Source organism: Monodelphis domestica, chromosome 3, assembly GCF_027887165.1.
Source record: "Monodelphis domestica isolate mMonDom1 chromosome 3, mMonDom1.pri, whole genome shotgun sequence".
In the NCBI taxonomy this organism is placed as follows: Eukaryota; Metazoa; Chordata; class Mammalia; order Didelphimorphia; family Didelphidae; genus Monodelphis; species Monodelphis domestica.
The window spans coordinates 466,975,200-467,046,159 of record NC_077229.1 but is presented as its reverse complement, the minus strand read 5'-3'; the positions used below and the strand labels follow the sequence as shown (position 1 = coordinate 467,046,159).

Sequence of the window (70,960 nt, the reverse complement as noted above, 5' to 3'; positions counted from 1 at the left end):
TTAGCACAATGCCTGGCATGTAGTAGTAAGCATTTTGCAAATACTTGACTTGAATGCCGGTTGCACAGTTCTCTTCTCTATTAAGCTCTTTAAAATACAGAAAATATAAAATTGACCAAATAAAATAAAAATAAAAAACAGAAAATATTGGTTCTTCCTTTGGGGAACATACCAGAAAGTCCTTTGGAAATACAGAAAAGAACTATAACAAGGATGGGGTATATCCCTTGCTGCAGAGATACAAAAGATGACAAGAGGTCCTTTAGCATCATAAAAACAACCAATCGAACATAACATCTAGGAAGCAAGAATAATTAGTGAAAATAGAAAGCTGCCAGATACTACCTCACTGCCTGTCCCAGCAGTGCCTTTTGTAGCTGGATCTCTGCCCTGCTCCCTGAAACGTAGTGAAGATACCATTTTGTACCACTTGCTCCAAGCGTAAGTCTTGGTTAAGGGATCTGCTGAGGCACTCAAGTGGAGATCAGGGGAGGTAACTGATTCTTATTGTCCTCCAGCCCATGTTCCTGGCTCACTGGCAATATAATTGACCAACTAGTTTAATATCCTGATAATAGCTGGAACACCAGTTATATCACCAATAGTGCCATCTCCTCAAAGTTGCATTTTGGACCAAGGTAAGATACATAGTACAAAGAGAAGTCAGGAATGTGAATATGTAAAATGCACGGTACATAGTAAGCACTTACTCTTTCAGCCATTCATTGTTCAACAATTAGACATTTTAAATGTTATAATTTTTTTAAATTCTATATTCTCAGGGAATATAGGTGGCTCAGCGGATTGAGAGCCAGGCCTAGAGATGGGAGGTCCTAGGTTCAAATGCCATGTGACCCTGAACAAGTCACTTAACCCCCATTGCCTAGTCCTTACCACTCTTCTACCTTGGAACCAATACTTAATATCTATTCTAAGACAAAGTAAAGTTTTTTTTTAAAAATCCCATGTTCTCTTTTATTTCCTTTGAAGTAATTTATTCCTTTGAAATTCCTTTGAAATAATTATTTATACTTTTATGCCGATAACGACTTATCATATATACATGTAAACATATTTACATTCAGACATAAACACACATGTGTGTATATTGTAATAGTTGTTAGCACTATTAATATTGACATTTAATATTTGAAGGGACTTCAAATGGCCACATCCAGTCCTTTCATTCATCATTCTGGAAATAATTTCAACATTTTATGGGAATGATTTGATAACCTGAAAATGTTGTCTTATATTTCCGTGTAAGGTCATTCTTTTTCCTGCTGGGTCTGTTTTACATAGGAAAAGGATGAAATCCTGATCTGGGTGCTGAAAAGTGGTTATTTTCGCCCAGCTCCCAGCCCAGTGCAGATCCCTGCAATCACTTCTGGTTACCCCTTTCTCTTGTGTAACAGCTAATACTGATGATTGGGTGAACAGCAGGGACTCCTTTTCTTCCTCAGAAATGTCAAAAGGAGGAGGGTCAGGATGTGTATTTTGACACTACCCCATTGTTGATGTGATCTAGAGTCCCCCAGTTTAGCACTTCAAGAAGCACTGTAGCAATTTGGAATTCAATCCTGTGTTTTTCTCTGCCTGAGCTTGAAAGTGTGTGTGTGTGTCTGTGTGTGTGTGTGTGTGTGTGTGTACACATGTGTGTATTGACACAGATAACTGTTTGGATAGGTATTGAAGTCAAAACCCATACTTTGCAGTGTTGGTAACACTCATGGCAAGGTGGCTCCTCCTTATGAAGGAAAACAGCATTTTCTGGGAAGTTCCCTAGAAAATACAGCTTATGGGCATCAGGTGAGGACAGTGCCAGCACTGAGCCGAAGCAAACATCCTGGTGGGACAAGAGAAAGACAGCCTTGCTCAGATTCCCTGAACACCTGCCAGTTTTCCTCACTGGAAAAATTCAAGCTCGAGACAAAACGAGAAACGTTTAACAAACCAATTGTAGTCACTTAATTGAGTCATTAAGAACAAGAGTCCAGGGCCAACTAAGTAGCCACACTTTGCAGCTGGGTGACCCTGGGCAAGTCACTTGACCCCTATTGCTTAACCCCTACTGCTCTTCGGTCTTGGAACCAATTCACATTATTGGGAGCAAATTTCCACATCTATGTTAGAACAATAAAACTGAACCCAGAGATAAGGAATGAAAGGCATTGCTTTTTTTTTCACTGTTTCCATACGTCATACATGTAACAATAAATATAGCTAAAGCAATTATAGGTACTTTGGTCCAAGGGAGATTTTACGATGCTGTTTCTGTCTACAAAATTTACTGCAGGTGAAGGATCAGAAACAGGTGACCTTTTAATCTCCTCTTATTACATTTTATATAGAAAATACATATTCTAGGGTTTTGTTCAGGCATATCCATTTTTCTGTGACTCCATTTCGGGTTTCCTAGGCAAAGATACCAGAGTAATTTGTCATTGACTTCTACAGATCATTTTACAGATGAGGGAATTGAAACAAACAGGGTTAAGTGACTTGCCTAGGACCACACAGTAAGGGTTTGAGACCAGATTTGAACTCTGGACAATGAGTCTTCCTGACTCCCTGCTGGGTACTTTATCCACTGTGCACCTAGCTGCCTGGTGTCTTCCAGTGCCACTGTAACTTTGGCCTCTAAATTTGTTTTACTTTAAGAAAATATATCCATCTCTCTCCCCCTCTTCTCTATTTGTCTCTGTCTTTATCTTTCTCTCACTATTTTTTTTAATCTACCAACCTGTTTTGCTTCTTTCCTATTAACATGCAAATATGCTAATATACTCTAGTCTTACAAAAACTTTCATTGACCCTAGCTGTTCCTCAAAGCTTGGACTTTGGGCCTTCTTTTCATCATAAAACACCTGGGGTTACCTAAACTATCCCTACTTCCTCTCACCCACTCACTTCATCATTTCCTTTCCATCTGACTTCCAAACAAATCCTCTATCTCCCTACACTCTCAATGTGGCCTTTTCCTCTTGATGAAAACTTTTTGACATAGTATCCCATCCTCTCCTCCTGGATACTTTTTCTTCCCTTTGTTTCCAAGGTCTTCTCAATCCTGATTCTTTTCCTTCCCATGTGATCACTTGTTCTTAGTCTCCTTTTCTGATTCATCAACTATCTTCTTGCATTCAAATTTGGCCCCATAAGCCTACTACTTGTGTGATCCTTGGCAAGTGACTTAATCCCTGTTTGCCTCAATTTCCTCATATGTAAAATTGGGATAATAATTGTAGCTACCTCCCAGAGTTGTTATGAAGATCAGACTGAGATGATAATTGTAAGGTGCTTATATGAAAATGGTAGCTATTATAAAACCCCAAATGGGATCATGATGAGTCAGATATCACTGAAACGACTGAACAACAAAAGTATTAAAGGGGCACCTAACTAGGTAGTACAGTGGATAGAATACTGGATCTGAAGTCAGGAATATCTGAGTTGAAATCTAACTTCAGACACTAGCCGTGTGAATCCAGGCAAGTCATTGAACTCTGTTTGCCTTAGTTTCCTCATATGTAAAATGAGTTGAAGAAGGAAATGACAAATCACTCTGGTATCTGCCAAGAAAACCGCAAATGGGGTCAGGAAGAGTTGGATACAACTGAAACAAATGAACAATTATTCATTACCATGTTTGGGCTAACAATTCTCCAATCTATTCAATCAGTCTGGTTATTCCATGTCACCTAATGACTTTTGGCCATCTCCACTTTAATGTCTCAAGAGCTGCAACCTTCTCTTGTAAGCTTTTCCCAGTTCCAGGGGATGATAATGTTCCTGACCTTACCTTGTATGTCTGTTTTGTATCCCTCCCTCCACTAGACTGGAAACTTCTTAAGAGCTGAAACCATTCTAGATCCCCAATGCCATGAATTTATTATAGGATATACTTAATAAATGTGAATAATCAATCTCTTCTAGTTTTAAAGCTTAAGATCCAATCATCCAATGATATGTTTGGGCTATCTGACAAGCAAAGTATTGGTTACAAAGAGAGGTAAGAAACAGTCTGTGCCCTTAATTATTTACAAGTCCTCTTAAAGAAAGATATATAAACTCATCAAAAACTTAATTAATGGTACAAATTAGTATTATTATTGGGTTGTTGCTATTGTTTTCAAATTATTATTATTCACACCAATCAAGCTAGGCTATAGGCTGTTCCTCATACATGACATTACATCTCCCACCTCCATTCCTTTGCCCAGGCTGTGTCCCATCCCTGACCTGCTCTCTTCACATATCTCTGCCATGTAGAAATCCTAGCTTTATTTTCTAAAATATGTATTTGTTTGTTACATTAAAGTTCCCAGGTGTCTTTCTCTCTCTCCCCCTTCCCTCCCTGACTGAGAGAAGGAATCATTTGACCAAAAAAGTTATATATGTCTATTTGAAACTGTGTAAATGGATGTTTCTATTTATTAGTTCTTTCTCTGGAGATGGACATTCATATTTATTCCACAAACAATATTTCTGTTGCTGTATATAATGTTCTTTTTGTTCTGCTTGTTTTGCTCTTTATAATATCATGTAGCTTTTAGCTCACATCTCACCTCTTATATGAGGTCTTCCCTCATCCCCCCAAGCTGTTAGGGTTCCCTCCCTCTAGAAATTAGTATCTGTTATAAGTGTATATGTTCAATCACGTCAGTATAAAGGAAACTCCTTAAGGGTGGAGACTATTTTGTTTTTAAACTCCCCTCCCCTCACTCCCTGAGGCTACAGAGTGCTCTGCTCTTACTAGGTACTTTGAGTTGTTAAATTGAGATTAAGGTAATAGACAATAAATATATGAGGAGCATAGAAGAAAGCTCTATTGGCGACTGGGAAGGTTCACAGACATTCATACTGTCCCTTGGATGCCCAGAATCTCCCACTACAATCTCCAACTTGGATTAGCCTTCCTCAGAGAGCACTCATGACACTCTAGACTTTTCTCAACCTATTCCTTCACCAAATCTAATGTATTTCTGTCCTTCCATTACACAGGACTCCACCTTCCACTAAGTGATAGTTGGTTAATCTGATAAAGAAATTCTTGACAATCTGTTCCTTAGGTGCTAGTAGGTTTTGTGTTGCCCTTCCTAAATCTTGATGTTGATTTTTACAGAAATCTGAAACCAAAGGAATAGCTCTTACTGATCAGAATTATAGTGCATTTGGGGAGTCTTTGAAAGATAGATGGAACTCTCAGTATCCATTAATATTTTCCATGGGCAACTGTTTGATCTCTTTATTCAATCGATCCTCCTCCCATCTTTATTCTCCTTTCCACACTCTATAATCCACTGCATCTTCTGTTTCCATGCCTTTGTGTTGAGCATCTTCCAGGTGTAAAAGGAACTCCCTTTGCATTGACCCATCTGCTATGAATGAAATTAACTCCCTCTTTACTTCAGCCTCATGGAGTCCCTCTCTTTAAGGAAAAACTCAGACACCGTCTTCTGAATGAAATCTTTTCTGATCTCTGCAACTGCTGGTGCCCTATCTCTTAAACTAATTTGTATTTAACTACCTTCTATATATTTATATCTACTAGATGTAATTTATGTTGTCTCTGTATATACATGTTAATATAATACATAACATGATGTGGCACCTGATGATATAATTACATAACATAACAATACAATACAATGTAGATGTGTGTATTGTCTCCCCTGCTAGAATACAAACTTGCTACAAATAGAGATTGTTTCATTCTCTGAACTTATATTCTTAGCATCTAGTATAGTATGTGGCACATAGCTGGTGATTCAAAAATACTTTTTGATTGCTTAATTAAGGCCAACTCTGGACTTTTACTTCAGACCTACACGGGAACTGATCTAATGAATTCACCTAAAATTCCAGCTAAGATTGACTCCAAAAAGGTGTGAAGGAAAGGAAGGACACTGAATTTCACATATTCAGTCTTTCTTAGATTAGAGAATATAGACATATTCACTTTATCTCCTTTAGCAAAGAATCATTAAATCATTGATCTGATTTGATGTAGAAATATCAATGAGAGAAAAATTTTCAAGGTGATCACACAGAGTTTGTAGGGAATCCAAATGGCCAACATTGTTTGGGCAAAGTTTGTGTCAGTTTCTGTCTTTGTGACAAGCCATGGACAATCAGTAGAAATGGCAAGGGTATCAAATGGTGCATGATGAAAATCAAAAAGGGGTGAATGTGAGATTCAATGTTTGGACAATCGATGTAAAAAATATGGGTACAATATGGCAGAAGGTGGTACAAGGTGGCCTCCTCTACAAATGCAATATGTTCATTGAAAGAATGTTTTATATGGAAATGTCAACAGTTAGTCCTAATCTGAGAACCCAACCATCAAGTACCAGATGAGAAGTGCAAAAATGCCAAGAAACATATCAAGAGGGGACAGGAGCCAATAAATAAAACTTCCATCTTCTGGCAGTTTTATGAAAAAAAAATTTACATAGAAATCAAGAGCTAATAACAGGAGCATATAAATTACTGTGGAAAATGATGATTAGTGATAATAATTGTTCAAGAAAACATGTGTGTCACCTGCCTCTAAATGGTAATTTACTTTTAACTAATGAATAATTCAAGCTCCTGATGTTTAGGGCAGTCGCTATACAGTAGTTACTAACTAGTTCCCTAGTCAGATTCAGGAATGAGGTCAACGATTATATAGATCTAAAGAAAGGCTTGTCACATTCTCATGTATAAAATTCTTTGTCACTGATTTACCACATTTTCTTTTATTATAAATTGGATACTGTATTCGATTTATCTATCTTAAAATCTAAATGATATTTAATAGCCAATGGCTCTCAAGTTTTTAGATTCCTCTAAATGTGTTAGTGTTTGTAATGTAAAAAGCTTGGAAATCAACCATGCAAAACAATGATAGATTTGATAGTCTAGAATGAAGAAAACCCAGATGAATACTGGTCATGATTGTTTTTTGTTGGGGGTTTTTAAATAGGTTTTTCACATATCTGAAAGACATATCTGACTGTTCCTGTGCTGCATGGTGTTCTGAAAACTACATCACGAGGGCTGCTGCATGTGCTATTTTAAGTACCAACATTCCACTAAAACCCACCTCATCCTGATGTGCCACAGACAAAGGCATTAACGGAACAAAGAGGTTACTATATTGCCAGTCTTCCCAGTTGAGAGAGATGTCTTTCTGGATATCACCTTTGAGTAGATGTGCTACCATTTAAAGATTCCTACTCCATGAAATTCAAATGGAATCTTCCAGTAATTATTCTTTTAAATACATCTGAGTGGTTAATTTTTAAACCCTTGATTGTTAACCATTAAATGATTTATACAGGTCTTTAAAAGAATTGAAGTGTTTTATCAACTAAAAATCAACCCCCAGTTACCTCCGATAACCTTTTTGTTACAGGCAATCTACAGACACATTTGTGTGTATGGTGTTTTTGTGCTGGTTGTTTTTTTTTGGGGGGGGGTATAAGAAAAGATATTTTAATCGCTCTTCTGCCTTCCTTAGCACAAAGCTTGACACATAATAAATGCTTAATGCTTTTTAAAAAATCACTGCTGCCTTCTTACTCCCCAGAAAAAGAAAGTGAACTAGAATACCCCCCCACCTTCCCTCTCACTACCTTTTGAAATCATAACTGGGCCAAAAGAAACATCACATATAGACATGAGAAATACTATTGTCAATGGCTAGTATGGCATCTCCTATAGCAAATTCAATTTAGGTTTTGCCATTCTATAGTATTGGTGAGTCCTCAAGAAAGAATCATCTTGTAGACCTCTATATGTTATGACTACAGAGATATCCAGAAGAATTCTGCCCCTACTCTGATGCCTAAAATTCCACAATTAGATATTCATTACTTTGATCCAGGCCTTTCTAAAATAGAAATACTCCTGAGAGGCAGCATGGTATAGAAGACAAATAGCAGCCTCAGAATACAGAAAACGGGAGTTCAAGTCCTGCTTCTGAAATGTACTAGATGCAGAACAAACTTTACTTAATAATTCAGTACCAAAGTACCAATCTTCCAAGACCAGAAGATATAGAGAAGGAACCAATATGCATCAGCAGATGGGGTGTCTGCATCTAAACTTACCTTTACCAATGAAACCATGGACCAAGCCTCATCCCAGTCCTTGAGAAAATAAAACCATTAACTTTATTCTTTGCAGACAGTTGAAGGCAAATCTTTCCTTCTTCCTAGCTTTCTTTAGGTTTGGCATTTAAATCCCTTATTATTTTGATTATACATTTACTCTCCATCCCATATACCATATCCTAGCCAAACTGGTCTGCTAGCTATTTTCTATATTCAATAATCCATCTTCTTTTTCTGGGCCTATTCACAGACCTGAAATGCTCTCCCTCCTCATCTTAGTTTTTTTTGAAATCCCTAGGCTCATCTTCCTGAATTCAAATCCACCTTCAGACACTTACTAGCTGTGTGACCCTAGGCAAGTTATTTCACCTGGTTACCTTAGTTTCCTCATCTGTAAAATGATCTGGAGAAGAAAATGCCAACCACTCCAGGATGTTTGCCAAGAAAATCCCAAATGGGGTTACAGAGAGTTGGATATGTTGCCTGAAAAGAGTGAACAAAAAAATTACAAAGTTCCCTTCAAGTCTCACCTCAAGTGGTATCTCCTTCAAGAGGCTTTTCTGAATTTCTCCAGCAGTTAATGCTTCTCCCTCACCAAAAGATTGTGCATTTATTTTGTGACTATTCTTGGTTTATTGATATGTGAATATTTTGGATTCTTTGAGTATAAAATAAGCTGGTTGAGGGCAAGAACTGTCTCATTTTCATATTTGTATTCCCAGAATGTAGAAGAGTGCTTGTTGATTGAGTTATTGATTGACTGATTGTCTGGTTGATGAATGTTTTACTTAGTACTACATAGAAGCTATTGAGATCCATGTTTTTTCTGAAGCTATTTTTGCTTTTTTTTCCCTTCTCTTTTATTTTTCACTCTTTCATTTTAGTTTTCCTTTCCTTTTCTGGACAACATATTGCAACTATTGGAAACACTACTCAGAGCAAAGTTAAGTTGTTTTTTCCCGCAATGGTTGTTTTTCTTCCAATAGGTCAAGCATTAGAGCTGTTGCCTTCACATACCAAGGAAAGATTTATAAATTAAGGAACAACAAAAGGCCAAAAGAATTTCCTTGAACTTGTTACAATGCCTTTGCCTTCTTTCTCAGCTGAAATTCCCAGCATTTGTCACTAATGGTTTCAATTAAGAAAAAAAGGCAAGAGTTTGTCTCAAAGGCTGCTATTAAAATGCCTATATCAGACAGGTCAAGGACTCATCTTTAACCTATCCCAACAACATATTGATGTAGGCTGGTGCAGCATTGGAATTGGAGCCAGAAAACCTGGTTCTGCTACCTACCCCCTGTCTGACCTAAAGCAAATCTTACCCGTCAAATTAGAGAATCGAATGAGATAGTCTCCAAGGTTCCTCCCCAGAAGCCACTTCCCCTCTTTAAATCTCAGTTTTCTCATCTGTAAAATCTAGAGGTTGCATTTGATCATCCCTGTTGTCTCTTCTGATTCCAAATCCTATAATCCTGAAACTTTAGTAAGGATAAATTTATCTGAGTAGCTAATTATCACCTTGGTAGAAGGCCCAAAGGAAAAGAAACAGAAGAAAGTTAAGTTTTGAAGGGTCAGTAATTGAGGCAGGAAAGGTCTCTCAACTCATGCGAAGTGGTGAAGCTTAGGTGTGATTCTTGTCCAAACACTAGTTTATTTGTCTTACGCAGGACAAACAGTAGTTTGGACAAATCTCAAGTTCCTTTTGAATACACACAGAATATCGCCTATAGAACAAACGCATAGGCTTCAAGTGGGATTTTCTAAACATGATAATATAACTCTTTCTTTGCCATGATATAAAACATATAAAACTGTTGTTATTTCCGTGAAGACTCACCCTTTCTGATGCCATTATGAATTTTCTTAACAAAGATACTAGAGTGTACAATGGTTTGCCATTTCCTTCTCCATTCATTTTATAGCTGAGGAAACTAAGGCAAACAAGGATAGTTAAGTAACATGCCCTGAGTCACACAGTTAAGGGTCTGAGGCCAGATCTGAACTCCAGTTCTTCTGACCGAGGTCCAGCACTCCATCTACTGTGCCACCTACCCGCCCCATGTGAAAGTGACAAATGACAAATGATAAGAATAACAACTCATATTTATGTTGTTCGCTATACTTAAAAGCATTTCAAAAACATAATCCACTTTGATTTTCACCAAAATACTTTGAGTAGATAATGAAAATATCCCCATTCAACAGAAGAAACAGCCAGTTCAGAGAACAACAGAGCTAGAACAAGAATTGGAAGGGTGAGGTCCTCAAACACCATTTCAACCCCTTCAATTTACAAATGAGGAAACAGGCACAAAAATTCAAGTGACTTGTCCAAGATTATAGAGTGAATAAGCATCAGAGGCTAAATAAGAACTTGGTTCCTTTTGCTAAAGTTCACATTGTTAGAAAGGAAAGAACTCAAGGACTCAAACTCAGGACACCCAAGGTCAAATCTATTGTTCCTTCAAAGCATGGTCACAGCAAAGGAAAATGATAACTGTTGGAGGGGATATGAGAAAATTGGAACATTAATGCACTGTTGGTGGAGTTCTGAACTGATTCAACCATTCTGAAGACCGATTTGGAACTATACCTAAAGGGCTATAAAACTGTGTATATCCTTGGATCCAACAATAACTAGGTCTGTATTCCAAAGAGATTAAAAAGAAAAAAGGCAAAGGTAAAGGACCTTATTTATACAAAAATATAGTGTTCTTTTTGTGGTGGCAAAGTATTGGAAGGTTAGGGAATGTCCATCATCATTTGAGCAAGGGCTAAACAAGTTGTGGTATATGTCTGTGATGTGTAAAAAATAGACTTGAATACAGGACTACAATCCCCATGAGCCTTTGCTCCACTTCCCCAGAATGCCTTGTAATCTCACCTGGGCCGAGATCGAGAAGGTATTTAAGCTGATTCAAAGGCTTTTGAGTGGCTTTTTTCTCGCTCTTGGACTTCCGTTTTGGGGCAGGCCTGGCTTTTTTTCATAATGTAGGTGAGGTTGTGTCTAGGCCACTCTATGGCCTGGACACGTGTTTCTTACCCTGTATTTTCTTTAATCCTTAATCTTCAATAAACCTCTAAAAAAATATAATACTCCTTGCAGAGAGAAACTAATTTCTACCTGCCTCAGTCTCCCCGTCTCCCCTAAATTTTAATCTTTACAGATGGAATACTATTGTACTATAATAGACATGATAAGCAGGATGAAAATGTCTAAGAACTGATGCAAAGTAAAGTGAGCAGAACCAGGAGAAGAACATTAATCATTGTAACAGCAATATTACAAGGATGACCAACCATGAATGACTTAGTTATGTTCAGGAATACAATGATCCAAGACAATTATGAAAGACATGATGAGAAGTGGTATCTACATCCAAAGAAAGAACTGATAGAGACTGAATACAGATTGTTTTCCTTTTTTAAAACGGTCTTTCTTTTTTTGTTTTGTGATTTCTTTCACAACATAACTAATATAGAAATGTGTTTTATATGACAACACATGTATAACCTATAGCAGACTGATTGCTTTCTTAAGGTTGGGAAGGGGAGGAGAAAATTTGGAACTAAAAAAAAAGTTTTAAAAAATTGTACTTGTAATTGGGGAAAATGTTAGTGCTTCTAACTAAGAGCTTTTATTTATGTGTGGGGAGAGGGTGGTAGTGGGGAGAGAGACTTCTCATTATTTTGAAACTAGTGTGACCTCACAGACCCTCTGAAAGGGTCCTGAGAACTCCAAGGTGTCCAAAGACTTAACTTTGACAAACTCTGCCCTAAAGTAAGTCAAGGGAAACATTTTTCAGTGGAAAAGAGCAGTGGACGTATCCATAGAAAATAGGTTGTCTCTAATCATTGTTTTGAAGGAAGAAATATATATTACAGTTTAAAAGCAAGTTATAGAATTGGAATGGACCAATAGTAGGACCCCAAAGAGATGAAACAAATTTGTGAAGCAAAATTCTTTTTGGAAAAATATAGAAAAGGAAGATATAATCAGGAACAATGAACTCTTAGGCTTCTAAACACTTCCCAGTCATAACTTCACCTTTTTCCTTTAAGGGTCCATACATTTCATCTTCCTTTCATTTTCTAGCACCCCTTTATGCGTTGTCTTCTCCCATTAGAATTTAAACTCCATGAGGACAGAAACTCTCTAATTGCCTGTATTTGTACACCCAGAGGTTAGCAAAAAGTAATAAATTCTCTGCCTATCAATTTATGTCTGTCTGTCTGTCTGTCCATTTGATCCATCCATCCATCCATCCATCTTTCTATCTATCCAAATCTATGGCTATAAACCCCTTAAAGATAATTGCTTGGGTGTAATTTAAAGTAGTTGCTTGAGTGAAGGCTATAAGCTAATATGTTTGAATATGTTTAGAACTATGTTCAGAGTATCTGAATGTCATATCCTTTTGAAAACTTTATCTTCTGTAATGGCATATTTCATTTTTAAGATCAAAAGCTATTAGGCATCACATCTGATTTTTCAAAGTGTATTATCAAACTAGGTAATGTCAAAGAACAAGAGGTGACTGTTATAAAACTGGTTTTCTCACATAATTTGGGAATTCTTTTGAAGTTGATCTAAAATATAGCCCCTCAAATGTCCTGTGTGGCACAATAAATCAATTACATTCCATTGCAAGTACTGTGCTAAGTATAGAAAGGTACATGGACAGAAAGGAAACTGTCTTTAAGGAGCTTACATTCTATTGGGGGAAGACAAATACATACGGTAGTGAATACAAAGTAATAAAAACTTTCAAGAGGACACAAGTGTTCAAGAAGGGTTCATTTGATATTGTTGTTGGCCCCCTTCCCTCCTCCTGCACATACTCTCTCTCCTGATTCTTCTTGTCAGTTGACTGCAGATTCATCTTCCACCTCTCTGCTACCTCAATGCAGAAACCCTGAAAAATTCATCCTGGACTTTACCTTTTCTCTCTAGACTATATGTCTAGATATCCTCATCAAATCCAAAAGGTCCGATTATCATCTCTATAAAGATAACTCCCAGAAATCTTCACCTCCAAGAATAGTCTCTCTCCTAAGCTTCATACATGTATCACCAATTGCCTCTTGGATATTTCAAAATGGAAATTCTACAGATATCTAAAAGTCAAAATGTCCAGAAAATAACTCTATACCCCCCCCACTCCTTACTTTCACTATTATTGCCTTTAATTACAGTCAAGGTACCACCATCCTTCCAGTAAACCAATTACTAATATTTGGAACACTCTCTTTACTCTCCTCAGCCCACATGTCAATCAGTTACCAAATCTTGGCATTTCTAGCTTCACATCTTTTGCATGTGTCCCTTCATTTCCATCCTCACCTCTACCACCCTGAATCAGGTTCTTGTCACTTCTCACCAGGACCACTACTTCTGTTTTTGATCTTCCTCCCTCTCCCCACTACAATATGTCCTAGGGTGTTCAGTCTATAGGCCACTCAGCTCTCCTTTGTGACTACAAGAAAATAGCAGGCACAGTGACAGTACTCCCAGTAAACTGTCTAAGCAGGTCAGCTAAATCAGATGGAGGATAACTAACGGGGTCCAAACATGACAATGAGTTAAGAGGATGTCCACTCTATTCAAGTGAAGACATACCTATTTGGTAGGGGCAAGTAAGAACAGTTTGTTCCAATGCTCATGAAGGTGGTTGAAGCAGACACTATGGAGCACTCAGAGCTTGGTTAGACATCATTTACTTCATCCTTGGTCATTGCCAGTCATCTCAACTTTTGTCTTGCCATTGGACTTTGATGATTCTAAAAGAGAAAGTGATGCTGAAAACTTTGTGTACCTCTGTGTCACTTAAATTCAATTCATGGTGTTGCAATGGGCAAGTCAACACATTTCCCAGTGATGTCATTTTGGTCCTCTTCAAGTATAAGCAACAACAACTATCCATAATATGTCTGCCTCATAAGTTCAAAAATGATTTTCCTGAAGTACGAGTCTGATCATGTCATTACATCCTACCTCCAAATAAATTCCATTGGCTTCCTATTGATCATAGGCTCAAATATTTTGATATTTTAAGATCTCTACAGTACTTTTCCAGTTGTGTGTGTATGTATATGTGTTTTATTTATTCATTTATTTTACTCCTCCTCTCAAACTCTGCTTATGAACATTACTGGCCTCTTCAATATTATCTGCTATGCTTCTCTTATCTCTGTACCTTTGCATTAACTATCCCCCATACATGGAACTCATTCCTTCTTTATTTCCGCTAGCTAAAATACCTGCTTTCCTTCATGATTCAGTTGAAATTCCATCTTCTTCAGAATGCTTTTCCTGGTCCCCTCAGTAGATACCCCTTTCCAAAACTACCTTACATTAATTCTGAATATATTATGTATATGCCCATATATATACATATATATATATATATATATATATACATGTGTGTGTCTTTCCTAAATGAAATCCAAGTTCTACAAGGAGACAGATTATCCCATTTTTGTCTTTCTAACTCCAGCATTTTAACACAGTACAACTATATTCTCCAAAACAAAAATATCTGTGAAAAGTGGAATTGTTTACATATATTTTTGCAAACCTCTTTAATGTCTGGCTTATTAGAGGATAACTGGATTCTAGTATTTGTTTCTACAATCGATCTGTTGCAATGTGTTGTTTTGATTGAAACACATGAAGAAAAGCGAGTTTTACATACATATGTGTTAGAAAAGAGAAAAATACTTTAACAGGCAAATAACATCTTCATTTTATTACAAAAATAGATTAAACCTTTAACCTCATGAAAGTGTCTTGAGGACCCCCTGAAAGAATCTCAAGAATGCCCAGGAATCCTTACTAATATTAGGAGCCAAGGAAGCATTTTTCCATAGGGGCAGAGAAGGCAAGTTTTAACCTGGACTTGTTGAATGTGAAGACCCACAATCTCAGAAAGAATTTCATTCAATTCATATAACTCATTCAGTTTTTGATTATGTGGGGAAGATTGTCATTTGTTGGGCTGTTACCAATTGCTGGCAGGCAGAGTTGAGGTAGATATTTCTTCTTTACCATCAGTTATTCATTCCTGAGGCCAATTATTCCCATTACCCTGAGGTCTCTGACACGCCTAGCCTTAGATGTGCCCATAAAATCAACCAAATAAAGCATATCTGATTGACTATAATAGGAGGAATATATAAATCAGGAATAAGTTAGTTGGCTTGTAATTAACACCACTCCAAATCTTACTCATTTCTCTTTTTCAGAATAGTGGGGTGAAGAAAAGAGGACCATCTTAAATTTCCTCTAAGTCAGTTCTATCCCTACTACCAGTAACCTGTATTTATTTCTAAATCATTGCTGCCTTTGAAAATGAGTCAGGACTGGATGTGTAACCTCAAGTGGTTGGGGGGGTGGGAAGGAATGCCAACAATGACGCACTAAAAACTGGAGGAGGTTGCCTTATATATAAGTACACACTATATCTAGATCATAAGCCAAATAATTTCCATTTTGTGGTGGAAAACAAGAGTGGTAGTAGACTGACATTAGTAGCAGATTGACAAGTCCTAGCTGTGATTTCACTCTTGGGTTTATATATATATATATATGTGTGTGTGTGTGTGTGTGCATATGTAGGTGTGTAAGTGCACATATGTATGTACATATATTTATATAGTCATAAAGTTAGGTCTTAAGGGGCTCAAATGGATTCTAAGGTCAACATTAGAATGCCAAATGCCTGCCACCAGGAATTTAGCAAGTGGAGTTTGTATTTAGATTGTCTCTACAAAACTTTCTAGTAGTAGCAACTATTGCTCTTCAGAGTTTTATAGGTGGAGAAATTGAGTCACACAGAGAGATTCAATGACTTGCTCCAAATTATCCCTGGCCTTTGAGGTTCTTTTTAAATAGTCATTCATTAAACCACTCTGGATTTCCTAAAATGGTCTCATCATATGACCTCTGTGTGTGTGTTTAATATTAGGACTTATTGCTATTATTTCTCCAAGAATAATTTAATAAAATATATTGTGGGAGAAAAAGAAACATTATTGCACTGTTCTATGGCATAGCAATTCAATAATGAAAACTCCAAATGGACTATGATCAGCAATCTCTTTAGCAAAGCTGAAGATTTTAGAGAAGGCAAGGGAAGGATGTACTTTACTCATTACATCCTCAAATAAGACAAGTTTCAATGTAAAGAAGTTGTTTCAATTCTCTTGCAATCCCAAGACTTCCCAAAAGGACTAAAACCAGTGGTGAGGACCAAACAAATGATTAATTTATTAGTTTTATTAGCATAATCCTTGCCAATTAGGGAGTGAGGAATAAGAGCATAAGCTTTGTTTTAAATCTGGTTTTGATTGAAATAAAAAGGATGGCCACACTCTCTGATCTGGCTGTGCACTCTACCCCCAATTTAGCCCCACCTCAAATCAAACACTCCACACATCATCTAGGCATTTAAAACTTAGTTAGGAAAGATGGATGGGTAGTGAATCAAGATTTAAAAAAAAAAGGCAAGTCTTGTTTGTATGAAAGAGAAAAGTTTGTTCAAAAACACACATAAAATAGCTGCCACTAGTTAAAAGTGGCAATCTAGCCCGGAGGCAGAGGTGAGCCTGTCCAGGTGCTGCAGTGGACAGCGGTAGAGAGCACAGACTATCTTAGTGTGGGACCGCAGGAGGTGAGTGACGTGCTCAATTTTCGTGGAGATTCAGTTGCCTCCCTACTCTAAGTGCTAGAACTCCAGGTTCGGATCCTAAAGCGGCGAATACTCCGGGCTATCCTCGGTGCCCTGGGTCACTGATTTCTAAAGACTACCCAAATTAAGCCGGTTCGGTGATTCTCTAGATGATGATGTAAAATAATGGGTCCTTTCAAACAGCACCGTTTCTCTAGTTTAACTGGACAGCTAGGGAGCTGAATGTAGGCTGAGCTGATTACACCTAGTCCCCAGGTCCCTACTGGTTTGGGGAGCTGATTTTTTTTTTTTTAATCCAGCAGTTTCACCTTAAAGATAATGCCTTCACAACCAGACCTAATTAATTGACTAAATGGCATCCATTTATTTGCAGTCCTGTTACCCTCAAACATAGCTAAAAGCCAAACAAACTCAATCTTTGCCCAGTGGGGAGGGAAAAAAAAATTTTTTTTTTTAATTTTAGCCTTGAGTTGCAGACTCTTGAGTGTATTCAAAACGCCCAAGTCTCCCAGTTCTGCTGTACCGGTGGGGCGGTTGCAAAACGCCTCTCTCCCTCCCACCCCACGCCTGGCTGCCAGGATAAATACATACCCACCCCCACCCCCAAGATTCCCGTGAAAGCCGGTTAAAAACACCGACACACCTTCCCTGGAATGGAAGGCACACCTTCCCCATGGAACAGCCTCTCCGGAGTGTGCATCCTGTATAGGATGTCTGTAGCCTGTATTTTCTGACTCTCGGGCTTTATGGAGGAGTTGGCGACTAAATGTGTCAAGGTGCTCGGATTGAGGAGCGGAAGGCTGCCCACTTATTAAGAAGGGCTCCGAAGTTGGAGAGCCCTCAGCCACAGTAGGTTAGTGCCAGACCCGAGGCACCGTAGTCCAGATGTTCCCTCCTACCCTAGAACAAGAAGTGTTTCCAAGCCTTTCGGACTGACTTTTAAAAAGAAATTTAAAAAAAAAAATCAAATTCAGACAAGCCTTGAGTCCCCGAAGCAAATGAACAAGAGTGGGTGGACGTACATTGGAAACAGCTAGGTTATGTGAGCTCTAATTGGGTGACCCCACCCGGGCCAGAAGACTAGAAAGACAGGGGGAACGCGTGTGTGTGTGTGTGTGTGTGGGGGGGGTGTGGAAATGTCACATGCCAGCCAAGACGACACAGTTATCCAGTTCATTTCTGCCCTCGTTTTAAAGATTAAAAAAAAATGTTTTCCCTGAGAGTATCCGTTCCTTTTTAACTTTTAAATCTCATCTTAATTTATTGAAATTTCATTTTGTTATAATGTATATTTTATGTTTTGAGTTTTGAGATCTCGAACTCCCTCCTCTGCCTTTTGACTTTGTTGAGTCTTCTAGCAACTCTACTGAGCTGTGGCATACAGAATAACTACACACATGGACGTATATACACACTCAGGAGAATCTACAGCTGAGGCTGTTTGTCCCTGTTACACTCCCTCTCCCTTTCCAGGTACTTTTCAAACATTTGGAATCACTAACCCCTTGGCACCAGTCCCACTGGCCTCGATTTTGTCCCAGAGTTCCCTAAGACAGGTGGGGCTCCGCACCTCCCTGCTCACGGTAGGCACTTCCTCCTTGCTTCCTCAGAAGCCGTAACCTGAAGCGGCCGCCTGAGGGTCCCGGTGCCGGACCTCCTAAGGGTCCTGATGCCCGCCTGCCTTTCCAGGGCAATGCCTTCCAGGGCGGTGGCCTCTTTTCTGGACCCCTGCTTCTTGCCATCTGTATCAGGCTAGATCTGATCGTCAGAAGGGGTAAGGTATGAAGAGCCAACAACTTCGCTCTCTATTTTCGGCTTATACAATCTCTGTGCGCCTTTCATCTTAGGCTTCACCTCCCTTCTCTTAGCCCTAGCTTTGATACAAGTTTCTCCTCCTGATGACCAAGACATCGTAGATCTTGCTTGTTGAACCTGGAGAATAAGTGGAGGAAGGGGCCAAACTCGAGCCCCGGGCTAGTTTCTCTTCTGTTGCCCCATTCCCCAGGTTCCAGAAGTCCTAAAATCAAGTAGGGTGCTTTCATTGGCCTGGTAGGGTCTGGCCCTTTTGTTATTACCACCTTTGCTCTCCCCACTTTCCCTAAATCCCAAACCTAGGAATCAAAAACCGGAGCGTCTCCGGGACACTCCAGGTAGAGAAAGGTGAGCGTTAACTATCCCAATAGCAAGTTTACTTTCCACTTAGGCTGGTGTCTGAGACTTTTTGTCTATCTTTGTCTGACCCAGCGGACACTATGGATAAGTGAATGAGATGTAGAAAACCCTCAAAGACCCTTTTAAAGACCCAAACTTTGGGTTGAGAGTCCGGGAGACAAATGACTCCAGTCCTCCCCTGCTGCCTCCAAGTCAAGATTTCCAGACATAGTCTTAAAATCTAACTCCAGTAGTAGAGGGTTGATAAAACCTGATGCTTTTATCCCCAAAGGGGATGAATTTCGGCAGTTTGCTGTGGTCTTTTGGATTGAGGACAGGGATGGTTGTGGAGCACAAAATGGGAATTTGGTATAAGAGAAATTTCAAAAGCATTGTGGTTGCATCTTCTTTAGTTAGTGCGGCAAGGATTCCTTCCAAAGAAATACTTTCTCCCTGGCTAGTTGATGACTTTAGAAAAATTCACGTCTTTAAAAAAAAAAATGCTTTTAAAAAGAGGGTGGGTAACTTCTATTTGTGTGTGAGAGAATGGCTACCAGTCATAAGTGTTATTCCCACTGCTCATTCCTTCTCAAGCCCTTTTCTGCTTGATTCATCTAAAAAAAAAAATAGACCTCTCAACTATTGATTAGCTTTGCTGACTGAGCCGTATTTCTGCGGTCCCCTATCCCACCCTATCTCCTCTGACTCCCTTGAAATTCTTGGAGCATTGAAAACACCAGTTTCCTCCAGATTCCTGAGCCCCTTGGGATCAAAGTTCACCACACTTCCTAAATCCTTTTTATCAATGCTAGTTCCATCCTCTGCCCCGCCCCCGCCACGCCCTGAACAGTTAACAAATCAATAAAACGATAGCATTCGAATTGAGCTAAATTGGCCTACATCTCTAGTCCAATTTGGAGACTTTTACGAAGCTTAGATTTTTGGAAATGGCCATTTTAGAGTTTTCCAGTTATCCCAAGAGGGGGGAAAAACAGCGAAGGTAGGTAGCAAAAGAGTTTTCTGCGAAGTTGTCAGGAAGGAGTGAGCGGTGGTGCATGTCCTCCAATGTCCACTAGAGGTCACTGGCCCCTCGCGGTCTTAACTGCACCGAGTTCCACCTCCATTTCCTCTTACTCAAATTAGCACTGCGTTAATTAACACTGTAGTCCATGAACGGGCGTTTCTCTCTGTACAGTACATCAGCAGGGCTTATATAGACAAACCATACCAAATCAAAACCAAAATCTCCCAAACAAAATACCTTCAGCATGTACAAAATGGGAGGCAGGCGTCTGAATAACCAGGGGACAAGGTATAGTGCCATCACTCTTTAACTTTTCCTCTTGTTTATTTACTAAATTGCTCTTAAAAAAAAAAAAAATCTCTGCCTCCACAGGTTCAATGGGGCTTGTCATTTCTCTCTGGTTCTCCGAGGCTTTTGGACAACAGATTTCTGATTCCCAATATAAATGGTATTGAGGACTCCTGGCGTCGCGTTCTCAGCCTCAGGATTCTGGAGGTGAAATGGGCTCAAGCCTGGGCTGTCTGAGTTTGCGGGATGCAAATGAAACCGAATGATGAATATGTACTTGGATACGGAATAGAAGGTTAGACGTAGGTCTATTGTCTTTGATTTAGGCGTAAAGAAGAAATGGGGACTAGCACAGAAACTATCAAATTTCTAAGAACTATGGCTTGAGAATGGGGGAGGGAGACGTAGGTGAAGGAGGGAAGAAAGGAGAGATAGAGGGAAAGAGGAACGCAGTTGACTAAAGAAATCTTTGAGCTCTGGGCTCTTGGGAGGGAAGTGTTCGGGTTTACCTGTCCTTTTTAATGCGTTCTTCTGTCATTAGATTCTTTTAAATACCTGGAATACTTTTTCAGATCTCTGCTGTGCTTGAGACCTAGGACTTAATGTTGTTGTTGTTGTTGTTTACGTAGTTCAAAGAGCGTTTTCCCATGTGAACTGGAAAGACTAATACACTTGAGAATAGAATTAAGTCATATTTTTATTCCATCAGGTCTTCCAGGGCTCCTATACATACATGCAAACACACCTCACATATATGTCTTGAAAGACTTAATGGTTTCCTCAGGAAACCTCAGGAAATCCTCAGGAAACTATTTTTGGAGGAAAATCCTGCTGAAACATTTATCTGCATTGATAATATATGCGTTTCCTGGAAGAGAAATGCTGGCAAGCTAATTGGGAAGCCGGAAAGGTTTCGAGATTCGAGGGCTCGTGTTTTCCTTTTCGCGTGGCACTCTAAAGGACCATACTGCACTGGATCTAGCTTAAAACTTCGGGACGGTTAGGTTTCTTTGAAACTACACCTGGTCCGCTGGGTGTTATCACATATTTGTCTCACATATTTAATGAAGCCCGCATTCTTTTAAAGAATCCAGAGTCCGAGACTAGAGGGAGAAGGGGAAACAGAAAGAATGGGATGGAGATGGACGTTTTCCTCTCAGGAAAAATTGAAGACCGACCCCAGGACAGAGAATTTGTTTCAATCTCTGGTCACTTCAATATAGATCTCTTTCTTCCTTGGGCTTTCCTGGGATTCTTTTTAAAAGCTAAGAACCCCGGGAATGGGGGCGAGGAGGGGGGAGCGAGAAGTTGTGGAAGCGCTTCTATTCTAGAGGGACCTTCACCCCAAATGTTCAAGCACGTGACGTCGAGGTGTGTGTGCCCCTTAGATGCCTTAAGAAGGGTGGAGGTGAGGGGTCACGTGCTGTAGGATAGACTGAGCGAAAAGGACTCAGTTTATGAGCTGAGAAAACGCTACAGCGATAAAGAACACTGTCTTTTGTTTCAGTAGATAACTGACATGGGGGGCACTACTTGGAAACTTCTGCTAACGTAAAATATCTTCACTGCTGGGGGGGGGGGTTCGGGGGAGCAGGCGTGCTGGAGCAGAGCATGGAGAAAGCATAAGTTGCTCTCTTAAAAGGTCCTCCCTCCCTCGCTGAAGTTCAATAGTCCTAACACTCAAGTGATAGAATAGGACAAATAAAATCCGACCCAGGATCCTTTGCACAGGTGTGTGTATATTTGAATTGGTGGGATTATGTAATTAATTTGGCAGAGCCAGACTCTTACCACCAGGAAATTAAGAAGGAGGTGGAGTTCTCCCTCCCTTTTGAATACTTCTTGTGTCAGATGCCCCCATATGCAGCAGCAGGAATTATCTGTGGGAAAAAGCTAAGTGGCAAGGTGAATGAGATCACCAATCCTAAGGCCAGGGCCCCAGGGCAAGTCCTCCCGAAGCCCTCAGGGGAGTCTACCTTCCAGGTCCTTGCCTAGGCCTTGCCAGTAGCTCACCTATGCGATTTCCCGACCCTCCCCATCCCTCACCCACCTCCACTGCTATTCTTAGCTTAACTTCTCACGTGCCAGGGACTTGGTCCCCATACCCATCAACCTTCCTTAAAGAAACATTTGTGTATGTGTGTGAAAAAATTTATTATTTCTATCTTAATTACTTCATGCCTTTTACTAAGCCACTGCAAGACACTTTCTAGTATTCCCTTCGTGCGTGGCTACTTGTGTGTGCATGTAGTCTGTTTTTTTAATTCCCTGCTTTTAAGAAAAGAATCTTTTAAGGGAAGTAATAGAAAACTACGTCTTGGATTCGAAAGTTTACCTGCAAAGTGCCTCCGTGTTCCAATGCTCCCCAAGCTAAAGTCAGCCTATCAAAAAGCACTTCTAAAATGGAAACTATTAAAATCGGGATTATTTTTGTGCTAAACCAAACATAAAAATGTGGATGATTCCTTTTGGGTAATTTATGATTAGATTTTAGAGTGGTTCACCTCACCCAATCTTTATTTTAATGAGAAGAAAACTTTTAGTTGTCACCATTTTTCCATTTTTCGAATCCATCCCTTTGAAGAAGCCAGTAAGTATGTATGCTGCCAAAGGGATAGAATATTGCGACTCAACTCGATACTCTTCTTTAAGCCTTTTCAAGTCTAGAAAGGCATATCCATGGAGTTTCCCAAATGTTCATCTATTGGGTATAGTCTTAATTTAAAATTATAGACTATGAGAACTAATTTATTTTTATATTTTTATATGACTAACGAGATGGCTGCATTTTGAATAATCCCCAAGCTATGTCCAGAATAGAGTTGCCATTAAAGTGATATAAAGGGGAAAAACTAAGGCGCAGTGAGTTACGGCACCACTTGTGACGCTAATAGAATAGAGGATCTAGTTGCTGATGCGGTAATATAAACGATAGAAAAAAATATATATCCCACGTTACTTAATTATTTCTGATGAATTGGGGATAGTTAGTCATAGTTGTAATGACTCAAACAAACAAACAAACAAATAAATAAATAATGAACCAACAGACAAATAAAAAGTGACCTCTATCGAGATTAGTTACGATTATAAGGGACACTGTCAGGCAATGCTTGGCTGGGCTTTTTTCTTTTTTTTTTTTACCTTGGTATTTACATGACCCCAAACTGAGACTGCATTAATTGTCGCACAGACTGCAGAGATTGTCTAAATGCAAAGTCCTGTAAGGGATAAACATTGAGAAGATTGAGCGTCTGTGAAATAAAGTGTGTGTGGTAAAATAGTATTTTAACTGGCTCTGGCTAACATATTTTTGCTAATATAATTTGATTTTTTAACTTATCAAAATAAACAAGAAAAACATTTTTAAAATGAGAGCCGGTGATATTAATTCTTAAAACAAATACTATTTATTTGTTGATAAATAGTTGATCTCAACAGCTGAAGACCACATAGATTCTCTTTGAAGGAACTGGCCTCAAGTTGTAATCAGTTGGTCCTGGGCAGACTTGACTTTGAAACACATTTTTAAGTGAACAGGTAAAACGAGTGTGCCCGAATCTTGTGTTGTGTTGTTGTGTTGTGGTTTCACTTCATCTTTACATTTAAAAACTTTAGATGACTCTAAGATCAACTATTAAGTGATGACATTTCAGAGCCAGACTTGTTTGGTTGGACTTTTCTTGAAATCTCATGAAGGTACCAGTCCGGACTTGATTTTTTGTATGATAGTCACTTCAATTACTAGAAAAAAATAATGCTGAAGACATGATGAAAAAAAAAAAGCCATGGGAACCTAGGGTTTTATTTTGTTTGTTTGTTGTTGTTTTACTGAAAATTGTGGAACCTACTAAAATTGAATCTAGTTGGAAATAAGTTGACAGTGCAAACCTTCAGGTAACTGAATTTAATTATGCTTTTCATTTTTAAATGAGTTTTTAATACCTGGTGTCCTAAAGCACCAAGAACTTGGGTCCCTTCCCCAGAGAATACAGGAGCGATTCTTTTATTAGAAACAAACTTTATCTCATGGTCTCAAATAAAAAAGTAATTCTATTAAAATTCCAAGAAATATACAATAGTTTAAATTTAAATAATTGTTAAACAATCTTTAAAAGTACCCTATTCTCGCCCCCCCCTCCACTGCAATATAGCTCAAATGTTGTACATTACATGTCCATCTACTGAGAATTCATAAATGTTTGTATAGTTCTCATAGGGAACATCCTAATGGCATTAAATGAACTTGTAAATGTATGTGCATGTGTGGGTAGGGGTTGGTCTGAATTTACTGTGAGAGTAAGCTGTGGATATATGCTATGCTGTACCACGGACCCACTGTGTGCACATTTTTAATTCCCTACATACATCCTCTATGCTCTGTCAGAGTTTAAAATGAATTTGTGTTTTTAAAATATGGACAGAATTGAATTAATAGGTTATACAATAATCTAATTGTTTAGAAGGGGAACATTTTTTTTATGCAACCAAAAATAATTTTTAACAATAGCTTTCGTTCTTTTTGAAGACCATAATTGAAATGAGGAGTCATTAGCTTCTTTTAGTTGTTATGAAATAATATTTGTCAGGTAATTGCATCCTAAAACTTGTCAACTTTTCAATAAGCAAATATTCACAACTTTATATCAATAGATAGATAGTTATGTAACTTTAGAACAACCATAATCTTTTTACTACAGTTCACATACACAAATTAGTTGTTTATTGTGTCATAGAGTACCATCCTTTGAATGGAGAAGGGAGGGTTATCATAATACAAGCGCCATTGTGTACATTAACAGACTCTTATGGAAGGATGTAATTGAAAATATAAGGGCTTTTCTTCCCCTTAGAAGCAGGTGGATTTTTTGTTTTGTTTCCTTTTGTTTTGGCTAACATTTTATTGCATGTCATCTATGATGATAAATGTTAGCATCAGAATATTGGTGCCTATTAACCTTCTGTAAAAACATAAGATCTCACCTACAGGTCAAAAAGGAAATGCAGAAGGAAATTATCATGTTTGAAGTGGTGGTTATTGAGAATACATTTGTCCCTTCACTTTTAGTGTGTTAGCGCTGGGATTTTTCGATAGTGTACAGTAGATAGGGTCTGGGTCCTGTCTATACTGTGTTCGTGGCTATGTGGCTTTCTACAGGTCATTTAAAAAAAAACCCACACCTCCCATATAATCTCTCTGAAGCTCTATTTTAATGTATTTAGCAAAGAACTACAGGCCTTCAGCATGGAAAAGCACTATCATTTATTTTAACCCAGTCACTCTAACGAAGCATCTGTTGGTCACTTTGGGCATCCCATCCCCAGCTGAAATCTGGGGGAAAAAATACTTCATATCTTTTGCTAGAAAAGCAAACCGAATGCCGCCATCCATGGTGAAAATGTTTTCCATTCTCCTTCCCCGCCTTCACCCCCTGAAACTATTTTTCTTTTTAAAAGGAAAACAAAACAGAAAGCTCTTTTTGTCCTTGGGGGGTGAGGGTGGGGTGAGGTGGGGAAGATGTTGACAGGAAGAAATCCAGTTGAAGTATTCAATAGTACTATCAGCTTGGTGCTCACGCACCTGAACCTGCCTTAGCCTGCCTTAGCAGTGCCCTGAATCACTGGACTTTATTTCCCGGGTCTGTTTTCCTTAGAGACTGAATCTAGAGGTTATACCTTCTTTCTCTCGCTCCGAGCCTTCGAGCGCACTCCCGAAAATACACACACACACACACACACACACACACACACACACACACACACACACACACACACACACACACCCCGCTGTGAAAACAGGGGTGTAGTAATAACGCGAATAAAGACGGTTCTAAAGTTAAAGATGGGCTAGTTGTAGGATGGACTGGGAAACCGTGCTGTCTGGATAGAGAGCAGCCGCTAAACGCAGGGCTAAGGCTAAAGTGCAAGTATTAGGAGTAAAAAGAGCCAGGGATGTTGTCGTACCAGAGTTACCCCCCTGGATTTGGTGAGAACCCACAACAGCTGCAGGAGATCCTACATGGCAATGAAAGTTCCTTCTAGATCTCTGTGTGCCCCTATATTTCTTCCCCATTTTCTCTCATTTCGCTGTCTTACACACACACACACACACACACACACACACACACACACACACACACACACTCCTATTCCTAACGTCTGCACACTCTTGATAAGTGTATAGAGAAACACAGGAAGGGGGTCCGGGCTTGCACAGGCTTTTGTACTTCTCTGGCTTTGGTCATATTGGAACTGACGCACCGGCTCCCCCTGGAATTCTGGAGGCGTCTCATTCATATTGGGTGGGGAACAATTTATTCCTCTCTGTCCCATCCCATCCCATCCTACTCCACCCTGCCCCTCCCAACTCTCCTCCTCCTCCATCTTCTTCACCATCACCATCACTTTCTGATTCTCCACCTCTTCCTATTTTTCTTTCTAGCGTTCTCTCTCTCTCTCTCTCTCTCTCTCTCTCTCTCTCTCTCTCTCTCTCTCTCTCTCTCTCTCTCTCTCTCTCTCTCTCTCGTCTCCTCTCCCTCCCTTTCTTCCTCCCTCGCTCCTGCCTCCCTCCCTCCTCCTCTCTTCCCCCCCCCCCTTCCTTTTTTTTCCTCCCCTCCTTCTCTCCACTGAATTATCAGGCTTTGGCTCTAAAAGTCACAAGTAATCCTCATGTGTGTGACTGTGAGAGTGTGTATATGTGTCGTGATGAGAGGCTGACGAGAGGAGGCAGGATGGCAGACTTTTGCACACAGACGGGGAGAGGGAACTTGGAGCTCCTGGGCCACCATTTGCATTGGCATCATTTGGGGTAAGTACTTGGGGGTAGTAGCCGCAGCAGATTTCTCTATCTGGGAAGGGTCAAGTTCCTCCCCTGTCTCCATCGCCACACACACGCCTCAAATCGCAAATTCCGAAAACGTAAGGAAGGATTCGATAGTGTTCTTATGATTAACTACGGCTAATTAAATATGATCAGAAAAATGAGAAAGGAAAGGAGATAAAGGAACAAGGATGAACAGGAATAGAAAACTAGGGAGGTCTCGGTTGGAAACCAGGTAAAGAGGGCTAGTTACTCTCCGCTCAGAATGAGATGCTGCCCTGGGGGCACCTTGGTCCATATTCGCTTTTGTACTTCTAGGATTAGAAAGCGAAATGAGGGGCTATAAACTGGGAGTCCAGATGCTTGGCACTCTCTTCCCAGCGTCCAGTCCCCCTCCTCCAAGCTCTGACGTCTCCCCTTCTGGAGCTCGAGTGCATACACACGCACACATACTTACACCCTTCTTTACACACTTGCACTTAGCTAGCATGGGTTATAATCACGGAAAGAGAAAGTTTGGTGAGCCCAGGGCCCAAAAGCCCAGCAGCGGGACACAGGGCTGAAGTGGGGGAGACTGGAGATGAAATCTGGGGTTTCTCTTTTTCCTATTAAGAAAAAAAATCTTTCTGTTAATGAAAAAATATTTATAGGAAAAAGACTATTGGATTACTATGTCTGATCAGCTGATAATGACCTGCCTATAGGCTTGTTAACACACCATACACACGCACACACGCGCGCTCCCGAATACACGCGCACACATGCACATATCATTTATCGGGTATTGTATGCAGTTCTGAGGGACATCACGTGTAGGCATGAATCCGGAGGGGAGGGTGGCAGTGGTTTTTAAACGTGTCGGGGTTGTGTAAGTGTTTTAAGACGGGTGGGGAAAGTAGGGGCTACGCACAGAGTTAGAGTTCTGGGTGTTTTCTGTGGCTGGATGTGCGAGTGTTTAGTATGGCGTTGTCAGCTGGCGATGGTTTCTAAGGAGAGAGCGGTGCCAGGGGCGTGTGCCATGAATACACCTAGACACTCCAGTGGTGACATGGGAATCGTTTGTTTGCTTCGGAACGGTGACTACCTAGAGGAGACTGAAATGCGGTTAGGTCAACTCCCTGCGGTACATTATACTTGTAGCAGATGGTTCAAAGAATAGAAAGGGGGGTGGGGGCGGCAAGGACCGAGAGTTTGGTTGCTTGCTTGTTTTTCATAGGAAAAGGCAGGTTCGAAAGAGCCCCACCCTACGTTTAGGAAATACAAGGATAGCTCAGGAATAAATTTCACAGGAAATGAACGAATTCTTCTTGAAATCGATAGCAGCAATAATTATGTTGATGAAACGTGGTGAAATTCTTACTCACACACTCACACACGCACACACACCTATAGTGAGCGGGAGTCAAGCCAATTCGTGCTCCGATTTAGTGTTTAGTTTCAGCCCTGTATTTTGGGAAGTTGTTTTGAGGGGACCCACCCCCACCTCCTATCTACAAGCCTCCAACACCAACACACTGATCTTGAAACCAAAGCACACAGGTGCCCTTTGAGCTCCGCTCTCTAGAGTCCTAACGTAAATGGGACCCTGTGGATTTCCCTAGAGCTGAAGGAGGCCAGACAACACTCGGAGTGCACCAACCCATTCCCAGAGCTGATTGTGCAATCTGCCTCCTGGTACAGGCATAGTCATTCCTTACTAGTCTGCCAACCTGTAAATTGATAGGATTTAAAATGTGCTTATATATGTGTGGATGTGTATCCAGATCATTACAATTAATTTCATGCCCAAAGATCAACTCAATTCTGATATATCTTTACTTCCTTATCCCTTTGCAACGACAGAAACTGAACACCTAGACAGGCACATACCAGAGGGTAGGTATGACAAAGAAAAAAGGAAGATCTCCAAAGGCAGTTTTAGATTTCCTTTTAAAAGAAAATAGAGCTTTAAAGAAAACATAAATCAATGGAAGTGTTATCAGAAACACATCTGCCTAGCCCCATACCTATACTAATATAAAAGCTAAGGGAAGAAATACAAATCTTATTTTAAGAATTTTTTTTCAAAGATCTAATTTTACATTCATGTCAAAAACATGTCAATGGTTTAAATGGATATAATGCCAGAAGCATTGATGATTAAAAGGTTCATGGAAATTACACCATTTTCAACACAAAGTGATAGATATCCATCTTTTTGGTATCAAATGCCAAACCAACAGTTTCCATAATCATTAAAACAACTGAGCCACAGAGTGCCATAGGGAGAGAAAAGAGAAGATAGTATTCTGGATGAAGTTTAGTAGTTAGGATAAAGTAAAATCTATAAACTTGACATTTCCTTCAATAGGAAGTATAATCAACTTCCATAAGGATCTTCCAAATACTCAAAGGTAACTCAGAATATGAGTCATTTTGTGAAAGCTTGTTGTGTATCATATGGAGCAAGATTTTTATTTAATAAATACTCTTTTCCAGGAATGTCACTATTTTAAAGGATATATGTTTTCATCCACTGGGATGCAAGATTCACTCAGAAAGTATCATTTAATCCAGTTGTATCTTGTTATTATTAACAAACATTTGCCTCATAAATACTATTCTGGGGCCTGTTTGTGACAAAATCTAACAACAGGGCTTATTTGGATCTACAACAAAAACAAGTGAGAAAAATTCCAAGAATTATTGCTATAGTACAAATTTCCCTTAATCAAAATATTACAACCATCTCCTTAAAAGAAAACACATCTAATGTAAAGCCCTGAATTTTTAGTTGGATATGTGCTGTATGCTCATTTTATTGATAAAATAATTCCTCTACAAAATTAATATTTTGAGATCGCAAAAAATACATGAAAAATATAGATTACTCCCCATCTTGATCTTAAATCAAACAACTTTACAAAGCTAAAGTAGAAATTTTGCATTCATCTTTAAATTGAAAGAGAAAATTTTAAATTCTGCTTTTGAAATGAGTATTATTTCTGTTTAAATACATTCAGGATGCAAATTGGCTTCATCACAAGAAAAGCCTTAGCTCCACCCCCATCACCCCCATTCTTCTGAAGGATTTTCCTGCTTATTCTCACTGGTTAACACCACCAGCAAAACTTAATAGATTTGTTTTTTGTTTAGGCCCAAATACCAACTCAAAAGAACCCCCCCCCCCCATCATCTCAAAGAATAGGGTGGATCTCTAAAGATAGGAAGGGTGGGGTGGGAAGAGCTATCCTGGCCTCCTTATTATCCACAGGATTTCTTCTCAACCTTAGACATACCTGAAATTGTTTAGAAATAAATAAAACTAAATAGAACAAATTAGTTGAGGAAATAATTTGCACTGGTTATAATTTTTAAAAATCTTATTCGTGTTAGGCTTTTTTGTGTTGTAATTTCACCATCATATTCAATCTTTAGCTATTAAAAATTAAGTGCCTACTAGCACCAAAGTATTTAAACTACAGCTCCATGGTAATTATTCAAGCATTTTTAAAAATCTTGTCATTTCTTTGGGTTCTACTTTTTGCTTCATCATTCATAGTATTGTACAAATAGGATAAATCTGATGATGGAAGGCAGAATCCCACTAAGAACTGAGCATTGATGCTGAGAGGTCATTGAGCCAGAGTTTACTGCACACTCTGTCTACTCTTCTTTTAGCTTGCAGTGTCTGTCAGGTGTGTCCTTGGACCCAAAGATCTAACCCTTTTAGGGTTAACTGATATATAAAGCACATAATCTATCTTTAGCCCAGAAGTAAGAAGGAAAACTTCTGAACTTCAAACTGGAGCCTTAGGTCATAGGATCCCAAAGCAAAGGATCCTAAAAAAACCCCTTCCTTTCTTCCCTTTCTTTTTCCTTCCCTTTCTTGATTTCTTTCTCATTGATTTTTTAAAGGGTGTGTTGTTAATTGCATGTCAGTGCATTTTTTTCTTCCAGGGCCTCAGAGGTTGGTGGGGATCATGATTTGGGGATTCTTATAATGGTGGATGGGTCTATATTCAGTCTTTTTCTGTCCTAAGATTTGGCTTTCCACTCTTCTTCACTCTATGTTTCCGTTTTCACATCTATAGAACTCCCTTAGGTTTAGATCAAAGACAGGGCTGGGCTTGCCCTTTGCGAAGCCTCCTAACCACCACCCCCATACAGCAAAAAGCCCCCTACTACCATCGCGAGTAGCCTTTGAGGTCGGTAGGTGTCGCTCTTCCCCTGCCGGCCAGAACTAGAAGCCCGGAGCTGGCCAGGGGCAGTGGTTGCCCCGCCAGGTGCTCCTTCCCCAGAGACCCATTAGGGCAGCAGATAGCATCTCGGAGCAGTAGAAATTCACCTTGTTCACCTGGTCTCAACACCAGGGATTTGGTTCCACTGGCCAAGATGGAAAAGTTACAATCAGAGGAGAGGAATAAAGGAGCTTCTGGTCAAGACTGCCCTAGAGAAGTTGAGAGGAATGTGGAACCTTTGGGCAAATGCCGCTTCCCTCTAGATCACAAACTTTCATTCATCTCTTTCCACCTCCTCTGGGCAGTTTTGGATTTGGAGTGCCCTAGCAAAAATCGGAGACTAAGGGCTTAATCAGCTCTTTAAGACAGCTCATTAAAACTAAGCAGGATTATGCATTGGTTCAAATCGTAGCTTCGTACATACTATGCCATAGGGAGAGTGAACAGCCTCTCTCATCCCCTACCCCAAATGGAATTGCTCTTTAAAAAAAGAAAAGAAAAGAAAAGAAACACATAGCATGGCCTGCTCGCAGGTTTGTTTTTTTTTTTTTTAGATTCGGAAAAATGAATTCTAATTGGATGTATATCCACCCCCTTCCAACTCTACAGTATTAATATTTTGAGTTATTCTACAATCTCACTAACAAAGTGTTTTTCCCTCTGAAAATCTAGCAGTTAACAAGTACTGCGGATCTGTTTTAAATTCTGGCAATTTATAATTATTCTTCCTTTCCTGGCGTCCTGTGGCTCCCCTGATCTCTCTGCTTTAGTTTGTCCTTCCTCTAAGATATTGTTCGTCAGCATCATTCTTTTCGTGTGTGTTTCCAAAGGAGATTTGTCTTCTGGACACTGAGAAGTGCATTTTTACAATAGGTAGATTCTATAGGTAATTGCACATTTCATTATGTTTGATATTATTGTGTACAGGAAAATCATAGCTTTCACATGAAAAGGGAGGATCCTATTTATTCCTATTGGATTCTGATCCCCTCGTTCTCTAAAGATCGGGACCAAGTTTCAAAAAGGAAGTCTATTTGTTTAGTTAAAACGTTGTTCGTCAAGATTTTCGTACTTTTAGCCATTAAGACAGTTTTTCAGATGTAGACTTTATTGATATCTCTGCTTTCCATAACTAAATCGAATGGGGGAAGGGACCTAACAACAATAATAACCTCCCCCAGAATTGCATTTCAAGTACAGAATGTCTTATCATAAAGTTAATTACTAAAGCTGGGGAACGGGTGGATCTTGTGTGGCTGTGATCTAGGAGATAGAGGAAGGTTTTCTTTTCTTTTTTAAAATAAAGACAAACCTAATTTTAGCGTAAAACGAATATGTTGTTAATAGCATTATGAAAATGGGAAGCTTTTGAGCTACAAAATTAACTTCCTTCTTCTTAAATCATACCTCTCACACAATTCTAAAGAATTATTTCTGAATAAGCCAAAAATAAACAGTAACACCTGGAGGGAAAATATGTGTAAAATATAAAGGTGTGAAGTTTTAGTACGACTAAATTTTTAGCTTGGAAATGTCCAAATTCCGATATTTGGGAAACTGCCCTCCCTTTTCGGTTTTTTTTCCCCTCTTCTCTCTCTGATATCTCTATTTGAATTTTTGATTCTATTTCTATTTTTCTTGGGATATCTCAGTCTGTAGGTCATAAATATCTCTGTCTCCGTCTCTGTCTCTGTGTCTGTCTCTGTCTCTGTCTCTGTTCCTGTCCCTGTCCCTTTTCCCGTCTCTGGTTCTGTCTCAGTGTCTCTCTCCCCTCTATTTATTGTTCAAATCCTATCAGTCAAGTTAGTATTAAAGTGGCATGTCCCTGGCACAGCAGCTGTCCCTAGCGTTCTCCCTATGGCACTTTGGGGCGGTGGTGGCGGCGGTGGCGGCTGGAAGGTGCAGGGCCAGAGAGGTGGTCCCTTTTGCAGAAAAAAAAAAACTGCGTGCAGAGGAGTTGGGGTGTGTGCAGGGTTGCGGGGCTTATTCAAATGCCGCCCGCTGCTGCTCTGATTCGCAGGGACTCGGCCTCCATATGGTAATACTGGGCGGGAGGGGGGAGGGGGCGGGGGGAAGAGAAGAGGGGAGGGGGTGGGGGGGGTTCAGGCTCGGCTAGCACAGCAGCCGGGCTGGGACAGAGCACCGGCACCGGCGGCAGCGGCGGCAGCGGCACTCCCCACCCTCCAGCAGCACCCACCCAGCCACTGAGCCACCGGCCCCGGGGTAAGCAACAGCTCACACACACAGCAGCGGCGGCGGCGGCGGCGGCGGCGGCGGCAGCAGCAGCAGCATCTGTGACAGACAGTTCAGGCGCTTCGGGTTACTACCCTGAGCCAATAAGGGAAATTAGAGACAGAAAAGGAGATTACATAGAGATCAGATATAGAATGTAGACCTATAGGTGTATTATAGACACAATACACGGACACACATGCATTTGCCTAGACCTACATATGCGCATACAGGAATCTAAGGCTACACACTCATCTCTACACTTGAAAATCTCTAAACACATACGTCCATAACTGCTATGTGTGTGTAGGTACCTGAATGAAAGCATGCAGGTGTTGGTTAAAAACAAAACAAAACAAAACAAAAAACCCTGGACACACACCAACTCAGGTTGAAATTTCAGCCAAACTATAAAAGACACCTCCCATTAAATCGCTTTAGTCACCTCTATGTTCTCCAACGTTACACGACAATATACAATTCTGAAATCAGTTATGGAATCCGACAATTATTCACAAAATGTGCCGAAAATGTACTTTAGGGAGATACTGTTGCTATATATGGTAAGGTAAGGACTAACCTAATGGCTGAGTTTCCGTTTTTTAATGTTTTACGTGTAGCCATCTGACCACTTTTTATTGGGTGCCTTATCAAATGAGGACTTTAGTGTAGGGCTTGTAAAAACTAGATCTAGAGGCAAAGCTGGCTTTACCAAAGGAATTAAGGTCTAGGTGCTGAGAAATGAGTGCTGGAGAGTATGGAATGGAAAGTGACACACTGCTGTACATTGGAAAGAAAAATAGTGTATGTATTCGGGATAGCCTTGGGGCAGGGCGAACTCTTGCCCTAGACGCTCATGCAGGTAAGTCATTCATAATAAAACTAATTACCTGTGCATGTACTTAGTCTAGTTTAATTGAAACTCCATGTGTGCATGTGTTGCTGTTCTGGGCTTTGTTATTATGGATTCATTCATTTTTAAGTAGAGAATTTGGATATATGAGAGAGTGGACTTTTCTGTTTTTATTCTGCTTAAAGATATGACAAAAGCAGATTGTCCACAAAGGGGGAAAAACAACTCTCACTAGCAAGACTGCTGCTTTAAATATAACTCAAGGCCTGTGAATTTAAGGACAAAAAAATGGCTCTCTCTCTCTCTTTCTCTCTCTCTCTCTCTCTCTCTCTCTCTCTCTCTCTCTCTCTCTCTATATATATATATATATATATATATATATATGATATTTATATACTATTCACACACATACATATACACATACATGTATAATATATGCAGCAAATGAGGATGCTTTTTCAATTGAGGCTTGGCATCTAATTTCAAGCCATACCAGTTAAAAATGAAATGGAGAGTATATTATTAATGTTAACAGTTAAGGTACGACATACAACATGGTTGAAAATGTCTTCCTTTCAGAAAGCTGTCTTTTCCTGGGTCTACACATTTTAAAGAGAATATTTTGAAATGAGACTCCTGAAACCAATAGGGCAATAAATGCGTAGATCGCTTTGTAATTCAGCACGGAAATATTAGAAATTCTTGGAAACAGTTCCCATTACACGCATTATCTAGAATGCCTTTGCCCCCCAAACTGTATTTTTGCTAATATGAAGTTAATTGGGCGATCAAACTTTCAGCCATGAGCTGTTGGCATTATCACCGATTAAGGTATATGTCAGGAAAATGTGTCTCTTCTTTTAGGACCAAACAAGCATGGTGTGCGCCTTGCATTCCATATATTAAAGATGTGCATATTTGAAACCTTAAATAAACAGAAGCCAAGGAGGAACCTGTGCATAAAATATAGCAGAGATAGCAGAGATTCGGCAAAAAAATATATCATAGTCAAGAAAAAGAAAAATAGATAAAACGATAGAACCTGAACTTTTAGCGAATTAAAAATGCAAATATACCTTTACATATGCATCAGTATTAAAAATAATACACGCTGGAACCAACAGGAGCATCAGCAGCAGGAGGAGGAGGAGGAGGAGGAGGAGGAGGAGGAGGAGGAGGAGGAGGAGGAGAGGAGAATGGAGGCGCAGCAGAGACCTGATTATGCATAGCTGGAGCAGCCTCCTCTCTAACCTGTTCTTCTCTGTGCAGTGCTGCAGGCCGTCCTCAGCCACCCACAGAACAGGAGCAGAAACAACCTTCCCGAAGGCTACATCGTTTATTTTTCTTTTTGGGGTTTTGTTGTTGTTTTAGGGGGGTTCCACTCTCCCTTTAATTAAAATCTTCAATAAAAGGCGATCGCGCCTGGAATGCACAGTCTCCTCTTCTGCAGGATTTGCATATTTTTTTAATGCCCTAATTTCCTTGATGTATGTAAATGTAGCCGGACGTAGAGTGAGACATGGAGCTGACGTCAATGGACGTGACCTCGCTGCTAAACCTTGAACGTGAAGCTGGGATGGGGGAAAACACGGAGAGGGAGAGATGCAGACAGCAGATCCGGCAAGCCGGAGTGGCAGCGGCGGTGGCGGCAGTTTCAGCATCCGCAGCTGCAGTCGGAGCATCCAACCCAGCCGCTGAGGGGTCTTGGAGGACCGGTGGCTGCGGCAGCGGCGGCGGCGGCGGCGGCGGTGACAGTGGCAGCAGCCCCAGAAAGACCTGGAGCAGTAAAGGATAGGAAGCTGGCCTGGTGGGAACAACTGCATTCTCCAGTCGACTTGTTCAAAGCCTCCTCGCCATCGGTTTTGCAACAATCACAAGCTGCCAAGCGCCTCCATTCCGTCAAATAAACATTTTAAAAAAACCAAACAAACAAACAAACAAAAAATCCTTGCAAAACTACAACAACAAACAAAACCCCAAACTAAAAATTAAACAAATATCTATTCTCAGGTAATTCTCGGAAGACTTTGAAAATGGAACATTTCGCTTCTCTCCACCAGAAGAGGAGGGGAAGAGATCATGCAACATCAAATTTGTTCCTAAAATATGCTTTAAGATACACGTGTTCTCAGTAGGTAGAGGTAAATCGTCCAATTAACTTATCAGTGCTTCTCGTTTCTGTACCTATTTACCTGTCGACTTAACGATTCTCATAGTTCTGCACTTGCGGCAATGACATTGTGGTCGATAGTCGGGAGTGAGGCAAGGACTTGGGAAAAGAGGAGAGGGGGCCAGGCAAGGAAAACCGCGTGTGTCTGTGTGTCTGTGTGTCTGCGTGCGCGTGTGCACAGCGATCTTTCCAAGTTCCCATTTGTAATGTGGCTCTGGAGGCCAATCTTGGCCATCTCTGCGCTTGGCTTTGGCTCTGGTTTCACCCTTTTGAAGAGGAAGGCCAAGGGAGGATGGGCACTCTAAGCTAACTCATGTTTAATTGTTCTGAAGAAAAAGCGGGGTAGGGGCGGGAAGGACAGAAGAAGGCAAAAGATGGGCGAGAGAGAAGAGGGCTGGCTGCTAGGTTTTCTGAACCTACTCTCTACACTCCAAGAGGACCATTCACACCAGCCCTGATCTTTTGCTTGCTTCTGCCTGCTCTCTCGACCGTTTGCTGTCTCCATAGCACTGGGAGGTTTTGCCAAGGAGGCTGCAAATCTACAAGAGGAGCAAGGACACCTTTCATTTTCTTTTAGACCTTCCCCCTCCCCCATCCTACCCATCCTAGTGCCTAGAAGAAAATGAAGTCAGCGTGTGACCCGCAGACAGGGAGAGTGAATGACAGGCAGCAACTTCGCGTGCACTGCGGGCCAGCCCAACCCCAGTAGCTTGGCACAATGCCGCCTGCCACCTGCCTCTGGCCTTCCTTTCTCAAGACCTGGCGGGCATGGAACTCAGCACCTATAAAGGCGGGGGCTCTTTGGAGAGGAGGAGGAGACGTGCCAGCACGCTGGTGCCCAGGGGAAAGCGAAAGGACAGGGCTCGGGAGGGCCGAGGGGCAGGATACGAGAAAACAGGGGCGGCCGATAGTCCCCCCTCCCCCCCCCCCTGCCCCAAGCCCTTCATCTCCGCCGCCAGGGCAGGGGTTTCTTTTTTATGTCTCAGGAGCAAGCTATGTTTTTTCTGGCATGCCTAGGGCCACAAGGGCACACACATGTGTGTGTTTGTGTGTGTGCTTGTGTGCGCGCGCGCGTGTCTGTCTGCGCGCGGACAGGCCAGAGAGCGCGCGCCTGCCAGGCGGTGGCGGCTCCCGCCAAGGACATGCTTGGCTGTCTGTCCTCGGGCTGCACTTGGCGGGAAATCTGTGGGCTGACTGGACTGTGCTCTCCGCCTCTGGCTCTCATTACCGCCTCCCTTCTCCCTCCAGCCTCCACATTTACATATGGGCCCTCATCTGAATTTTTACTGCGTCCCTCCCCCCTCAGCCTGCCTCTCATTACCCGCAAACGCACAGACAGAGACACACACAGAGACACCCACCACGCGCGCGCGCACTCGCGCGCGCAGACACCACACAGAGGCTTCTGCAGACAGGCACACAGCCTGCTGCACATCCACAGCCACCCACTAGTACCCGTAGCCCCTCACTCTTCCACTGTGCTCGCATCCCCACTTAGTGCAATATCTGACAAACCATTCGACACAATCACACGTACACACACACACACACACACACACCGACCCACAAGCACACATACAACCTCCTCCTTTATATTCTTTCACGTAAGTACACTTCCCAATTCACATTTATCTTTCCTCCTTTCCCAGTCACCTCTCTATACAAATACATCTAGCAAAAATACTTCTCTCTCTCTCTCTCTCTCTCTCTCTCTCTCCTCTCTCTCTCTCTCTCTCTCTCTCTCTCTCTCTCTCTCTCTCTCTCTCTCTCTCTCTCTCTCTCTCTCTCTCTCTCTCTCTCTCTCTCTCTCTTTCTCTCTCTCTTTTCCACCTCCCCCCATCTCTCCCTTTCTAGCCCATACACTTTCCTTTTCTTTCTTTTCCTCAAAGAGGTTCTGGCTCATCTCAGGTACCTTTTGAATAGCTTGGGCCCATAATGAATAAAAATATTTCGCATGTTTCGCATGTCTTTAACCCAAACACATTTAACAACCACAACAAAGGGGGGGGGGGCTTGAACCAGGAGACCTTTCTTTACAAAAAAAAAAAAGTGCAGGCAAAAGGTCATTCTTCAAGTTTGTAAATAGAATTGCCGAGAGGGAATTCTAAAAGAGAAAGAAAAAAGAAAAATGCTAGAAACCCATAAGTTACACAAAATGGTGCTTTGGTTGGAGAAGAAGGGGGGGGGGGGGGGGGGTGGAAGACAGAGAGCTTGCTATTCTTAAAAAGTGAATCCAAAGAAGCCAAGAGAGAAAACTGGAGGGGAAGAAGGGAGAGGGGGGAGAAAAGGCAGAAAAGGCAAAAGAAGTTTCCAAAGAAATGTGTGCTTTCCCTCCTACAATAGGAAAATGTAGCCATGGCTCTTCTTTAGACTAGACATTTCTAATTTGTTCCGTCTGTCAGAAGGGGACTATGAGAGGTTTGGTGCAAATTCATTATCTCTGGCAACGCATAACGTATAGTAGGAACTGAAAAAGACCGTGGCAATGGATGAACAATAGGGCTTCAGTTCATCAGCAACAAAAGCATTGGGGAAATTGGTTGAATTTCAGAGCACGTCCTCCTCAGCAGAGAGGGCTGGACTAGACCTTGGCCAACCCCCCCAAAAAACTTGCAGAGCCTCACATACAACACTTCACTCTCTACTCTGGGCTTAGGGAGCAAATATCTGACAAGGGGGGGAAAAAGTTGTGTTTTTTCTGCTGCTTCTTTTTCGCCCCCTCCCCCACCTCCGAGATGGAATCAGCTCTATTTAAAATATTTTAGACTCAATCAAGCAAGAATAATACTATGGAATTTAGCGGCAGTTTTAAACAGTGGCGAAGAGAGAGACGTTCTGAATTTTTGGAGACAAGAAAGACATCTGCAATTCTGTGCTTCAGTGGGGGGCTTGACTATGGGATCTTTTCCTCCTGCCGGAGACTTGAATCGCTACTCGCTAGATTTGAGGGCAAATTGATCTTGCAAAGGAAGAAAACATGTAAGTATCTTTGTGGAGCGTGCAGTGGGGGGAAGGTCTGGCGGAGCTTTCATCGTGTGGTGGAAAGCCCACATAGCCTGGGGCTCGTGCCCGATATATGTTTTCTGGCTCAGGGAGGGATCTAGATGAACGTGAACTCTACTTCATGTGTCTAGGGGCCGGGTCAGGGGGGACCAGCTCCTGTGCCCCTTGAACAGGTTGCTTTCTTTGCTCTTCTCGAACTTCGACTGGGGACTGGGCAGCAGAGCTTATTGCCAGAGAGTGCTTCGGTGGGTTACCTTAATGATTCGTACTAGTTAATTGATTGTGGCCTTAGGATACTAAACCTGTTGATCTTGTGAAAAGTGTTGACTGGGATTATTCATTACTCAGCATCGAGGCCCCAATTGGAAAAGGATCCTGGTGCAAGGTTTAGTTTTGAAAGAGAAGAATTTCTGTGGCTGTGAATGTGTGTTTCTGTTTTCCACTAGGTCCAACGTGTATACAAATAAACTTTGTGTTCCAGGGTTTGGGGCACATATATGTATATACGAGTCTTTACGTACCTAGATATATCTATAGGTGTATACAAATATGTAGCATTATTATTATTAAGTGGATCCCTGTTTCCAGATTCTAGAATTGCAGTTATCCGGCAATGAAAACTTGGGTTTGCTCATATCCTACTGCAAAACTTATGTGCAGGGTCCAATTAGATGAAATTGATTGGGGGGGGGGGGGCGGCAAGATTTTGAAAGTTGAAGAGTCCCTTTCTTGGGTTATTCAGGATACCGAAATCATCAAAAACTTGTGTTGATTACTGTTTTGGTCAGTTTGAAGAGCTTAATCACACTGTAGTTTCAGACTCTGTCAATTAGTAGATCCGGTGAAAAATCCGCTCGATTATGCTTAACTTAGCCCAGAATAAGCTCCGGACGGCTCTGCTTTTGGTAGCTTGGGGTGCAAAGGGACTATGCCGCGGTGGGTACTGGGCAGTGTATTTGCATTAGTGTCTGAAGGGTTTTCTTTTGCAAATGTAGCCGAGGTCGTTGAATAGGGAATGTGTGGAAGGGTCATTTCAACAGTAGAATTGATCAGAACTTAGACAACAGTGCCCTATCATGTCATGGCCACGGTCAGGGGCCCAGGCTGCTACACAGGTTGCAGCTGCCACAGGCCGAAAGGACAGGGTACAATCGAGTTTCCTTTCGCCCCTCTTGCCCACCTTGAGCCCCCAGCCCACCCCACCCCTATAGGACCTTGGCAGTAGTAATTACAGCTCTGAATCCAATCGTGAGCTCCAATAGACAACATAATTGAACGTGTGTAGTACCATCATATTACAAAATCAACATCCTCACCCCCACCTCCATCACAAAAAAAAAATCAATGGTAAAATAAGGCAACCTATTTGGGAGAGTAGGAGGCTACTTAAAGACTGGGTGTGTGTGTGTGTGGAGGGGGGGGTTAGAGGGAATAAAGAAAAACCTACCACTTTACAGCAATCATGTTTTACATTATTCATTGATTTATAAGGGGGGAAGAACCAATCAGAAAACACAGACATAAATGCACATAGCCCATGTACAGTGACTGTACAGTAAACTATTTGCATATTTCTAATGTGTTAGACACTTATCTAAGGGTTCCCATTGTTTGAAAAACCTGAAAATTCAGTCATGAAAATGTTTGGAAAATCGAGCATTTGGCCTATCTGAAAACCCTTGTTAGGTTGAAGGGAGTCTCCCTGTATGGCAGTTTGCAATTTCGAATTTCTCATGTCTTTTTTCAGATTTTTCACCTTTTCTTCCAAACTCAAAAATATTTGAAATCTCAGAAGCCTACCAGATTCTGCATATTTTTATTATAATTATTATACATGTCTCCATTTACATGTAAATTACCATATTTAACCCCTTGGATGCTGAAGCACAGTGCATATTGTAAGTCTGATATTTGGGAACTTAATGACATTTTAAGGAAATATAGAAACTGCAACAGTTTACAGAAATGTCTTACTCTTTCTGCATTCCCCCATAGCACCCTTTTCAGCATTCTAAACCAAATAGACACTAGTATATGTTAAAACTATGACCATTTTTTTTCTTGGCTATTTTTCAGATGACACTACAATGAAGCATAAAATGAATAGACAAACAGCACAAGCAAAGGTAATTTTAAAATTAATATCTAAGAAAACCCAAATGACAGAACCTAAAATGTACTGTTTTCTATGTAGCATGCCCATAGTATTTCATGTAGCTCATATACACAGCGTATGCAATATTCAAAATTCAAGAAAACCCAAGTTTCCATATTTGTAGTTTGGATTTTTATTATGTAGCCCTTTGTATGCCATATATCAACCATAACACAAACATAACCTGTAATTGCCTATAAAAAAGAAATTCTGGATACAGAGGAAATAATAGGACACTTTTATTAGAAAGCAAGCTAGTCAAGTACCTTACTTGAGCTATACAAATAGCTGTAATTAAATGGCTTTTATATAGGAAATGGTTGCCTTGACTGTATTAGTGGACTGTGGTTTACATCTATGTGAATTACACAAACTTAAGTATGAAAGGGGGATTCCTGCCATGGCCTAATTCTTTATATACTCCTCAGTAGCTGAAAGAGGACTCAGATATGCACTCTCTATTTACATGTGTAGGAAATTATCTATCTGATTCCAGGATTTCAATAGAAAACCATAACTTTCCCATTTCACTTGAATAGAGATTGTTTATTCCAAGAAAACCAGGATGTTTCACTGTATGTCACAGCCATCTGGAGACCTATAAAAAGATTAGAAAACAAGCATGATAATCACGTCCTAATCTACTGGCCATTAATGGGAATTTATTAGAGAGTGAGCCGGCAAGCCATTTGGATTCAGTATATCTTTCAATATGCAGATTCTTCCTAAACTGGTCTTCTGCCTCTTAGCTATAATGACTGAAATGAAAACCTGTAGGTATAACTAGTTTCTCTTAACCATTTAGAATGAACATATGACAGACATTGCTAGTATCTTCAGCACGATTGCTCCAACTTGTCTCATGTTTTAGGTGATAATATAGTCCTTGAAATTGTATATGAAGGATGGTTATATAAACCCGGGCAACATTCACAATAATCAGGGATTCAATGTGCAGTGTTTTGAGGATATCCAGTCTAAAAGTCCTAATAGATGATGGAGAGTCAGAAGATTTAATTGGGAATATGGCTAATGCACAGTGAAGTTATAATCATCATGCTGTCAATTTTCACCACCTTGGGTTCCAGTAATTAATCTACAGTATTATGTGGCAAATATAGTGACGAGTCTTAGAGTCAGTTGATATGGGTAGGTGGAACTCCTGAGAGTGGCATATGCTATTGAAAGATAACATTTCTTATACCTTTAGGGTGAAATTGTCTCACATGTATAGTATGTTTTATATCTAATTTCCTTAGAATGTTTCTGGATTTCATGTTAGAAACCAGATTTGTGTATGTAGATTCCACACATGTGTGGAGGGTACAATACACCCCCCCCAAAATATTTACTGAACATATACACTCATGGAGGGTATAATACACACCTATCACACGAGTACATACCTATTAATATATAAGGAGAGTGTAATAATATACATGCATTCTAACATACCTACAGAGACCTTGACATACTGAAAGACATTCTGAGTAAATCTGTTCAAGATCACATGTCTGCTTTGTGTAATACACAAAGTGAGATCACTAGTGAGTCTTTTTCTAGCTAATGGAAAACATCTTCAACAAACTTAAGATCTACCCAATTTCTGCCAGAAAGACTCATTAGAATCGTACATGATGTCTGAAAGAATCATGTGCTTTTCCACGTATTCCATTTCTAATCCAGTAGTTTGTGTTTTGACCATGATCAAAATGATAAAAGAAAGTTATTCTATGAGTCTTTCCTAAATTGCATGTTGTTGTTTGCATATGCATTTAATGCATAACAAAAACCACAGATGGGCCTTTTCCTACCTCTTCATGTTATAATATGATATAACAAAATGTAACAGAATATTTTAGACTCATACAATTTTTTTAATTGGGAAAAACCCTACTTTAGAGATTACCTAATCTATATCCTGCCCCTCATTTTATGGATGAGGAAATTGGGGCCTAAAGAGAAGTGACTTGCCCAGAGTCCATTTAATGGCTTATTCTCTATATTTCATTCTGGGCTACTTATTTTAAGAAGTAAGCATTTAGGAATGGCCTCTACAGGAAAATGTATTATCTTTATAACATATTCTTAACTCCTATTTTAATACCTTTAGCAGTATTTTACACATTAATCTGAGGCCCTATCAGGAGTACTTGGTTTGTCTTCTGTCAGCTTTTTGATAATGAGCTTTTGCTGTCCAATTGGATAGTCACATGTACGTTTGTAAGTAGGTAGGTATACACACATGCTTTATATATGTGCATATAATTAAATTGAAAAAAACAGAATATGGTCATTTTAGAGGGATTTTTGCATGCCAGGGTAAAAATCAATCAACAAAAAATAAGTAGACTATAATGGATTAGCAGAGTGTGGACTGAACATAGAGACTTGGGACATTCTCTTTTAATTTATATTGTAAAGTACAGTAACATCACCAACCACAACTCATTATAATTATTGCAACAGTGTGTATGCATGAGCTATACTAAAAATACATCTTGTGCTATGCAAAAGACAGCCTAGACTTGCCATTAAAATCACTGGCTATTTGATAAGTAAACATTGTAGCTAGACTACATAGATAGAGCTCCCCAATTGTTGGAAGAGAGAGAATGAAAAAAGGAAAAGAAGTCTCTAAATATTTGTACTCAGTCTTAGAAAAGTTTCACAAAAAGTAAATAACTCATTAATTTGTGATACAAAATTTCTTTTTGAAGAGAGTCAGAGATGAGGATGGAGAGGAGGGAAGAGGAGGTGGACTAATATTCGTAGACTCTAGGTCTTATATAATCCATATTTCATGAACTAAAAGTACTTTTTCACAGCTGTCGAGAAATATAAGCATTTTTCTCTGTAAGGAAAAAAATGATTAAGACAATCAGAAAGGGGCCAGAATTTTTATTAAGGCAAAATGCTTTATAACAATATTAGACAGATATTACTTCTATGTTTACCTGAGCTGAATTCCAAGGCACACATACGAACAGCAACCCACAGAAAGACATACATACAGTACAGATATTTCAAAATACACTCAAGTCAGACTCGACACTGCTGCTTACAGCATATCTCTATACACTTACAGACCAAAATACCTTGCACTATCGCCATGGTGCAAGTACCTGAAAATCACTAGAGATACAAAACATGCCTGAGATGTGAAGCCATTAAAAACACAACACCAGAGCAAATTGTCAATGTAATTACACATCGACTTACTGCGTAATACAGATCTGATTCCCAGACTCAGAAAGCAAGGCCCTGCTTTAAGCAGTAGCAAACTGCCTCACATCTCCCTGCCCATGCAGTCTGCCAGAAGAGAAACGCAGGCAAAGACGTTACCCAGATCTGAAACGCTTTTATCTGTCCTTAGAGAAAGATTTCTTCCTGTCTTTGGATATTAGAACGATCTACACTAGCAACAAGAAAGGTAAAAGGCCGCGGGTTGATTTTCCAGGAGCAGTCGGTAGCGCTAGAGGAAGAGATGTTGATTGAGAAAATAGGGATTGTTGTAGTGCCGCTGCCGCTGCTGCTGCTGCTGCTACTGCTGCTGCTGCTGCTGCTGCTACTGCTGCTGCTGCTGCTGTCCACGCAGCAGGCGCGGGGGCAGATCGCTGATCACTGATGCATATCAATAACCGTGTACTTGAGATTTCTCATGACATCATCATTACCTTGGTCTCCCGCGGTCTCGAACCTTTGACCTTACCGGGCTGGTCCACATTTTGGCACTGAAAGCCCCTCCAATGATGGCCCTTTTCTCCTTCTTTCAGACCGGGGGCAGCAGCACGCCAGCAAGACGGCATCTTCTTCTCCCCAGCCTAGGAGCCCTGTGAAATCGAGGATCTTCCCCCCTAAAACACACACACAAGATATTTGCAATCAAGCTGCCTCCATTTGGTAAAAGCTCACGGTGCATAATCCAAAAGGATCAGGAGCAGATCCTTGAATCAGCTTGTCACTTCTTCTATAAAATGGGATTTTTTTTTTTGGCCTCTTTACACTGCGCTGGAAATTGTCGATGGCTTTATACATCTCTATAGAGGGAGGCTAAAGAGTCTTTCCTGAGAACGAAGCAATTTACAATGCAAATAGAGGCCTGTGAAGGGATGGATGCTTCTCACTTTTAACAGCCTGATGCACCCTAATAGCTGGTTTTATTTTCTGATATTAATAGATGAATTGTTGATTCTCGCTGCCGGAAATTACTTGCTGAAAGAAAAAAAAAAGTTCGGAATAAACTTTGAAGGCAACAGATCTCCTTTGGATGTGTATTAGCTGCACACACACCCCAACCCCAAAACAGGTCACAGTTGCAAGAAAGGATGCTTCTTTCAAAGCACTCTCTAGTATTCTTGGAGGAAGCAACTCGTCTGATTGTCTGAAGGAACCTGGGAGTCTGGATTCTAGCAAGAGCCAAGTCCTGTGAGGGAAGTGAGTTGTTATCTTTGGTTATCTAGCTGTATGAGTGTATTGGTCTTCATAAAGCTAGATAACCGAAAGTAAAAACTCCTTCAAGATCTTCGAGGAGCGTGTGAAAATGAAAGAGCACTTCAAGAAACAGTAAAAACAAGAAAGGTCAGGAATACTTATTGAATCTAACGTTTTTACGGCTAAAGGTGGGATTAGAGGAAGTTAAATGACACAAGTAGACCAAAATATGAAGTTGTCAGATGCCTCGGGATGAGTTGTTAAAAGCTAAAAACAAATTTGTAGTTCTTATGGGTAAACAATGCATGTCCAACTTTTACTGTTCTACGACAAAAGTTCTATTTTAAGGGCTGGTCTTGGTTTTGTTTTGTTTTTGTTTTGTTTTATTTTTTCCTAGAAAGATGTGTAGAGGCTGTTGAGTATCTATTTAAAGAATGACTTTATGCAGTTAAATGACTTATACAGTATAAGATGCCCCCACCCACCCAAACCCTCCCCCGCAAAAGCACAATTTGGAAAATTTGTCTGGAAATCTCTAAAACTGCATTGGGGTTACATTTCAAGTGACATGAAATCAGGCTTGCCAAAAAAAAAAAGTTTACACGGGTTTAGGGAAGGTTAATAATTTATATCTACTGAGGACTTGGTGAAGCTGCAGAAAATGAGAGGAGGAAAAAAAGAGGGATGGCTGATTTTTATTCTTCTATTCAAAATGCAAGGACAGATGCTTCTCTGTTCCAAGAGGGTTTCCTTGAGGAAGCTACTGAAGCAGAAAGACATGATGGAGACGAGATCGCCTCCCCCCTTGTCAAAGTGTTAAAAAATGTTCTGTGTCTTACTCTGCGCCTAGCATTGGAAATGAAAGTGACATTTACGCCAAAACCCACGTGTGCGCCTCCTCTTTTTTTGTTTAAGGATGATCAGATCTATCCAGGAAACAGCTCTGGCATCCCAAACTGAAATAATTAGGACGTATATAGACCTGACAAAAATGGAAAGGGGGTGGGGAATCTGAGGGTCTGTCTTGCCTAATTGATTCCGCTAAACGGAATGCAGGAGATGTGAACGGCTGGACGCTCCTATTCCCACGCTCGGGGGCAAGTGGTAATGCCGCGCCCCGGCAGCCTATGACAGACAGCCCTGTTGGGGGGTGGGGGTATGAAAAAAACATCAAGTGCACCACACCATACTCATCTCCATCGCTTAAGAAAGTAGAGGCATTTCCCACCCACAGCCATCTGCAGGCTCCCAAGTGGGAACACCAACTGTTCTCTCGCTGCTGCATACTGTCTGTTTCTGTTAATTCTATAACCACTGTTTAATCTGCCCATAATTAAGTTTGGCTTTTCTTCTGGAGTTGAGATTTCCAATATTTAGGATAAAGAAAAAAAAAACCGAGCATAAAGTAATTCCAAGAAGTCTCCTTATTTGTAATAAGTCTGACTGCTCTTTGTGTCAAATTGGCAGGTATCAGATTTTGGCCTTCCAAAGCAAGTTCGGGTTCTGGAAGGGGGATTTGGGAGAGGGGATGGGGGTGGGGGTGGGGGAAGAGGTTGTTGGTGTTGTTTTTAATCCCTGTACAAAACATTTATCATTCTACCTGCTAGAGAGTGGCTACCCCGACAAATGTTGAGGCAGCAGCACTGTTCACAAATGTAGAAGCTTTATCTGAGTATGCCACGACACATACCCTAGAATAAAACTGCAAAGTGTTCAACATTACAGGAAGCAGATTACAATAACTCAAGGATCAAAGGCTGTTTTGACAACCCACACTTATATGCATTTCCAATAAAGAGCCATTTTCTTTAGTCTAAGAATTACTATTCTTAGAGGAGAACTTTGGAGGCTTCTTGGAGGCTTGTGTCGCTAGTGTATCTTTAAACACTTATGTTTGTCCACAAATCATGTAGTAAATACATAAACCTGCATATGTGCTTAAATACATATACACAAACCATGTACATATGCAGGGAGAAAAATCATGACCAAAATGGCGTGTTGCCTCCCAAATGGGCCTACATGACTTTCAGTTCAAAATGCAGCCTCCCCCCCCCAAAAAAAAAATAAATATATTTTTTTTTTCTTAGGAGACATTTTCCTTGGTAGTTTTAGCTCCTGGCAATATTTAGGCCTCTAGGAGTATTCTATTTTCAGTTAGCACTATGGCAGACTTTATTTACATAAATTCCCACTTTGGCTGCAATACACGTGCCAAACTTTTACTACTGTAGTGACCGAGGAGAAGACCCTTGTTTATTTACATTTGAAGCTCTGTTTGTGCAAACAACCTTTCATTGTTAAGTGCCTGTATGCCTTTCATTTACTTCATGTCCAGGGGTGCTATTTACCTAGAGCCATTGTCTACTACAATTAACATTTACATTACAAAGTGTGTGGTTTTCTTTCTCAAGGAGGTTCAATTAAGGCAATAAGATGTTTGCTGGGGAAACCTATTGTTTACTGAAAGCACTCAATGGAGTCAAATTACTTAAGCTTTTGCTTGCGTCTTGGTCTTTTATGTAAATGTGTTAAATATAACATCTAAGGAAAATAAACAATATTATAATTATGTGTTTGCCATTGTCATATCAAACTTGCTTTGTACCATACTAATGTTACATGACTATCAATCAATAAAATACATTTCAATGTTATTTTTTTTTTGCTGTTCCACTGCTCTGCTGCAACATGTCCCAATTTTTCTTTTTATATTGCACATCAAACTTCTGACATTTTGTTTTTGTGTTAAAGGAAGTACTGTATATCGGCTTGTGTCTGAACAGTTTTAAAAGATCATCTATAAAACGGCCTTATAATAAGGAGATATTTCTTTGAAATTTGAAATATTGCAGTGGCTTATAGATTTAAGTCAACAGAAGTGTAAATATCAGTTAAGTAGTTCTTTGAAAGCTAGTTTTAACATTGGCAGAAACCGGATCAAGTTTATTTAGCATACCACTGCATTGTCAAACAGTTGGAGTGAAGTTGCAGGTTGCGTGAGTATGCATGTTAACTAGTGGGAACCAAGGCTTATTCTTTGTGAAAGGGGAGCAGCAGATTGCTGTGCAAGGCCAATGTTAAAAAGGCAGCTGAATTTAACACCATCTGGAAGAAAAGATCCCTTCACGACTTTCTCACACCGTCAGACAAAACTAGTGTCTCTTGTTCTGAGCCCTTGTCTATGCAACCATACAATACTGAGTCATTATACTTTTGCTGAGAGAAAATTTGAGAACACAATATGGGTAACCAGTGAATGACCAAGTTTCATTGTGCCCGCTTAAGTCGATTGAAATCTACGTCTAGAGCAATGAATGGTAGTATTGTTTTCCTCACCAGGGCTGTACTAAATGTCAGCACAGTGTAAAGAAAAACTTGAAGTCTGCAAATAACTTACCAGATCTCAATTATAATATTTTCCCACACTAGAACTAATATCATTGCGAAGGGGTACAATGAAGGGAATTTTTTTTTTAAAGAGTCAAAAATAATGAATTTACTTAGAAGTTATTTTGGTAAGATAAACATTTTAATTTTCTGTTGGATAGTAACTTGAACTCAGGTTGCAGACTAGGTGGAGAGATAGAATCTATTACAAAAAAATTCATTTCACAAAGATGTTTCTTACATAATTAAAACAAAATAAAAATACTTTCCTCAATTCTACTACTGCCCCACCCCCCACCCCCAATAAATAGTCTAATAGTCTCTGCTGTATAGTAACTATTGCAAAAGTTCAGCATGGAACTGGTAGTGTGTATCAATGTGCTGCCAGCTCAGGTTCTGGTTTATATTTTGACAAACGCTGCTCTTCCAAAGTTTAGCATTATGATTGACATTGCAAAGGGACAGAGCAGACATACATTCCCAAAGATATTCAAGGCACTGTTCAGAGCCTCCTGGTGTGGATTCCCGTGCCCTTAGAAATGCTCCCCCTGCTTCCCCTCTTTTGAATTAACTTTTTCATTTGCTATTTTTTTCCTGTTATTTTTGCAAATCAGTTTTTATCTTAAGGCTTAACATTCACACGGAAACCATTTGGCAGCAAACAGTTGAGAAGAAGAAAAGGAAGTGGTTCAAAAAGATTACAAGGAGTTGATTATATATGTTTTATTAGGATGTCTGTTTTAAATATAATTGACTTTGCAATCTTCTTATTGTCACCAAGTGTCGCATAGTTCTTAACATGTACTTGCAAAACAATGAGTAATTGCTGTTTTGCTGAATAATACATCTGAGTTGCCAATGTCAAACATGTTATTTTGTATATTTCTAAACAGGAATGTTAACTGCAGGTTTTGACATTCAGCATTCTTTCATGGAATACTTAGAAATAGACCACTAAAATGATACCTATAAAAATAAACACAAAGATAGAGCATGACCAAAATTTATTAATCCTCTTTAACCACAAAATTAGCAAAGAAAAGTAACTCAGCGATAGAATGATAAACACTTTGAACAGTACCTAGAATTTAAAAAAAAGAAAGGAAATCCTATAGTAGTCAGAGTTGTGTTGCAGGTTTGTGAATGGGCATATTCGCCTGGGCATCAACCCCCTACTGAACTTACCATTAGTATGCATTGTAATGAGACAAATGCATTATTTATATTTGCAATGGCTTATTTTTCAAAATCTGCTTTTCTTCCACTGTTTTTAAACAGTGCTTACTTATTATATATGGTATTATTAGTGCTTTATTGCTTTCAAAAAAAAAGAAATGAATATAAAATTCTAATTTTGTGTAGCCTTTGATTATTACAAATACAAGAAAGAAACAATTGAAGTAGCCAGTAAATGGATGTTTATTGTCTTTAAAGACTAAATACAACTAATGAATATTATAGGAAATATTTATATAGTAAGAACAATGACCTTTAAAAACTGAGCAAATAAAAGGGTCTTATTTTCTTATGGGCCTAGAAAGTATGTAAATAAGATGGCTAAAATTTTCTAAGGCTTTGTGTTATATTGGTACCAGCATTATGATTCAGGGAAAATTAACTGGGAAACTTCCTCCTCCCTTTTTCATTTAACTAAAAAACTAAAAACAAACAAACAAACAAACAAAAACCCCAAACCATTGGAATACCTTTATTATGTCCAGATTAGGCTTTGAGATTAACAAGCACTCGGTTCAAGAAAATAAATGAGCCCAAGGAAAAAATGTAATATTTTTTTTAAATGTTCCGTCGAAAGTTTCAAAAGTGAGAATTCACTTCGATTATCTGTACTAAAGTGTTACTGCAATTGGACATGTATAGTCTTTTCTTCAGTGTCTGAGATTTTAACAGGTGGCTTTGTTAGCCTACTTTTCTGCTCATCATTCCTTGCCAGCATAAGTTAAACAACAGAAGCCAGGGAGATTCATATCAGCTTATAAAAGATACCTTAGTCTTTAGAACATTTTTTCTTCCTCCTGGGTACTATTTGACTTTCTTATGAAATTAAGAGCCAGAGATGGGGAATGGAAATGAAAAGTATATTGGTGCTGTTATTATTGCTAATAATGACTCTGCTGACGGTTTGCCCTTGGTACAGGGTAATGTTAGCTAGTGTATTTTTTTAAGGTGATAAACCTCATTTGCAGGCAGATGTGGCCTTTTGCATTTGGAGGCAACTGTCAAGCCAATAGAAAAGAATCTTTAAAATGTGAATGCAGGTACTGACTCTTTGGGGAAGACAACTAGTTCTGAGACATATTTGTTTAAAAGGAAGCATCACTGGATAACATTTTAGCTGAGCAACAGAACAGCGTCTTATTGCGTTCTAAAAATAGACAGGCTTAGCAGCAGGATTGCAAGGTGCGTGTCATGGGAGGTGGACTGAGGATACAGTAGACTCTGCAACTGCAGAGGCAGCCCGCCCGCTGCTGGGCAGCACAACACCGCTATGTGACCGTCCCCGGCCTGCCTCCTACTGCAGCAATAGCGACTCTCCCCTCACCTCAGTGAGAGCCTCTGATTGGTGTTTCCCCGGAGACGGACTGCCAGAGCTTCGCGATCTTGTGCGCCTGCGTGCTCCCTCCCCAGTTCGCGGTTCGCGTGCTCGCCTCCCTTCGCGGGAGCGCGCTGCAGTCTGGGAAGTTGTGATCTCCTGCTACTCCTCCTCCTCCCAAGTTCGGGAGCATCCAAGTTTCTGCTATTTCCCCTCCCCCGCCCTGTATTTGCTGACTGCTTAGCTTCTCTGCTCAACTCAGTTCACTGTTGATCAGTTTTCACTTCCTCTTTGTATTGCAATGTGAGGATGCTCTGAAGATCACTGATTTTATCTTCCTCTCTTTTTTCCCTCTTCCTCTTCCTCCTCCTCTTCTTCTTCCCACACACACACACACACACACACACACACGCACGCACGCACTCACGCACACCTTGAGGGAGCTTTTGACCCATTCCTTCCTTCCCTAAACTCAGCTCTCAGTTGCAGAGTAATTGAGTTGTGATTATTGATTTGTCATGATGTCACCTTTATTTTTTCATTCACCCTGGAAAATCTTTTAGCTTAGAGGCACGAGATAGAAAGCAGGCTTTCTTCGTTGGCATCTCCTCGATCCAATTAGCCACAGGGCCCCTTCCTCCTGTAGCTGAGAAGGTGTGATTAAGAGCTGTTTCCGGTATCTCACTTTCTCTTTTTCTTCACCCGTCTCCTTTCTTAGTAAAACATACATTGCTTTGATGAAGATTTAGCAAATATGATTTCCTATAAAAAATTATATAGTGGAGGGAGGGCACATTTAACTTTTTAAAGAAGCAGATGCTTTTGTACATGTAGTCCGCACTGGGCCATTTAATGTAGGTACGCAATACAGCAACTCTTTCTTCCTACTCTTCTTCCCCACTGACACAAAGGTTCGTTGCTCATCTTTCCATCATTAGATTTGCTAGAAATATTAATCTTCTTGTTTGGTAGGTACAGTATGTATATGTATATGTATATATATATATATATATAAACTTGTTCAGAGATTGCTTAAGGGGGGAAAAAAAACCTGGGTCTTAAGCACTTACTAAAGCCAGTTAATAACATCATGCATGGACATTTAAACTTGTTGTAAGTTCCAGAGAGGATTAGAGAGAAATCACGCTGTGCGCAGCTAATGATACCATCTTAACTCTTTAACTGGGAGCTAAATCCACCTCGTCTGGCGCACGAGCTCCCTTCTCTTCGTCCGTCCCGCGTGAGTTAAGGAGGAAAGAGAAAGATCGCAGACAGCTTGACACTTACTCTTGGAAAAGGGGAGGAGGGAGGGAAGGTAAAGGGAGATATTCGTTTATAGTGAATTGCAGGTAATATGCCTTATTAATTGTACCACCCTAAAGTTTAACGTTTAAGGGGAGCGTTACTATCCCTTGCAGGAGCATTGGGGGCCAGCAATGAACTTAGCTCCTATGTTGTCAAACTTCTTAATTCATAGGTGTAAGCCACAAGTGATGGGTTTTCCTTTTATGAAGTTTGTAGGAGAATGATGAGGAAGGCTAGCTTTCTGCATGCAATTTCAAATCAACAATAAGGTCTGTTGGGTGTTCCGGTGGTAGAACTTTAGTACCTTGTTAACAATAGCCGCCTTTTGCCTCTAGTTCCCAAAGTAGCCAGTCAGTCCTCTCTTTTCCCAAAGTAGTTATTCAGTATTTAACAAGTAAAGTTCGAAGCAAATGATAAACGACTTGTCATACACTTTCTTCGTTACCTGGATTTAGATTGATTAGAGTTCTAAGAGAAGTAGATCTGAGTTTGTGTAAACTTTCTGACAGGACAGATTAGAAATAGTTTTAGCAAAATGTTTTGCAAGTGTTGGCACGTCATTAAAACACACATGCATACCAGCGTTCTTTTGATTCTGTCGCTGACTAACTTAGGTCTTGCCTTCATCAATGTTTCTTGCTTAAGTGCTCACTGAAAGAGGAAAACGAGGATTTAACTGCAATATTTCTTTTCTTTTTTTGCTGTTTTCTTTGGAAACCTTTCAAACTTGGTGAAAGGTAGATTTCTCTTTCCCCAAGTGATTGGGCAGTAAGTGATTGGAAAGTATTAAGGATTGATACTGATGACTGACTTTTGGAAATAAATATTTTCTATGATCTACTGAGTTAGATTAAGGGAAAAGAGAGGAACCTTTTCTCCCTTCAAGTCAGGTACAACAATTACACTGAGCACTTTCTATATTGAAGAATTAAAATCTGTTTATGGGGGGGGGGTAAAGGAGCAAAGGATTACAGGGAATATTATGAAAAGTAAAACTTCAGCAATAATAAATAACATTGGAGGTGAAGTTTCCTAAAAGTTTAATACAGAAGGTAGATAATATCAATGAATAAACTTTTTGACTATGGTTTTGATAAGAATATCAGGCCTAGTTTGGTGGGGTACAAAGTTAACCTTGCTTACAGTGTGCTTTATGTGGAGACACTGCTTTCATGTAGACAGAGCAATAGAGTTCATGTAGTTGCAAGTCAGCACCTCACACCTGCTGGTAGGAGTCAAAGCCAAAGTATAGCTAGAGTGAGGGTGTTTCTTTTTTTTTTTAGTTCAGAAAAAAAATGTATTTGTAAATTCTACCTAAAAATATCCTTAATTTTTATTAGAAACTGATGTAATGAGTTTTAGACATGTCCTATTATGCCCCTAACAACAACTGTTTCTTTATGCTTTGCATACAGTAGGCATTCAAATATAAATTTGAGTTTTTAAAATTTATGCTCAGAGGACATGTTGGACCAATGAAAGTACGGTTAGCCTTAGACATAAGAAACTTAAAGTTCAAATGAAAGAAGATGTTGAAAATATGCCTTCAAATATTTTTAAAGCAGTTGTGGAAATAGTAGGTTTTGGGGAAAGGACTAAGTATTTTTGAAAATAATCTGATTCATGTTCATCTTTCTGGTTTGATAAAATAACTAAAGATATATTTTGTCTTCACCTTGTGAATTGTTAGACATACTTATGTATAGGTATTAGATAATATAGGTATTAATATAATGATATAAATATTACTTGTAAAACATTTTGGAAGAAAATAATTATGTAGGGTTTAATTACTTTGTCTTAGAGAATAGTTCTTAAGACACTTCCTAAGCATGAATATAGTTTTTCACAAATGTCTCAAAATAAAGTTAGAAACTGCTGAGTGGTTCAGTTCTCCACACTGAAGACTAATGCTCAATTAGAGTCTGAAGCCTGAGTTTGTAGATATGACCCAGGACTCCAATGATTCAAATAGCACAGGGCAAATCCTGCATATATTTCTGCCCGATTTGTCTCAGATGGACTAGTTGCTAAGGGAGGATCCACAGCATGACTGAGCTAACAGAAAGCAAGTCACCTCTTCAATAGGGAATCCCTCCATTTGCATTCTGTGCTCACTGACATGATAGAGGACTTGGGTTTCTGTCATTTTTCTGGACCTCAGCCTTAAGGTCTATATTGCCATTTCAAAAAAAGATAAAATAAGCCAAACATTTAGAAGCTAATTACCATCATTGTGCCAAAACTATTTTATTACCAACTGGAATTGTGAAGTTTAGCACATTTTATGTGGATTTTCACTTTAGAATGTTCTGTTAAAAATGATGTCTACTTCAATGCAGACTTTTCAAATTCCATTTTGTAGTTAAAAGTCCCATTCTGCATAAAATGTAACTAAAAGGGGAAAAATATATTTATGCTTCTAACATTTTAAAATGACCACATACTGCATTGCTAGATATTACACTATCTTGTGCATCACTACATTATTAACTTAATTTAATGCTCAGAGTCATTACCACATTCATGGGTGTCTTTCTGATATCTCTCCAGTCCACTGGATTTTGAAGTGTGATTATGTAAATTTTTTACTGATAAATAAATGACTATAATTGTAGTTGAAATACCACTCAAATTCTTAAGACCATGGCATCTAAATAATATATTATGCATTCCTTAATTATTTATCAAGACTAATTCAAAATAACTGTAGGGCAAAGCATACATTTATTTTTAAATAGCACCCCCTTTTTTGTACCAGGTTCAAAAATGTTCCAGATGGCAAAAAAAAAATGTGGAATGGGGGGGGGGGAAGCAAGAGGTTTGGAAAGAGAAGTGTGTAAAAAGAATAAATTTATCCCTCAGATGTAAAGCTCTAGATCAGTCCAATAATACTATCTTGATGATGGCCTATTCTGAGGCTTTTATGCCAGGCTGGTGGTAGATAAGTTTACAAAGAGATATTTTTTTAAAACATGAATATAGAAAAACTTAATTTAAAAAATGTATCCCTCTAACAAATTGCAAAATAAGATCTCCCTTTCTCTTGCTATTTTATGAGTACAATGGAAAATTGTGATCCTTATAATTGTATAGAAAGATTAAGGATATTCCAAACAGATGGTGCTAAATGTAAATTATAGTTAACCAACATTCAGTTTAGATGTAAAAAAAAAATCCACAGTAATTGAATACTGGAATATTCAGTGTGTCTTAACAGCACAAGACTACATTAAAAAATCCTGTCTTACTGTACCTTTCAACACAACTCTGTGCCTGTATGTATGTTACTTGTGTCAATTCCAATTGCAAAATCTACTCTAATCATGGTGTAGAAATCATCTAAAGAATTCCAAGTTCTGGAGCTATACTCATTCCTTTTTATTCTGCAGACTGGCCACACCTTATCTAGCTGCTAATGAAATACAGGAGATTGATTGCAGAAAATCTGTGAGGGGATATTTGCTGTACCATATATAGTAAGCCCTGTTTGGTGCATTAGCATTTTGCCATTTTATGCAAATTCAGGGAGAAAATGACTCATGTATATGATTTAATATGCATCAGCAATAACTCATACCATCCTTATAAGAAAAAAGAAATTAAAAATTCATTAGAAAACTAGACTGGTGTCACGACATGGTTAAAACATTATTAAAGCATATTTCAATGTTTTGCTTACACCAGTGTTCTCATCATGGTGCCACCATTTCATGACAAAGGCCGTAGAGGAGAAAACATTCAACTTAAAATGTCTGCTGGCACACATCGCTGGATTTGTGTGTCACTAAACAATGAGCGAGCATAGCCTGGAATGCCAACTATTTAATTAGCACTTTTGGAAGCCATGCATAGAAAATAGCTCATTTACATGCATCTGCTTAGCGATTATTCCCATAAAAAGCTACCAATTTTTTGTTTAATATATCGAGCATTCTACTACTCGACCAATGAAAAAATAAAAACACATATTATTTTAAAACTGTGAAATTCAGAGATTTAATTAAAACATGCAAAAGTCTTGATATTTCTCTTCAAGGTATATTTTAATTATTTAATTTAACCTTAAGTGTGCCATAAAAGGCTGGATGCAAGTAATAATTAAGAACTTCAAAGGGCAACGGAAACCCTCTAACGGTCCTTGGTTTAATTAAAGGCTATTATTAGAAAGCTTTTGAATATACAGTTACATTTAATGACAAGTGGTGACTAGTAAATGCAGCTTTTGAGAGATATGTGTCTTATTTCAAATAATATCCATAGACTCTAGAAAGCATCATTCACTGCTATATTCCATTTTTAACGTGAATGGCATATATTTCTTAAAATGCATATTTATCTCATTTCTAAAATATCTCTTCAGAGCCCTTTACTTTTAATTTTTCATTAATTCTCTTCCTCTCTATATACTTTTTGTAAATAAAGATTATGTTTCTGAAAAAAATTTAAATGACATTAGCAATGTAAGCAAAATTTTTTTTAATGACGTTAGCAATGTGAGCATATTTTTCAAAGTCAGTTCTGGGTATATGTATGCTTAGCTATGTACATGTGTGCATGTGTGGGTTTGTATACATCTATATTAAAATAATGATATCTCAACACAATAGATAAAAATTTTCTTACTTGCTTCACTTGTGAATCTGACTGTTTCTTATCCAAGTCACAATCAAGATAGAAACAAGACTGTATTTGTACAAAATTTATGTCCATTCAATTTCTATCATTAAACAGTAGGCCAAAGAAAACAGGTAATCATAAACAAATTTCTTAACATAATAATCTTTACAAAATTGAAGTGGTCCACTTATACAACTTCACTATTAAATTCAATTATATAAATTCATTAGAATAGTTGGTTTGGCCAAAATGCATTCATTTATTGTGGGTTTGGAGGAACTGAGATAAAATTCAAGACAATTAAATAGTTATATACACACATATACATATATTATCAATTGAAAAGAAGGAAAAAGGTTTTAAAGTCTATTTGGAATTCTGCACAAATTCCAACATAATTATTTCCTGAGTATGTCTAAAATAACAATTTACACATATAATACAGACATGAAAATTTAACTCATAGTGAACTCTTGGGCAAATTTCCTACCATTTCCTGTATTCACTAGAGCACAAAATAGTAATTCTCTGGTTACCTATATGTGAGTGTGCACGAGTGTGTATATGTTGTCCTTTGTATGAGAAAATCATGGTACCAATGGACCTTTAGTAATGCCCGCATTTGAGCTTTTGTTTTTCCATTAATGAAGATAAATTTGGCATATCTACAGCCCAGTTTTGTTTTGTTTTTTGCCTTCTCCCCTCTCAGGCAAAAAGCATTTTTTTGAGGTGGCTGGCCAGGATAAAGCATTCATTCCATAGCCATGGAATAAAGCCAAGCTAACTGGCTCTCGAAGGGATTGAACCCCAGTCTCAGTGACAATAACATTCTCTAAGCAAACAAATGAAGCAGTACATGTTGATACACTTCTACATTTAGGTAATGGGAATGTATTTTATTTTATTCTGTCTAATCTGGGGTGACACAATACTTCTAACTCAACAAAATGCTTAAATTTGGGGGCTAATTATAGAAACAATAAAGGTGAGCCATTTCTCCTGCTGCCTAAGGGAATCTTTAACTATAAAATAATGCTGATAACCCCCCAAATGGTACCTACCTTGCAAGAATAATGGACCTAAATGATTCCCTATGTAGACAGAAGATTTGAATATATGTGTTGTAGTAAGAGAAATGGTTAATTTCAATTACATTCAACAAGCATTTATTAATACGGTCCTCTGTAGAGTGTGCTAGGTGTTAGGGATGTAATGACTAAACAAAAAAACAGCTTTAGGGCATTTATATTCTGCCTGAGGAGAAAGGGGGAAGGGAAGAGAGGATGCAACATTTACATAAGTAAGTAAAATACAAAATAATCTGAGGAAAGAAATAGCAGAGAAATCTGGAAAGGCTTCCAGTAGAAGATGGCCCATGAGTTGGAGCTTAGAGGAAGCGGAGGTCTTTCAGGGGTGGCAGTAAGGAGGGAATGCATTCTAGAACAGTTATGCACAGGCATAAAAAGATGGAATGCCACATCAAGGAACAACAAACTGGTTGTTTTGGCTGGAATGAAGCGCGTGTAAAAGGGACTAAGGTGAAATGAATCTGGCAAGGTTCATAATGATGAGCTTTAAATGTCAACTGAGGAGTTTATATTTTCTCCTAGAGGCAATAGGGAGCCCTAAAAATTCTTAAGCAGAAGAATGACATGATCACACCAATGCTTTAGGGAGATTATTTTAGTAGCTATGTAAAGGTGATATTGGAGAAGGGGGAGCCTGGAAACCGAGAATCTAATTACAAGACTACTCCAAGTTGCAAGAGAGAAATGATGGTCTGCATGAAAGTGGTGGCCATGTGACTCGTGTATGACTCTGCATTTGAGAATTTTATGAAGCTAAGACTGATGAGAATTGGAAACTAATTAGATATGGGAGAAAGGTAAAGTAGAATAAAGAGTTGAGCATGAATTCAAGTTTGGGAACCAAGATGACGAGAAAGATGGTGTCATCCTCTATAGAAATGGGGAGATTTGGACATAGGTTGAATTTTAGGGCTGGGTAAAGGGAAAAAGAAAATAAATTCTATTTGGACAACTGAGTTTTAGATGTCTAAGGGATATCTAGGTACTTGAATGAAAAGTTTTCTGTTTAGGTTTTCATACTTGGGCAAAAAGAAATAAAAATATATCTTGAGAACTCACTGTTTAATTAAATGTATAGGTGCACATGTAAAAGAACGCAGTTGATAGAGTATTTGCTGTGTGCCAACTATTTTACTACAAGGATTTCTTTTAAAATATGTTATATATAGTTTTATTTATGCTAAGTATTTCCCAATTGCATGTAAAAATTTTAAAATGACTTTAAAAATATTTGGAGTTTTTTGAGGTCTTACCCTCCCCTCCCACCCTTCTTCCCATTTTGAATAGGCAAAAAAAATTTATATTGATTATACATGTAAAGTCGTGCAAGATATATTTCTATATTAGCTATGCTGCAAAAGAAAACATAGACATATGAGAAAGAAAGCTATCCACATCCAGAGGAAGAACTGTGGGAAAAGAAACACAGAAGAAAAATAACTGCTTGATCACATGGGTCCGTGGGGCTCTGACTGAGAAAGTAGACTCTAAAAGATCATCCTAGTGATCTAGGAAATGGGTCTCAATCCATGGCACATGCTAAACCCAGTGGAATTATGTGTCAGATATGGGAGGGGGCTGGAGAAAGGGTAGGGAAGGAACATGAGTCTTGTAACCATGGGAAATTACTCTAAATCATCTAATTATATAAAATTTTAAAAAGAAATAAAAAATAAAACATAGACAAGAAATCACAAGAAAAATAAAATTTAAAAAAGTATGCTTCAACCTGAATTCAGAGTTCATCAGTTCTTTCTCTGGAGGTGGATAACACTTTTCATTATGGGTCCTTCAATTTCAAGATCATTGTCTTGATTAAAGTAGCTAAGATTTTCCAGTTGAACATCCTCACAATATTGTTGTTACTGTACATAATGTTCTTCTGGTTCTATTAATTTCACTTTTCATGAGTTCGTATAAGTCTTCTCAGGTTTTTTTGGAAACCATCCTACTTATCATTTCTTATAAAACAATAGTATCTCATCACAATCATATACAACAACTAGTTTAGCTATTCCCTAAATTATGGGAATTCTCTACAATTCCCAATTCTTTGCCACCACTAAAAGAGCACACACATATATGTGTGTATATGTATATATATATATATATATAATTTAATAGATTTTTTCCCTTTTTTTGGATATCTTTGGGATACAATCCTAGTAGTGGTATTGTTGGGTCAAAGAGCACAATTTTGTAGCCCTTTGGGCAAAATTTCAAATTGTTCTCCAGAATGGTTATACTAATTCATAACTCTACCAACAATGGATGTGTCCTAATTTTTCCCACATCCCCTCCAGCATATTATTTTCCTTTTATGTCATGTTAATCAATCTGAAATGTGGAAGGCATATCTCAAAGTTGTTTTAATTTATAGTTCTCTATAATTGGTAATGATTTAGAGTGTTTTTATGTGATTTCTTCTTTTAGAAATTAACTGTTTGTATCTTTTCACCCTTTTCTAACTGAGGAATGGCAGTTATTTTTATGAAATTATTCCAGTTCTCTGTATATTTGAGAAATGAGGCCTTTATTGGAGAAACATGTAATGTTTTCTCCAGTTTCCAGTTTTCCTTCTAATTCTGTTTTTTATTTTTGAAAAAGTTCCTTAATTTCATGTAATCAAAATATTAGTGTTATTTCCCATGATGTTCTCTGCCTTTGGTCTGGTCATAAACTGATATCATTTTTCCTTGCTTCCTTAATTTCCTTATGATATTACCTGTTATATCTAAAGCATTTATCCATTTTCATCTTATCTTGGAATATGGTGTAAGAAGTTGCTCTTTGCCTAGTTTCTGCCAAATTACTTTCCAATTCTCCCAAGCAATTTCTGTTCTTACTCTTAAAGCTTGGATCTTTAGGTTTATTGAGCATGAAATTACTATAGTCATTAACCCCTTAGGTATTGTGTTCCTAATATATTTCACTGAGCCACCATTCTATTTCTTACCTAGCAGTAGATTGTTTTTAGTGACTAATACTTTGTAGTATAGTTTGAAATTTGGAAGTTTTAGGCCTCCTTTTTCACATTATTTTTAAAAATGGATTCCCCTGATATTCTTGACCTACTAATATCCTAGATAATTTTTTTCTAGCTCTATAAAATAATTCTTTGGATAATTTGTTTGGTATAACACTGAATACATAAATGAAGTAAAATTGCCATTTTATCATATTGGTTCCTCTTACTCACAAAGAATCAATATTTCTCTAATTGTTTAAATCTGACTTTATGTGAAAAATGTTTTATAATCATTTTCATATAATCTCGGGAGTTGTCTTGACAGGTGGTCAAACTTCAAGTATTTTTTATTGTGTACAATTATTTTAAATGAAATTTCTCTTTCTATCTCTTCCTGCTGAGTTTCGCTGATAGTATATAGAAATGTTGATAATTTATGTTTACTTCATATCCTGCAACTTTGTTTAAGTTATTAATTGTTTCAACTATTTTATTAGTTTATTCCCTAGAGTTCTCTAAGTATACCATCATATATCTTCAGAGAGTGATATTTTTGTTTCCTCATATCTTATTTTTATTCCTTCAATTAAATTTAATGCCATAGTGAGCATTTCTCAATTCTCAATACTGAATGATAGTAGTGATAATATATAACTTTAATTCACCCATGTATTTATTGAGAAGGCTTCACATTTATCTCCATTACAAATTACTTTTGTTCCTTGTTTTGGATAAGTACTATTTATCATTTTAAGAAAGGTTCTGTTGATTCCTATGCTTCCTAGTACTTTTAATAGGACTGGGTATTATATTTTATCAAAGGCTTTTTTTCTGCATCTATTGATATAATCTTTTGATTTTTCTTTTTATTGATGTCATTCATTATTTGAACCAAACCTTCATTCATGATGTAAATTTCTACCTTGTTATGGTGTATAAACTTTATGACATATTACTGTTACTTTCTTGATAGGGTCTTATTTAAATTTTTTTGGCATGAATATCCTTTTGGGAAATTGGTCTATAGTTTTCTTTTTCTCTTTTGGCTTTTCCTGGTTAAGCACCAGATTTATGTCATAAGAGGAATTTAGTAGGATTCCTTCTATAACTTTAAAAAATATTTTATTTTCCCAATTACATGTAATAATAAGTTTCAACATACATTTTCTTTCACAAGAATTTCTTCAAATGATTTCTCTTAAAAGAAACAAAGGAATATACAGATCATCAAATTCATCCATTCATAAAACAATTGAACAGGAAATTGTCAATGGATTTTCCTTTGGAACCCAGTAAGCTAAATATATTTTTGGAAGCTATGCCATTTTCAGATAGAGTATATGTTAGGTCCTCCATTAACTGACTCTCTCAGACCATTAGAATCAGATTGAACATGTACTTATTGCTTGACTTGGAGAATTCTAACTTCTTTGGAAACTGAGTTCCTACTGTCAGTGTTCTACAGCAATAAATATTTAAATGATTGGTGGCATAGTGGCAAGATCCCTGGAACTGGAGTTAGGAAGACCTGAATTAAAATTTAACCTCATATACTTATTAACTGTAAGGCAAGTCATTTAACCTCTGTCTCAGTTTCCTTATTTGCACCTCCTGCCCAAGGTTGTTATGAGTACAAAATAAAAGGATATTTGTAAAGCACTTTGCTAACCTTAACCACATTAGAGATTTGCAAAGTGCCATATAAATTCTTTGCTTGCTTGATTATTTTTCAGTTATAGCTGACTCTTTCTGACCCCTTTTGGGGTTTTATTGTCAAAGATACCAAAATGGCTTGCCGTTTTCTTCTCCAACTCATTTTTATAGATAAAGAAACGGAGGCAAACAGGATTACGTAACTTGCCCAAGGTCACACAACTAGTAAGTGTCTAAGGGCACATTTGAACTCAGGAAGATGAGTCTTCCTGCCTCTAGATCCATCTAGATCTATCTACTACACCAACTATCTGCCCCTCTAAAAATTCTAGATCATATACTATTATATACTAGATGATATACTCTCATTGTTATGCTGAAATATGCTGAAAAGTTGATGTAAATCTAACTTTATAATAAGGGAAGAATGAGCATCACCAATAATCTTGGCAATAGACCACAAACAGAAACAAAATAAGTAACTCTCTAGATTAAATTCATCCATCCAAGTCATACTCAGTATTTCATTAAGAAGGATTTGCATGGAACTGGAGAATTCCCATCATACAAGTCAATTTACTTGTGGTATCATATTGTACACGATTTACTATGCTGCATTAAAAGCAGCATCTATATACTGGGGAAAGAAAACCTGTGAGAGCACAGCTAATCAATCAAACTAACCACAAGTACTCATTGAACCCTTCTTAGGAGCTCGACTCCTCTGCTAGATGCTTTGGGGGAGTCAGAATAAGGATAAGATGATGCCCTTGCCTTGGAGAAACTTGAAATCTAGGTAGGAGGACTAGGCTGATGCATGTGAAATGGTTAATGAAAGATATAAAACTATATGTAAATGCTGTGAAGATATCAGACAATGCAAGTGTTCTAGGAATTCACAGGGCCATGATATCAGCAAGACTTTGTAGGAAATAGTACTTGCAATGGGTCCTTGAAAAAGGGGAAGAATTTAGACAGGTAAAAGGGTTGAAAAGGATCATTCCAGATGAGAAGAGAAATTCAAGTGAATGATGAGTGGAGATGAAAGGGTGTATACTTGACATAGTGAGGAGGTCAGCCTGGCAGAAGGAGAAAGTTCACTTTAAATGAAAGCATCAATCATAAAACTGGAAGGGGCCTTAGAGGTCCCACAGTTCAATCCCTTCTTTTTATAGATGAGGAAAAACTGAGACCAAGGAAGATTAAGTGACTGACCCAGGGTCATACAAATAGTAAGTGTCAGAGTTGAAATTTGAACTCAGTTCATGTTGCCTTCCAAGTGAAACCTGATTATTGGAGAAATTTGTGCCTTGGAAATGAGAGATACCCTTGGTTGAAGAAAAGATCAGGGAGCCACTCTACAATGAACAGATTACTGATGACATGTAAACTATGTTTGAGAGACAATTATGGCAACTGTATGGAAGACAAATTGAAGAAAGAATTTGATGTTAAGAAGGACAGATAGGAGGTTACTGCTAGATGTTGTGGGGCATGGGTTCATGAGGGACTTGAATTTAGGTGATGGTTTTAGCAGTGGACAGAAAAGGAATGACCATAAGAAATAAGAGGGATTAATCAAAGATGATGATTTCAAAATTTTGAGCCTGCGAGATTGGAAAAAAAGAGGAAGGTTTGGTGGAAGAGATGCTTTCGGACTAAAGATCATAAGATCAATTTTAAATATTCTGAATGTGAAGTTGTAATGAAATAGTCCATTGGAAATGAATAGGAGAATGGAAATCATTTTAAATAGCAGATTTAGAAAGACAGATTCAGGCAACAATATCGTGGAGGCTGAAATTCTAAGGTTGAATGAACTCTCTAATGGAAATATTGTGAAGAAAGTACACACAATTTGGGGAAATCATCTTGGAGTAGACAGAAAGAAGTTATGGAATCTTACCACTTGTCACCTGTGAATGTGTTATTTTAATGTAACTAACCTAAATGAGTGTGGAGACATAGTCTTAAATATATTACTTTTGCAACCAAAAATCATTCTGAAGGAAATATTGAAGTCTTCTGAAATTGAATGTGTTATACATAAAGTCAGAATGTTTTGGGAAACTTATGTGGTTTTCTATGCTCTCAGATAACTTTGGGGATAGAGATGGGGGAGAAGATATCAGGAGAGAGAAGATGAAAGAAAGAAGAAATGCATCTATTTGGAGGAGATTATAGATAATTTCAGAAATGATTGAGGATCTAGAGATAATTAAAATTTCTATTAATAAAACCCTATTACTTTATAAAGTTCTGATTAGAAATGATTGCTGAGTTATCTAATTTACACTAAAGTTTGCAGAAAACTTTTTGAATACTTTTCCCCACAATATTATAAAACTATATATTTAATATCTGCTGAGTTGATAACAAATCTTGATCTGATCACCTTTGGTTGACCCTATTTAGTTTACTTTTCAAGACAAAAGTAGAGTGAGTCGGGGAATTGCTCCTATACATTTGCTTCAAATGCTTCATGGATATTTCCTTACTTACATGCTGAAGATGTAAACATTAATATAAGAATTTATTTGACTTCCATGTGCAAAGATGGCACATCATTGAAGGCAGGGTTTAATCTATCTTGATAAAGGATTAAATGAAAATAATATTAGCAATATTGTTACATAATTATATTATTGCATATTATATTAAATGACAATACTAATATTACTATTATTAGGCAATAATAAAAGCATCTTGCATTTGTATCAAGCTATTCTATTTGTAATGCTTTCATATAAGCTGGCTAGATAAAAGAGAGATAGAGAAGAAAGATGTAATGATGGAACCAAACTTAAATAGAATGGAAATAAAATTGCTTTGATAATACAGTAAACAACTTTTTTATGAGAGCTTGTTCCATCTTAAATTCAATGGTCTAACTATTCAATAATATTATCAATCATTTTGTAAGGATTAACAATTGTCTTTTCTGCCTATGGTATTTCCATAGCACTTCAATACATGATAAACTTTAATTTGCAGATTTAAGAAATCAAATAAAAAAGTTGCCTTTCAAGGCCATTCATAATGGGTCCACAGAATAGTTTTGAAAAATTTTAATAAAAATAATTAATACAATTTTTCTTAATACTTTCTAGATAGGTATTATATAAAGTAATAATGAGAATATAAACAAAATTCTGGAATCTATTTTAAAATGAAAATTAAAGCAGTTAGTTTGCCTATATAAATGATGCTCATTAGAGTATAATCCATTGGTCTTTAGGACATTATTTTCCAATCGACACAAATTAGTTTATTTTTATTTTCATAATTTTCTTTTAAATAATGTATTTGAATTTATTTTTAGAGAATGGTCTAAAATATGTATTATTAATGAGAAAAAGGAGTAACTCAGTTTCAGAAAAATCTGTATTTCTTATTTTGTATTGGAATCCCAGAATTCTAAGTTAGAAGACAATTATTCTCAATTCTACCATATTTTGAAGGGAAGTATCAGTTGAGATTTGAAAGATTTCATCTGGGAAAAGGTGTTGTAAATGGAAAAAAAAATTTAAAATTCTAATAGAAATATTATCAAACAAATTTCATATCTAAATTTTATATATTTTAAATGATACTATAATTTTGCATGTATCTATTTTCCTAGATGCATTATAATTTCAGTTTTTTTAAAAACATGTTTAAAATTTCAGTTTTAAAATGAGTTACACATAGAATAGTTGTCACATATATGATAATCCATTGTTTCATAGAAGCATTTCTTACTGTTGAAATTAATCAATCAACCAATCAACAAATACTTAGACAGCACTTAGTAAATTAAGAACATTTTGCTAGACAACAGGGATGTAAATAGAGTGGATAAAGTAATAGCTAGGTGGCTTAGCAGAGGTCTTGGACCCAAATTTGGCCTCAGACATTTCCTAGTTGTTTGACCCTGAGCAAGTCACTTGATCTCCATTGCCTATGCTTTCCTGCTCTTCTGCCTTGGAATCAATACACAATATTGATTCTAATACATTAGGTAAGGTTTAAAAAAATAAATACAATGAATGAAACAACCTTTACTTGAAATAAGCTTATATTATAAAGTGAATAAATCCAAAATAGTTAAGCCTGCAAGCACAGCTTCTAGAGTTCAAATCTGGTCTCAGACACTAACTGTGTGACCCGACCCTGTTTGCCTCAGTTTCCTCACCTATAAAATGAGCTGGAGAAGGAAATGGCAAACGACTCCAGTATCTTTTGCTAAGAAAATCCCAAAAGGGGTCTTGAAGAGTCAGGCATTATTAAAACAACTGAATAATAAAAAGTTAAGTAAGAGGCACTTCTGAAGGGAGACACTGGCTGTTTTTAAGATCAGGAAAGACTTCACCTTGAAGGCTATGCTTCAGTTGTGTCTTGAAGGAAGAGAAGGATTCTCTGAGGTGGAAGTGAGGAAGGAGCATTCCAGCCATGGAAGATGGAGTGTTCCATCTTGAAGAATGGAGTAGGCATTTGGATGATGGAGGAGTCAAGTTCAAGACCAGTTCATAAAAGGTTTAAAAATATATAGAGGAGTTCATATTTTCCCCTAAAGATAATAGGAAATCCCTAGAGTTTAATATAAGAGATGTGACATGATCAGATTTATATTTAGTGAAATCTGTTTTGACTTCAGCACTTAGGGCGGACTGGCTGCAGTAGTAAGAGAGTTGAGGCAAGGCAACCAATCAAGAGGTCATTGTAATAGTTCCAATGAGAGCTGATGAGTACCTGAATTTAGGAATATGGTGATTGACTTTGTGGAGGACAGAATCACAAGATTTGGCAACTGACAACTACAAATGCCAAGAGAGAGTGAAGTTTTGAGGATTATGGCAAGATTATGAACCAAGGAGATTGGAAGGATAATGGTGCCTTTAACAGAAATATAATGTCAGAGTGTAGGTTGGAGAATCATTATATATCTAGGGGGAAAAGTGAATACTAACATACATTCAAAAGGGATATATTTTCTAACATGCATGAATAACATGAATTAATTTAGTTTTCAATTTAAATTTATTCTTTCCTGAATGATATTTTAATTGATATGTTAAATTTCATACTCACTAATAAAACCCTCTTCTAAAAAGAACCTTAACTGTTTCTTAACAAAATATGCTAATGAATTACAAGATTAAGTAATATATTCAAAGCCTATTTATAGCTTGCTTTTAGATCACCAGGAAGAAATGTGATGAAAAAAATTATACTAATAAATAATGGAAGCAACCCAAAAGATACAAAGTGCAACTACAATTAGATTGTTTTAGTTAAAGGAAGCATTAATTTTGAATTTAATTACAATAATTCTACCAAAGTGGCTTTTCAGAGGTTTCTGATTTATTTTCACTGATCATTTTACATTTATAGAGTATGTCCACATTGAAACTGATGAAAACAAAAGTTATTTTTCCAGTTTGGCCAGAGTAGGTAGAAAGATTTGCTAATTTTAAATGCTTCTATTAAAAGTTTCTTTAAAAGTCTTTATATTATAGTGTAATTATTACAATAAAGGTCAATTTAAATATTCAATATAGATCATCAATTCAGTTGATGCCATCATCATGCCCAGCTTCTGTCAAACTATCAACTGCTTTATTCTTAATCATTCTAGGTAGATTATCACATAATGCTTTTATACCTCTGCCATAAGGTCAATGGTGCTTTGTTTTAATTTCTTAAAATTTAATGTTTAATCAAATATACTTCATCCACAATCATGATTACCCAAGTAAACTGTACTCTGTAGGACTACATACAGAAAGTTTTTGGACAGCAAATCAAATCAGAAAGTGGGGAGTACTACTGAATTAACTTATATTGTTATTGTATATACATGATGATGGTTAAAAAGACCAGATTAAAAATAAAGTACGCTTTGATTTATCATTAAACATTTATATAATTAAGTAATATAACACAGAAATAGACAAATGATTCTGTGGTTCACTGGAATTAAAAATCAAAGTGATTCTTAGCAAATATGATCATATAGGTTCAGCTTTTCTGATAATCATTGACAGCAAATCTATATACATCAGACTCCTAAATGGAAATCTGGACCTAATGACATATCTAAGTTTAAAAAGGCAAGGAAGAATGGGGCAAACAATAGATGATTTTATTTTTATTTATTTATTTTTTAATCTTCATTTTCAGTTTTATTTCATGCTCCCTTCCTTCTTTCACATAATTTACACTCTAAAAAAAAGAACTGGTCTCCATGCCTTTTCCAAGTTCTATGTCCAAGTTCTTGACCTTTTTCTTTTTTATTCATATACTTTCCTATGCTTGACAGAACTCTCTCTATATATCCAATAGATGATTTTAATCTTAGCATTGTTATGTGCTATGGAGATGCGGAAAGATACCAATTTTAGTGATTTATTCTTTTAAATTTTTTTCATTTTGAATTTAAACACTAAAAATAAAGAATATTCCCAAATACAAAGAATACAAAAGAAGAATTCTGTATGAAACTGTGAATTTCCACTTCATAGCACTGACTTTTCAAAAATATATTCCATATATTTTATAAATCACTTTCAAAACTATCCTGTTTGTCTGTTCTTCCTTCTTTTTTATTATTTTATTTATACTTTTTACATGTTAAATTTTTATTTATTTTTTCCATATTATTCATTTCTGTAAGCAAACAGTCCCATGGATGTCTGTTCTTCCTTTTGTGCTTCTTTCTGATACTTCCTGCTATCTTTCTCTGTACATTAAAAAAATTTCAATGATCTTTTAATTTTGTTGGCATAAATATTGACTGTCACATCCAATTAAAAACTAAGAGAAAGTAATAAAACAAAACAAAAACATAGTCAAGTAAAATCAATCCACACAAAAACCACATCAGAAAAGTTGTGTCTCTTTCAGCACCTTGTGCCCATTGTTTCTCTGGAGGTGGGTAACATACTTTACTATACTACCATGGGAGTTATGGTTGGTCATTGTATCATTGATGAGACTTCTTAATATTTTATTATTGCTTTATTTTATTTTTATTTATTTATATTTATTTTATTAATGCTTTAAAAGTTTTTCATTATATTAAAGGCCCATATTTTCCTTTGTAGTGTACAGTACTACTTGCAACCTTGCAGGGCAAGTTATTCTTGATTGCAAGATTATATCTTTTGTTCTGGGGAAAATAATATTCTAAGTTCTCCCATCATTTAAAATAGAAACAACAAAGTCTTAAATTTTCCAGACTATAGTTTCTTGTTATATGATA

The 70,960-nt window shown here is 38.2% G+C and overlaps 1 long non-coding RNA gene and 2 other non-coding genes across 3 annotated transcripts; 2 read left to right on the top strand and 1 right to left on the bottom strand.

Annotated features, from left to right (window-relative positions):
• Positions 1–21,823: 21,823 nt before the first annotated feature.
• On the top strand, positions 21,824–48,799 carry LOC130458514 (uncharacterized). The gene is made up of 3 exons (XR_008917886.1): positions 21,824–27,063; positions 41,630–41,679; positions 45,485–48,799. It is a non-coding gene; the product is annotated as an uncharacterized LOC130458514 (long non-coding RNA).
• Positions 46,142–46,228, top strand: MIR9A-2 (microRNA mir-9a-2). The gene has a single exon (NR_032147.1). It is a non-coding gene; the product is annotated as a microRNA mir-9a-2 (primary transcript).
• Positions 46,157–46,212, bottom strand: MIR9C-2 (microRNA mir-9c-2). The gene has a single exon (NR_162883.1). It is a non-coding gene; the product is annotated as a microRNA mir-9c-2 (primary transcript).
• Positions 48,800–70,960: the final 22,161 nt, after the last annotated feature.